The following is a 72089-nucleotide window of genomic DNA, read 5'->3' as shown; positions in this document are numbered from 1 at the left end:
TCTCATGATAGTTAATAAGTAAATGCCTCATTTATTCATTCGAGTATATTGTAATGATGCTTTCTCAATTGAACTTTAATTTGAACATGCTAGCTAGCTCTAAGACTTTATTTTATAAAATTATTTTAGTGATCTAAGATTATTATTATTATTATTATTATTATTATTATTATTATTATTATTAGAAGTTTTAGTTTATCTTTTTAGTTATCCTTTTAAAAGGTTTTAAATTTTTTATTTTTTCAAAAAATAACATATATAAGAAAGATAATTAAAACAAGAATTAGGATTCTTAATTATTATTTTATTATTATTATTATTTGAATATAAATACTACTCAAAATATATATATATATATATATATATATATATATATATATATATATATATATATATATATATATATATATAGTGTGCAAATAAATCTTAGTAATTTAAACTCTTGAGAAAAGGATTTTTTTTTTCTGGTGACATTATATCTATTATTTATTATTTTATTATATATTTCTAATTTTACAATTAAAATGTGTCACATATCACTTTTTCATTGTAATTGGAATTAAATCTTTTCCTCCAAAATTTTAAGGAATTCTCCTCTCCTCACTAATTTTACAACCAAAATATGTCACATGTCACTTCATCATTATAATTGAAATTAAATTTTTTTCTCCAAAATTAAAGAATTCTTCCATTCTCCATACTAATTTTACAATCAAAATATGCCATATGTCACTTCCTCATTGTAATTGAAATCAAATTTTTCCCTCCAAAATTAAAGAGTTCTCCCCTCCTCCCTCTTCCTTTTTCTATCTCTCTTATTCCTTCAACCACTCTATCTATTTTATATATCATTATTAATATTAATGTCAATAACTAATTACTAATTTAACAATAAAAAATGTGCAACATGACCTTCTTTAATTACATTAAAATTAAAATTAAAATATTAAAATTAAAATTGAAATATACATATATTATGTATCATATATTACTATCTAATCTAATAATCAAATGTGTCACATGACAATCTCTTATTAAAATTGAGCGAAAATATTTTTTTCCAAAATTAATAAACTCTCTTCCTAAATTCTCTCATCTACCTCTCTCCATTTTTTTATTTCTCTCTATCATTTTTACTCTATATATATAATAAAAATTTGTAATCCGATATTTTTTATTATAATTAAAATAAATTTTTTTCTTTCAAAATTAACAAACTCTCACTCCCACTCTCATTCTTTATCTTTATCTTTCTCTCTCTTTTCTTTCATTCTCTATTTTTTCTACCTTTCTATTCTATAGAAAACAAAATTAACAAAATAATATAATTCACATAAAAATTATTATTATTATATACATATTTTTTAGTTTTTTATTTAGTTTTAAATTTTCACCACTTATCTTTGTAATCTATATTTTTATTTCTCTTTCTTTCAAATATTTATTACATATAATTAGGAGAGAATACTAATGTTATAATTAAAAGTTAGAACCAAGATTCAATTATTTTAAAAAAATTAATTTTGAATTAATTTTATAGCTATTAATATAATTTTTTTATACTAATATCTAATTATATTTTTATATACATAGAGAGAAAAAATATTATTTTTAAATAACAAGTATAAAAATTAATTATTTTTATTTGTGCAATAGATTTGACACCTAATTAAATATAAAAGTATACACATTAAATTGTTTCAAATTTTAGATAATAAATATTAAAATTAATTATTAATAAAAAAATTAGACTTTTTCATATAAAAATCATAACTAAAAATTTTATTATTTAATTTTTTTATCTATAAATATCTTGATCTTTTTAGTTAAAAATTTTTGTCAATCTACAATTTTTTTAATAAAAAATAATTTAATTTTATAAATCTTAGACTATAATTTTAAAAAATGTATATTCTCGTAATGTTAACAGGATAAAATACTAGTATAATTATAGATATTGTTCCAAGATAATTGATGATTCAATTCGTTTGACACGTGGACCCATAAAGAACAGATGGTTGGTAGATTCCGGATGGCATATATATTGAAAGTTCATATAAATGTGTAATGTGCTTGTCAACTTTCCTTCTTTTCAGCTCCGATTCCCACTACAATCATGTCCTTCGTATTACGGTACTTCCATGATAATAACAGTGTGATGGGGGATTTTTTGTTTGCACTATATATATATATATATATATATATATATCATGTGGTATGATTTATTCTTATAAAAGCTAGTTTTATTTGAATAATTTAACGCTTATCGATCTCTTATATATATAGTGAATTGATTTAGTTTCAAAAGATTATCAAATTCTTAGAAACTATATTTGTTTTGGTTTATTCACCATAAGCTTGAACGATCAAAATATAGTTATAAAAATGTCAGCTTGATTAGTTTGAATTGAATAAGCTAGGTATATTTGCTTTTGATAAACAAAATCTTGATTTGAGTTTTCTAAACATTGAGACCATTTTAACCCATAACAAAACCAATATAGTTTAAGAAAGACAAATTTAAAAATGTTATATGCATGTACATTATTAGATTTCAATTACTTAATCACTCCCTATATATAAACATAATAATTAAATTTACAAAAATAATCAAATTATATATATATATATATATATAGACAAAGTCAAAGGCAATACTTTTATTAAAATTTGGTCGGCACTTATTCAGTAAAAGAAAAGTGAGTAATTCCACACCATTAAAAATACTAATTAGTTAATTGATGACTATAAATTATAAAAGGAGGCTACTTTGATAAAAACACTAAAAATGTATTTTTTTTAAAGAAGTTTACATTTGTCATGATATTATTGGACATGTTTACTAAACCTGTTAATAATTTATCTTTTAATAAACCAAAACAAAATCGATTTATTATAGCAACAATAATAAACACAATTGTCTGTATTATAATTATTAGACCCGTTTGATCCGATTGATTTACACAATCTGAATCGAATCATATTTAAATTTTTTGATAAAAAATAAATATATCCTGACTTTCGTTTAAAAAAAAACCATGGTCCAGTAAATTTTGTAAATTGGACGGTTCGACCAAATTTGATAACAATTGAATTTGTTGTTATTGTTATAAAAAAATCAGTTTTATTGTGATTTGTTAAAAAAATTAAAAATTATCAACACATTCAATAATAATACGACACATAAATATCTTTACAAAAAGACGTTTTATACGTCTTTATAGAACATCCTCTATCACCAAAATTGCTGTCCCTAGCACTCATATATATATATATATATATATATATATATATATATATATATATATATATATATATATATATTAACAACCAATTTGCCATAATTTTTTCTGATTTACAAAAGCATATGAAAACAAATTAAAGCCAATATATAGTTATAAGAAAAAAATTTAAAAACTAACTTGTTCAACCATAATGAATCAACATTTTTTTATTTTTCATTTTCTCTGATTTTTGTTGATTTACTAGATTCTTAGTTGATTATTAGTGAAAGAAAAAAGAATTGCTTAAGAAAGCCATAATTGCATGTCCAATGATATAGACTTGTCTCTAACACAAGAAAAGAGGAATAAGGATTACCTAATGTGAAAAAGCAAAGATCAGTAGTACAAAGTAGACATGATAGGTACTAATAGTATGAAACTCACACAAGTACCACCCCACACCTTCCTACTCCCCCACCTCCCTAATTATTTGTGTCTTCTTCTGTTCTGCTTCAAACTTGAAATACCCAAAACACCCCTCCATCCCCACCCTCCTTCAAAATACGTGCTTCTCACACATCCACACACCTCACAACGATACCAACAACCCTTCCTCCTTCTCTTTTCTCTCTCTCTCTCTCCATGGCCAATGAACTAACTCACAACTCACGTGCTTCACACATGCACGTTCACTACGACGACGACGACAGCGACGACTCAGGCGACCAAGAAGAAGGCGTGAACACTTCTGACGACAGCTACGATGACGACAACGACAACGAAGAAAGCCAGCAGGACGAGAAGGCGGGGGTGACAGGTGATGAGCGGCGGAGAGGGTGGTGGTTACGGCGGGGGAAATGGGCGGAGGAGTGGAACAGGGTGCTGGTGCTGGTGTCGGCGATGGGTCTGTTCGTGGACCCATTGGTGTTGTACGCGGTGTCGATAAGCGAGACATGCATGTGCGTGTTCGTTGATGGGTGGTTGGCGATAACGGTGACGGTGCTGCGGTGCATGACGGACACGTTGCACATCTGGAACATCTGGTTGCAGTTAAAGATGGCAAAAGCTTCGCTTCTTGGCACCACTTCTTCTTCTTCTTCTTCTCCTTTAAATTCTCTTCGCTTCAGAAAGGCAAAGTGGGCTTTCTTCGTTAACCTCTTTCTCATTCTCCCTCTACCCCAGGTCAGAATCTTTTTTATTTTTTTTTTGTACTCCATTAATTTTCAGGATTATTTACTCATTTTCATGAGATAAAAATCTGAATAATAGTGTAAAATGGTTTTACCTTGTTAATTCAATACAATGTTTAATGAAGTCCCAAATTATACTGCGTAATTTATTATATATTATGATAATAATATAATATATATATGATACTTGTTCATTCCCCATCATAATTTTTTAAATTACATTTTTGAATTTTTGTTGCTTGATAGTGTAAAAAATTATTATTATTATTATTATTATTATTTTAAAAAATATTACTAAAATTAAAGTAATAAATTTTGTTATTTAATAATATTTTCTTTTAAAATATATAAAAAATAATTTTAATTTTAATAACAATTACATCACCACGGTAGCTACCATAAGCATAAATATACTGTAATTATTCACCTACTATTTATTTACAAGTATTTGGTTATCTAACAGTGTCAAATTAATTTTTTATTTTCTTAAATATGTATAAACTTCTAATTATTATTTTACTATCTGTTTACCAAAGAGTGAGTAAACAAATTTTACTAGTGCTATTTTATTTAATTAACTTCATTGAAAATTTGTATAGAATAAATATTATTCAGAAATAATATTGATTCAACAAAAAGCTTTTTCCTTTTTTATTTTTTATTTTATCGTGTATAGTTTTGTCATGTTGTGGTGGGTTGCTACCATTTTAAGTAAAAGCTCCCCATCAATCATACAAAAGAAATTGAAATATAAGAAGAGACATGTTTATATAATGTAGATAGATAGGTAGTTCGAAATTTGGTACACTAAGTAGTGAAAGAGGAGACGCCAAGTGCATGGCATTGCTTGTTTTTATGCATGCAGACTGTGATCGTTACCTGCACTGCCCTTCATCATGTGATCTTGTTTCCATATCCAATATAAATACTTTTTAATAACTCAAAATTCTTATTAAAGATTTTTAAATGAGAGTGATAAATTAAAGATACTATTACTATTTTTTCGAAATTATTATCTATAATTAATTTTAAGTCCTTCATTATATTAAAATTATTGTATTCATTTTCAACATGTTTATTTGTTCATGTGCCTTTGGATGTTTAGGGTATATAGGCAACTTAGCTGTATTCTTGAACATGGCAGTTGAGTGATTATTGAGTGGTAAGTATTGATGATTCAAACTATTATTGGGCTCGTGGTGATAAACTGATAATAGCTAGATACACAAAATTTTATCATCAATATATATAAGCAGATTTTTTTTTTAGCAATTTTTTGTGTACTTTGGGAATATTACTACTTTACTAGCATTCCCATTTTCTGAAAGGTCAAGCTCTTAACAGATGTACCCATATATGAAGAGATTACGCAAGTTACTACTTTTAGAAGGTTTGCCGTATTTGTATGTGGCAAATGGATGGCATTATTAATAATCTTGCTTAAGATAGAAGATTAGAATCGAATACAAAAGGACAGATAAATATATATGTTGTAGCAACTATTCCAATTTTACTGTTTATTTTATCAAAGAAGCTTATCTAAGTTTTGAGCAAAAAAGTTGCATATCAATGTTTAATGTTAATTAGGTGAAAATACGAATAATAAAAAGTTAATCAAGAAAATAAAACATATTGAGATCTTTTATGTTTTCAATGGCTTAGTTTAATCAAATTGTAAAATCATTTATTCCAAAATGCTAGTTATTGGTAGAAATATATGAATAATTATATCTTTAAAATTAATTTTATGGCATTTATTATTTAATAATTAATTTGTATATAATTTATTTTTATAATAAATTTTAAATATTTAAAAATGATTTATTTTTATATTTTTAAATTAAATATTAATTTTTATTTTTTTAATAAGTTAAACAATATTTTTTAAGTGCTATAATAATCACCTAGTAGCTTTAATACGCCTTTTTTTCTAAGAGATTTTTTTCTTTTACATGAATTTTATTCTAAGTATTTTTATCTTTGTATTGCTTTATGTTAAAATGATTTCTTTTGAAACAAATATTATTTTTTTTAAAAATATTATTTATACACCAAAATTAATATATATAATTTAATTCATTCTTAATGTATATTTTATATCTGCGATTAATTTTAGTGACTTAACATAGTTAAAATTTTTGAGTGATAAAAATTCTTATAATAAATTCAAATTGTGCGATCGACCTGAATAAAATAAAAAAAAAGATCCATTGAATGTGTGTTGCAGATGGTGCTATGGGAAGTAATCCCTTCTTTGTTGGAGGAAGGGTCAATAACAGTGGCAATGACAGTGTTGTTAATGATGTTCCTATTTCAATACCTTCCCAAAATTTATCACTCGGTTTGCCTCTTGCGTCGCATGCAAACCCTCACTGGCTTCGTTTTTGGGACCGTTTGGTGGGGTATTGCCCTCAACTTGATCGCATATTTTGTCGCTTCTCATGTAAGTATACATATCACTCTCATCTTAATTCTTTTTTCATACGTAAACTACATTATATACTACTGAGTGTATTATAGTCTATATATTAATATTATATAAATCTTACAGCAAAGTGTTAAAATAGGAAATATATCACTCATTTTTTAAATTAATGTAATGATCGAAACGCGGAAATGTTGCTTTCAATATTTTTTTCTCGATCTTTTAGTTTTTCATTGTACATTTTTTGTAAGTGAAATAAAAAGTCACACTTGACAAGATTAATTAAAATAAAAAAAAAAAACTAAAAAGTTGAAAATGGTCATTCATTCTTTATTGGGAGGAAAAAGACAGGACTAACGACGTATATATATTTGTACATAACAGCACCTTAGATTTGATTTTTTTTTTTCATAGAGCTAACTGTTTCTTTCTTTTAAAATAAACGAAGACATCTTAAATGTAAAATCCAATTCATTAATTAGTAATTACTTTAGAATATATAGTCTTCGATGATGATCAGTTTAGGAAAATCTATCTAATGAATTATGTTAGAGATATAATTATTATGTAAAATAGTTAGGTCGGCGCTAAAGTGGTTAGCTCACTTGAGAGTTAGTTACAGTTAGCAAGTTAATTAGTTATGTAGTTAGAAGATATTTATGTAGAATCAGGTAAAGATAGTGTAGCAGAGTAGTATATAAGTTAGAATAGAGAATTGTAGAAGGTGTGATTTGTTCTTGTAAGTCTCAAAAGTCAAAACTCATTTCACTGAATAAGAAGAAAACCAGAAAAGCTTGGACAACTTCTTTCTTCGGTAATCTTCGATCTTCTGCTCGAATTCACTCTAGTTTTTTATCTCTTCACTCTTTGAACTCACGATTTCATCAATAATCATGTCTTCTCTTCTTTATTAGAAATAATTTTATGATATGATATCAAAATTTATACGACTGAAAGGTTTAAAATTTAATTTTTTGAAATAAAAAAAATTAGGACAAGGCAAAACAAAAAGAAAGAAGAAAGTCTCTATGCAAGTTAAAAGTTTCACACAAATAAAAAAGAAACTCTTGCTTAAGAATGCTTATTAAAAATATAAATATTCATGTGTTCTATCATATCAGCTGAAGTTTTTGTGAATGAAAAATATATATATTTTGTGCATACAGGCAGCAGGGGCATGTTGGTACTTGCTGGGGGTGCAGAGGGCAGCAAAGTGCCTAAAAGAGCAATGTAGAAAGACAGCTGGTTGTGGAGTGAGAAGCTTATCTTGCAAGCAGCATATATATTATGGAAGCAATGGGATGGTGAAGGAGAAGCCAAGGTTGGCTTGGGCAGCAAATAGGGAAGCAAGGTCAACATGCCTTGATGGCCCTGACAACTATGACTATGGTGCTTATCAATGGACCGTTCAGCTTGTCACCAATGATAGCCGCTTGGAAAAGATCCTCTTCCCCATCTTCTGGGGTCTCATGACTCTCAGGTACCTTCCTACCCTATTATGTATGTTATGATTGATAGTTCAATGTTACTTATCTATCTATGTTGATGTGATCAGCACATTTGGGAGCCTAGAGAGCACAACAGAATGGCTTGAAGTTGTTTTCAACATTATTGTATTAACTAGTGGCCTTCTTCTCGTCACTATGTTGATTGGAAACATTAAGGTATATACTTTACTTTGCGTAACAAATTATTACACCCACTTAACTAATTCAATTGCTTCAATTCGTTACATGCATATGATTAGCTAGTATTATTAAATTCAACTATTATTAATTAATCCCATAATTACTTGTATTCATGCATGTACTATAACATTTTATTTAGGTCACCAATATTAAACTAGTGTTACTTTTTCTCCTTTTTTTTTTCATCTACAAAAGAATGATTTTTATACATCATTTTAGACACGTTTTAGAAGTTGATCAACTAACATCAGTTTTTTTTTCTTTTACTTTTAAATGGTAGGTGTTTTTGCATGCGACAACGTCAAAGAAGCAAGCAATGCAATTGAAGATGAGAAATATTGAGTGGTGGATGAGCAAGAGGCGGCTGCCACAAGGCTTTAGGCAACGTGTGCGCAACTACGAGAGGCAGCGATGGGCTGCTACACGTGGCGTTGACGAATGCCAGATGATCAAAAACCTCCCTGAGGGGCTGAGGAGGGACATTAAGTACCATCTCTGTTTAGATTTGGTTAGACAGGTTAGGTCCAAAATTAGTCAATTCTAATTTAATATTCTTTTCATTTAGAGTTTAAATCACTTTTCCTTCATTAGTCAACATCTAATTATTTTTTCCAATTAAGACATGTGAAATGCCATTCTTGTTTGATAGTGTTAAGGAAATTTCATCATATGTAAAGTATTTCATTATTTTGGAGATGAGGCTTAAAGGCTTGTTCTGTCAATATATGTCCAATAACAACATACGCAAAAGGCTTCAAAGCAATGCTACTTATGAAGTGAACTAGCCCAAACTCTAAAGGGGTGAACAGGCCTTAAATGCTAAAAATATTTGAATTTTTTCAGGTACCACTATTTCAGCATATGGATGATCTGGTCTTAGAGAACATTTGTGACCGTGTGAAGTCCCTTGTATTCACAAAGGGAGAAACGGTAAGCTCCATGTTTTTCTTTACATTGCATTTGCTCTAACCGAAACCAAAAATCCCCTATGTTCACGGAACTTACCAATAAAATAATGTGTAGATCACTAGAGAGGGAGATCCAGTTCAAAGAATGCTATTTGTCGTAAGGGGCCACCTTCAAAGTAGCCAAGTCCTAAGAGATGGGGTGAAGAGTTGTTGCATGCTAGGGCCCGGCAACTTCAGCGGCGACGAACTCCTCTCTTGGTGTCTAAGAAGGCCGTTCATTGAGCGCCTGCCGCCGTCCTCATCCACATTGGTCACGCTCGAAACCACGGAGGCATTCGGCCTTGAAGCCGAGGATGTAAAGTATGTGACACAACATTTTAGGTATACTTTTGTGAAGGAAAAAGTGAAAAGGAGCGCGAGGTATTACTCGCCAGGGTGGAGAACTTGGGCTGCCGTGGCTATTCAATTGGCTTGGAAAAGGTACCGGCACCGGTTGACTTTGACTTCTTTGTCCTTTATTAGGCCTAGAAGGCCTGTCTCAAGGTGCTCTTCCATGGAAGAGGATAGGCTTCGGCTCTATACGGCCATGTTAACTTCACCAAAGCCTAATCAAGAGGATTTTGACGTTTCATAATGACAATGTATATGTATGTGGATGTTCACTACTCTGCTAATCTAAATTAACCTGAAAGGCAAAAAGAATTAATTCTAGTTTTCCTAAAGGAGATTTGAAATATTATGTTTCAATCAATCTTCTAATAATTGGATTGGATTCATGGATCTAATTGAATAGAACCATAAAATCTAACTTAAAGATTTTAGTAAATGATAATGCATAATGTAATATGTCAGTGGGGTGAAACCCAGCTGAGATTTAATTAGGTTTTCTTTTTCCCCTCTTGTATTCAATTTGATTTATCTTAGTTTAACAATCGTTTGTATTTTTTTTCAAGCTTATTTCTAAAGCACAACTTTGTCGCTTTGCAACTTCCACAACAAAATTCCAATTTGTTGGTACATTTAAACAGAGTTGCAGGATGAATGGTAGAATTCATATGTTAGCACAATTTTAATCGAATTGCTCAAACTAACAATACGTCATTTAAGTATAGTTAAATTATAGTTTCTTTTTATTTAATTTTAATTTTAGACTTGGGTTCATTCTTTTTTAAGAAGTGAATATTACCACTCCAATATATAACTCGTCCTATATCCAAGTTCGTCTTCCTCTTAGAAGGATGAAGTATATATAAGCTCCAAGAGTACCTACAAACGTATTCTGATACTTAAGTATGTAGTGTCTATTTAGAGCGAATTAGTGTCAAACCTAAAATATTTATATTAGGGACAAAAATAATATATATTACTATCAAAAAATATATTAATAAAAAAAAATATAAGTGCTTATTAGATATTCGAATACAAAAAGAATTACATTAGCCATTAATTTTCTTTCTTCAAACCTTGAAGGCACTTCTTTTTTTGTTTTCATATTTTAAAAATATTGAATAATTATTTTATTATCAACTTGAGCGAAGGTCTCTCTTTCCATATATGTAACCAAACAAGCATTCAATCACTCGTCTTCTATTCGATTGCAAAGTCGGTTCTTTATGATATTCATAGCAAAAAATGTTCTTTCATCTGATATCATTGTCACAGGTAGAATCAAAATTAATTTCAACAGGAGAAATACTAATAAATAAACAATATATTTTTGTCTCAACTAACTTTTGAGATAGTCCACTAATTCTATTTATATTTGAGAACCCATATCCAATATAAAATTCTCAAGTTGACTACCAAGTGCCAAATTCATCAAACCAATCAGCATTAAATCTATGGAAAGAAGTATCCCAAAATATATTTGTAGAAAATCATGTTCTCTTAGTTGATAATGACCTTTTTGCAAATAAGCTCATCTAACTTTATCTGTGTCATTTGGATTATAATTTAAAATTTTGGATTGTTGTCCAAGATCAGCTATCAAACTTTTCACATTGAATTCTAAGATATTCTTTTTATTAAAAGAGACTAATGTAGTGACTTCAGATTCTAGTGGTAGTTTTTTTTTTAAAATATTTTTTATTATTATTTCTAAAAATAAAAATATATTCTAAATTAGTGCATTGATTAATTTAATCTAAAATTTTATATGCAACATAATTACATATAATAGAACGAAAGATAAAAACCAAATAATAAGGATTAATGACCTGAGAATAAAATAAAATATATAAAGTTATGAAGAGAATAATAAAATATATTAATACTTAAACTATAATTGATTGAATTAAAATTTGCAATGAAAATATCAAAAAGAGTAATAATAAAATTGGAGAATATATGGAGTCATGGAGAGTTATATAAAAAAATAATAGAAAATTATAATTTACCTTTTAATGAAAGAAAGATGACTATTAGACAAAGAATAGAAAAAGAGAATTGAAAATATAAGACCAATGAATAACAAGAGATTTAGTGACTTACTATTTTATTTTCTCTTCACTTCAACATTGATAATAAGTTGAAGAAAAACTAAGAAGAGGGTTTAATAGAATAAGATAGGGAGTGACGGTTAAGAGTCACGAAAGACTAAATTTTAATAAAGAGTCAAAATATTGGAGAGATAAAAAAGTGAATTTTAAATTTTGGATAATTAAACTTATTTTATTTGTAGTGTGATTATTTAATAATTGGAGTAGGGACATATTTATATATGGGCATAAGTTTTTAAGAACTTTTTGAAATTTTAGTGGAGGCAAGTACCCATATTTTGAATGTGGATTCGTGTCTAAAGTGAATAACTTACTTCTATTTTAAAAATCGCCACTCTTATAGAATGAATTAGGTTTGAACATGAGATGATGTGGTTATTTGTTTGACCTAATCTTTTGGTGATTCAGCATAACGTTATTTATTAGGCAATTTATAAGATTAGTGAGTATGAACCATATGTTTCTTTATGGGCGGCAAAGCGGGTCGATCCACCCCGTCCCGCCAAAACTCGTCTAAATTCGGGACGGGTGCCCGCCCTACTAAATTGATATGGGTTCAACTCTTTATTCCGCTCTGTTAAAGAGCAGATTGACGGATTGGCGGATCGACCCGCTTTTTTTTCTTTTTCTTTTTTAATCATTCAAAATGGTATGTTTAATCACAATATCAACCATAATAATTTAATAAATCTCAAACACAATAATAATAAAACACAAACACATAATCCATACATTAATCCATATCAAAACATAACTGAAACAAATTAAGCACAAGTGATAATTGACCATTGTTCAAAGACATAATTAAAACAGGTTAAACATAACAGGGTGCAGAAAACATTCCACTCCTGTTAGTTCATATTATTATTAGGTTTAAGCAACAATTGAGTAAAGCTTTTCACCCATATACTTCTAGTGGAACTTTCCAAAAAGCTAGACACAATTCGATCACAACCCTTTTCTTTAGGTCAATTCAACTTTCAAAGCCCTATCTACATTGCAAACAAGAATCAACAGATAACGATAACAGAATAATAATTAGAAGTTGACTTTATCCTTCTCTTACAATCTACTAACCATTATATTGCTGTAGCAAATAGGATAGGTATTAGTATTAGAATTAATAGTTAGTATTAGAATTATATTTACCAAGTCATGCTAGCTGTACAGTTAATAAATTAGTTAAGCTATTACTTATATTGTTGTACATATATATACCAACATCAAATTTAATGAAAACAAGGTCATTCATTTTTTCCCAAATCAAGTTTAATATGGTATCAGATGGAATGATCTCTCACTAACTTTTCTTCCGCAACGCCACGTTCTATGATCCCTTCTCTTCTGCAACGCCACCTTTCTTTTTCCAAATTTTCTTGAGAAAACCTCTTTCTCCTTTTGTTTCTAATTTCCCAAAATTTTTTCCCCTTTTGTTCCCAATTCCCCGTTCGCTTCCCAATTTTCTGTTTAAGATCCATGAAAGTTTCTCAATCGATGGAAGTTTCTCAATCGGTGAGATTCTCTGTTCAAAATCCCTACGCACTACAACCTGGTGATCATTCCGGTCTGGTGCTGACCTCTCAACCATTACAAGAAGATAACTATGCATCTTGGAGTCGGTCAATTCACCTAGCATTAAGTGGAAAGAGAAAATTGGGATTCATAGATTGATCCATCACTAAACCAGATTCAACAATCGATCTTGTGCTTGCTGAATTATGGCAATGCACGAATGATATGGTTACAACTTGGCTTCTAAACTCTATTTCAAAGGATATTACTGCTAGCGTGATCTATGCTGATTCTGCAGCTTTGTTATGGCAAGACCTAGAAACAAGATTCTCTCACAAACCATTATCAAACCATTATGTCTCATTACCTAACCATACTAGAATATGTGTTGTTGCCATGGGTATCATTCACATAAATAAGTCTTTAGTTTTGCATAATGTCATTTACATTCCTTCTTTTCGAGTCAATCTCACATCAGTCAGTAGTTTAATAAAATTTTCTAAATATACTGTCAACTTTTCTGACCTTTCTTTCACAATGCAGGACCAAATTTTCAAGAGGGTGATTGGCAAACGTGATAAGTGTGGAGGTCTGTTCTTGTTGGAATCTCCTCACCATCAACTCTTTGATTCTGTCAAACTCTCCAATTCTTTAGTTTGTCATGTAGATAGTTATACCTTGCATGTAAGATTAAGTCATGTGTCAGAAAATGTGTTTGTAAAATTGACTCAGTTTCTTTCAAATAATCCCTTGAAATTTGATCACTCAAGATGTGAAGTATGTCCCTTAGCAAAGTTTAAACGTTTGTCTTTTCATATAAACAACAACTTGTGTCAATCTCCATTTGATTTGATCCATTGTGACATTTGGGGGCTATATCAGACTCCTACATATAATAAAATGAGATATTTTCTTACAATTGTTGATGATTATTCACGGTTCACTTGGACTTACTTACTGAAGCATAAATCTGATGCAACAAATTCTTTGATCAATTTCATTTCTCTGGTTGAGACATAATTCAAAGCACAGGTGAAACAGATTCGTTCAGACAATGCTAAGGAGTTAGCTCTCACTGATTTTCTGCAATCCAAAGGAATACTCCACCAATGCTCCTGTGTTGAAAGATCTAAGCAGAACTCTGTTGTAGAGCGCAAGAATTGAGTTTTTTTTTTTAGATTGATGATGAAAATGGTGTCCATGTTCTATAGGTATTTATAGTTTTATCAATAGATTCAGACTAAAAGTTACCATGTGTTAGGATAATGTTTAGTTTTAGGGGTTACATAATGTCAGAAAATCGATTTTTTTTTGTTATGATTTTTAAAGAGTTTTGTATTTTGAGGTTTTGTATTACGTTTGTTATTTATAAAAAAATTGTTTCGTTTCATTGAGGATATAACATGTAAAGTAGAGTAGAGAAAAATTAAAATAAATAAGAATAAATAAAAATTGTAAAAAATTAAGCTGTGTAAAAAAATACCATTATTTTTAAAAAATGTTGATATTTATTTCTAATAAAATGTCTGTTAAATTTTTTTTGTTAAAATAAAAAACTGATAGTCATCTTTGATTAGTGTATTAAATTTAAATTATACACATTGAGTATAAACTTCGTTGCTAGATAATGAATGATATATGCTTGAGCTTTTTCTATTACTATATTGATGTTTTCTATATTATGTTTATATTTTTTATCCTTTTTTATAATTTACACATAGTATTTCAAGTTATATATATAATTTTTACTTGACATTATTTAATGCAACTAAGGTTTTAAAATTAATCCTGTTCTTTTGAGATCTAAAAATAACACATGTTGCCGTGCGAATGCACGGGCTGCTCTGCTAGTAAAAAGGAATTCAAGGGATAAAATTGAAGGAAGAATTCTGATTGAGAAGAAGAACATAATAAATTAGAATTTTAATAGTAAGCAGTAAAATTGGATGAGAATGAATATTCTGAAGAGTAATGAACAAGGGGAAGAGAGTAAAAGGTGATCGTTTGGTCTAATAGTTTCATAGTTGGGGATGGCAACCAGCAATAGTATAGGCACAAATTAGTTACTCTGAAATTGTTGAACAAAAGACAAGACATTGTATCTTTCAGTTTTCAATATTTGCTGTAGTCTTCTTAAAAAATTTGGGTTGCTTGTTTTGTATTATCAAATTTCATTATTTTTTTCTTATGTAAAAATATTATATGACTGTTATTATTATTATTTTACTGTGGACCAATGGGAACAAATATAGGATATACAAAGATTATAATTAATTTTCAAACAAGATCTTTCTTCCCAAGTTTCATCATTTAATTTTTTGCCCTGGCAGCCCTGCCTATAAAAAAACGCAATAATAAAATCTAGAGTAAACACTCAATCCGATTTTTGTCCATTTTCACAAAGGACAAAGCGATCTCTATCCAAAAAAAAGGACACTTCGACCCTCAACCTTTTTATTTTAGGACAATACGATCCTTCTGCTAAAAAATTATTTAAATAATAATAAAAATTGATTTTGTGGGAGGTTTTATTTGTATTTTGTGGGGGGTTTTAAACCTTCACAAAATTATTTTCAATAATATAGTTAATTACTATCTCTACTACCACTACTTTCTTCATCCTCATTATTATGGCTCCTATTTCTATTATTTTTATTGATTTATCATATCATTATCTCATCTACCGTCATCATCACTAATACCAATATTATCAACGTTAAAATTTTCTTTTTTCATTTCTTATTCTTTTTTCATTTCTTATTCGATGTTATTTTTTTCTTTTAAAAAATATTTGTACTACAATTACTATTTTTTTGTGACATCATTTTCATTGATAGTTTTTCTTCACTTAACCACTATTGGTGAAGGAATTTTTCAAAAACAAACTTATTAATAATTTATGGAGGTTTAAAACCCCCACAAAATACAAATAAAACTCTTACAAAATCAATTTTTATTATTATTTAAATAATTTTTTTAACAGAGGATCATATTGTCCCAAAATAAAAAGGTTGAGGGTCGAAGTGTCCCTCTTTTTTTTGGACAGAAATCGTTTTATCCTTCGTAAAAATGGACAAGGACCGAGTTGAGTGTTTACTCTAAAATCTAAACTCTTTCCTCATTTGCTGCTAAAACCCACTTTTGGAATATTTGACATTAACGGATGGTTTAATACGATCCATTCAAGATAAGCAAATTGGTACAAACCAACAATTAAAAACAAAAACAAAAACAAGTACAATCAAAGTTATAGCATATTTGAACACCCCCTAAATAGTACAACAACAAGAATCACTCCTACACCAATGAGACAGTATGTCACAGCATGTTACTATTATAATTTAATAGATCTAACTCAATTAAGCTTCCTTGGGTAGAAATGTAGAGTAGACTATGGTATACTCATTTTCTTTATTAAGTCCAAAAGCTGAAGAGACAGAGTTTAAAGAGCTCATGGTAACAACAACCTTAATCATAAGCAAGCAATTGGTGACTATATCATCATAGTCTGAACCAAAACAGAGGACACTCCTCCAAGAACTAGTATGATCCACCGTAGGATCTTCATCGAGACCCGGCCGCGAAGCATTGTTCCCAGAAGCCCCACAAAGAACAAGAGCTCAATAAAGAAAACCATAGCCATCACAACTTTGGGGTGGTTTGTGAAGAAATCTTGACCGGCTTTATCATCTTTGAAGAAGGAAATGAGAGAAAGCTGAAGGTTGAGATATATAACAATGATTTCCAATGATTCTTTGAACTTAGCAGCCACGTCTTCGTTTCCCTCCCTAAGAAAACGAAACAAAGAAAGGTGCTAAGACAATGTATAGACAGTATAGTGTATGAAAAAAACACTGAAATGGAAGCAAAGAATTCATAAGTTCATCTCTTAATTAGTGTTATCAATGAGCATTTAATAATTAATACGAACTAATTACCTCATTGGAGCTTCATTTCTCTGTGTAGTATCCATATCAGGGAACTCTCAGCTAGGAAAGGAAAATAGTGCTATGACAAAGAGAGAGTTAGTAATTTATGAACTGTGTGTTATATAAACTTTCCCACTTAGGCTTATGTTAGTTCTCTATCATTTATTATATATTTAGGGTACTAAACGAAACGTATTATACGAGCCTGACAGTTTGACTAAGAGGGCCGGTTTGTACGCCCAGTATAATTGGCGAAGTAGGATAATAAGATTTGGAGAAAATTGATAAAGAAAAAGTAAAGAAAGAAAAAAGTCTCTCAACGACGGAATTGTATTATACTACTCCGGAATAATAAAAAACGGGATCAGCGTCAAAGTTTTATTCGACCTTCGTTCTTCACTTCTTTGTTCTTTCTACTATTTTGCTTTCTCATTTCGTATAAGGAGAAATGTTATATATGATTTAATTAAATTATAGAATTTGACCTTCAAATAATTTCTTATTCAACTTTTAATATTTCATAGTCAATTTAAAAATTTTATATTATATTTATATTAAAATAATCGATTTTCAATTTAAATAAAATTAGTATTTTTTTAAAATCAATTTAAAAGAATATTAATTATCTTTTTCTAAATTAGTTTTAATTTTTCTTATATCAATTACATTAATTGAAATAATTTTTTTAACTATGAATATCAATAAGAGTAGTTGGCTTTTAATTGTATGAAAAAGTAAATTTTTAAATATATAAAAGGATATTTCGATTATATTATTAAAAAAATTATTTAATTTTTTTAAAATATAAAATCTGAAAAATAGAATTTTAAATTATATGTTATTATTTAAATTATTATTTTAATATTTTAATTTATAAATTAGATATTTTAAAGATTGATTATATTTTATAGTAACAAAATATAATTATAACGAGAATCATGTTATATATACATAAAAAATAATTGATAGGATTAGTATTGGACTAGCCCAATTAGAGAATTATACTATAAATAGAAATATAGTGTAATAATGTGAGATAGACATGATGTAATGAGAAACTTTATTTTCCTTCTTTGGTCTTAATCTTAAGAATTTCTCTTCTACTCTCTCTAATTTTTTATCTAATTCTCTATTTCTTGATACAAATTCGTATCAATAACCACCCGTGTAGAATATATATTAAAATACAAAACACATATTAAAAATAAAGTAAACTATATATATATATATATATAAATATATAATGGTTAATAGATAATTTGATAAATAATTTTTATATACACATAATATTTTTATTATAAAAATTATTATTATTTTATATATATTTTATCTTTACTGTCAAAATATTTTTAGTGTGTAAATAATATTTTCATTTTTTATATAAATAATTAAATATTATGGATCTAATATTATTTTTAATTTAAATTTTAAAAATATTAATAAAATAAAATCTTAAACCTTAAATAAAACTAACGTCAAACTGACAAAATAAATAATAAAAATATTCATTTACTTTCAAAAACACAAAAAAGAAAATTCAGAAATTGTCCACCGCAAAACGGTTCTTATATATATATATATATATATATAATGTTACTAATGATTTATTAAAAGTTATATTAACTTTCATTGTTATTATTAGGGTCTGGGGAGTGTAGTTTAATTTTTATTAATCACTCAACTGTAAATTAAACTACTTGCCTCATGGCTTGCTTCTGATCGAAGAAATACTGGAGACGGGTAAATTTGTAGGATCCGCGCATATTCATACCAATAACAAGCAATCACTATCTTAATATTCTTAACATATTTATTATTCTAAAATATAATTAAAAAAGTAAAAATAATATTGCTGATCTGAAATGAAAAGCGGACAGAAAGTAAGGTTGTAAAAACTAAATCAGTTATTAAACCGATTAAATTACTGATTCAATAGTTTAATAGTTTAACTGTGGTTAAATCTTGATCGAACCGATTTTGTTAAATATAAAATAAAATTATTAAAAATATAATATAAATCTTTTAAAATTTAAATTCAATCATTCATATAATAATAAAATTTAAAATTTCATAACCTATCCACTAACTAAACTATATCTCATCTCATCATTAAAATTTTACATTCAAATTCAAAAATCACAATTTATAAATAAAAGAAATCATGGCATAAATACTATATCCATATTCAATCAACAATCACCAACAATCAATAATAATATCAATAATTATTTAATTAGACAAAACTTACTCAATTAATGTCAAATTACTAATTAGAAATAGCTATCAACCAATCTCAGCAGCAACAATTTTTTAAGGTGTGCAAAACAAACTATCCCCTACCCCCTTAAAACCTAACTTCATGTTTCAGCTACTACAGCAATTACAGTAAAATAAAATCTCAGCCATTACAGCAATTACAGCAATTCAAAATCCAAAATTATATCAATTCTGTTCAGCATTATAAAATTATACCAAAATTCAATTCAACATTCAAAATTCAGGATATAAAATTATATCAAAATTAGGAGAATTATTAGAAGAATACATTACAGAATATAGAATTCCACAATGAGATCACTAGTTTTCAGCCATTAACAGAAAATAAATTCAAAAGAAAAATTCAAGTTCCTTCATAAACCAAAGAACGAAACAGAAAATAATGTTAGAATTACTTTCAATAGCAAGGGTATGTGCCAAATATTCGGCACATCATGGAGACAGAAGTAATGTTCTGAAAAATGGTTTTGAAATTCTATTCAGCATTCAGTGTTACAGCAATTCTGTAGCATAATTAACAGAATAAAAAATTAATTGAAAAAATAAGGAACTTTGCAGCAACTCCAGCAAACCAGTGATTCATATAATTATTAGAATAAAAAATATTAATTGAAAAACTGAAAAACTCTGCAGCAACTCCAGCAAGCCAGCAATTCATATCATTATGAGTTTATCAAAAAAATTAATTAAAACACTAAGAAGCTCACTGAGGCAGAGAAAGCAGAGACAGCCTAAAGTGGCATAGAGATGCTTGGCAGGACAGAGGCGGCCGACGACAGAAGCTATGCCCCGACCTTCCGACGACGAGGGTGACAGAAGCTTCAAACGGACCACCCGACGACGACGATGGCGATAGAAGTTTCGAGTGGTGATGGTGGCAACGACTGGTGGCCACTGCCGGTGCCGATAGTGGTAAGGATGGTGGAGTGGAGGCGTTCCTGCTGGCTTCAGCCTTCAGCTCATTGAAGAAATTAGGGTTGGAAGGGGAGAGAAAGGCGTTAGGCTCGAAGGGATTGGGTGGGTTATGGGCCTTTCAAACTTTTTTTTTTTCAAACGTCAAAAAACGACGTCGTTTTCTATAAAGATGGCAAAACCGGACTTCTGAAAAACCCGTCCGGTTCGTCCAATTCACCAGTTAACTACTGATTTGACCGATTGTTTTATTGAATTTTTACAGAACGGTTTTAAGAGTTACCTGGACTAGTCAGATGACTGGTTCCAGTTAATCTAGTTGAACCGATCAGTTCAGTCCGATTTTTAGAACATTAACAGAAAGTACCCACCAATGCAAATAGTTTCTTTATATATATATATATATATATATATATATATATATATATATATATATATATATATATTATCTATTACTCATGTATATTGGTGAGCATGGATCCCCCCATGAAGCAGGAGGTGTCACCAAGTTATTTGCTTTGGCTGAATTTTTTATATTAAATTCCAGGTCTCTACGACTCTACTCCATGAGAAGCATGAAATGACACAGCTTTATGGAGCAGCAAAAATATGACACGACGCAAGAGGCGCTATGCATGATAGGGGAAGCGCCGTGAAGCTGTGAGGTTGAGATCCTCCGCTATAAATAACTGAACAACCTCAAAATACCATCGCCGGAGGAGGATGACAGTAGGCTGTGACAAGTGGCTCATGTAAGAATTTTTTATGGTGGACTTCTATTGATTGTTGGCTTTTGTTTTTACGAAAATAGATTGATTGATTCACTTTGGGTTTTAGATGCAGTCATGCTACACATCTATGTAATTTTGTATTTAAATTTATCTAAGTTGGTTCAACACCAAAAAAGTTCAATACCATTAAATAAAATGTGAAATATACGCGCACCCAACTCACACGAAATCGCTCTTGTCCAATGCTTCTTCTCTTCTCTTCTTCTTCTCTTCTCCTCCGTGTATCTTCTCACGCTAGTTTACGCACGGAGTTTCTCCTTCTTCGCCGTTTTCTTCGCGTTCCTCCTCCTCCTTATTCTCCTCCATCTTTTTCGTGTTCCTTTTTCTTCATGTGTTTTCTCCTTGTCGTCATTCTTTTGTTGTTGTTGTGCTGTATTTTTTGTCTTTTCCTCCTTCTCTCTGATGAAGAAACAGTAGAAAATGAAGAGAAAGAGTTTTGAATTGTGCAGAACAGAAATGAACCGAACATGTTATTATGGTTGAACAATTGTATAGTACTAAATGAATGGAACATTATCCATTATATAACTTCAAATTCGAACATCTTTTTGCATAATGAACCGAACATATACTCATTATGGTGAAACAATTGTATAGTACTGAATGAACGAAACATAATCCATTATATAAAATCAAATTCAAACAGCTTTCTGTATAATAAACCGAACACGTACTCATGGTGAAACAATTGTATAGTACTGAGTGAACGAAACATAATCCATTATATAAAATCAAATTCAAACAGCTTTTTGCATAATAAACCGAACGCGTACTCATGGTAAAACAATTGTACAGTACTAAGTGAACGAAACATAATTCATTATAAAAAATCAAATTCAAACAGCTCTGCCTACAATTTATAGATTATTAATTCAATTTAATTCAACTCAGTACACCTCCATCCATTCAATTCAAATTAACAATTGCATTCCATTCAATTCGATTTAAAATTGAATAATCTAAACTTCATCAGTTTGATTAGTTTCAAAAGAGTAATTCAAATCGCTCTCATTCAACTGATTTGAAGTTTGAGTCATTCATTGTTTAGATTCAGAAGTGCAGGTCGAAAAAGAAAACAAAGAAGAATAGGAAGAAGAAGAAGTGGCGAACAGAAAAAAAAGTTTACGTTACAGCAAAAAATTTACAATAAACAAAATTTTAGATTGTAGCACGTTATATGTAGCGTGTGTATAACAAATGAGTGAGAGGTAGGGGAGGAGAATGCATCTAACCAATATTGCTATATTAACTTTCTTATGCAGAATTGTTATTTTATTTTTTCTATGAACTGTTATTTTATTTTTTCTTCTGCGGAATTGTTTCATTTCTTGTGCTATATTAACTTTCTCATTTGTACAATTTTGTTTTAGCGTAAATAATATACCAATTAAAAAATTTTATTTTAGCTATAATAGACGGAGCGAGCAAAATTAAAAAATTGGTAACAATAGTGAAAAATTATGTACGCAAAGAAATTTTTATAAGTATAATTAATAATATACTTATTTCTATATGAAAATTGCACACAATTAAATTGGAAATGTAAATGAAGTCTAAATATATTTAGATATTATAAACCCATTTGAGTATATATTTAGGGTAACTAATAAATTATTTAGCTTCTATTTTTATACATATCCTTTTTTTTTTATACATGCACATCCTTTTTTAAATTTAGAGTATTGCTACGCATACAAATTTTTTTACCATATAAGTCATACAAGTTAATCTTAACCCAACAAAATCCACTTATATAATGCATGCATGAAAATCACGTTGTTCTTCTTTGTATTTCGCGTTCCTCTTCCTCCTCCTCTTCTTTCTTCTCGTTCTTCTTTGTGTTTCTCCTCCTTTTACTTCGCATATTTCATCTTCATCGTCGTTTTTTTATTACTGTTGTTGTTGTTGCATTTTTTTCCTCCTCCTCTTTCTATTGATTTTGTAACATTATGTATTTTTTTTCTTTATTTAATTTTTTTCCCAAGAAAAATTATAAGAATATGAAATAAGAAGAAGAAGAAGAAGAAGCAACAGAAGATGAAGAGGAGGAAGAGGAAGTATTTTGAATTATGCATAATTTATCAGCACACATACACCGAAAATTCTTAAACAATACACTCAAATATTTTCGTGTTACACCTAAATATCTTCGTATTACATCCAAATTCGTTACAAATACAGAAAAATATTTCTTCTAATGCTGTATTTTTTTTCTTCTTCTTCTTTTCCTTATTTCTTTCTTTTTCTTTTAGTTGAATAAATGTAAGTTCATTATCTTCCAAGTAATTTTGTACCATTGTGTGTTTTTTCTTCTTTTTTGTTTGACTATTTTGTTTGTATTCTCATTAAGAGAGTAAAACAAGAAGAAATTTGAGAAGATAAAACAAAAAGAAAAAGATGAATAAGAAAAAAAGAAGAAAAAGATGGTGATGATGATGAAAAAAGAAGAAGAAGCAACAGAAGATGAGGAGGAGAAAGAGGAAAAAATTTGAATTATGCAGAACTTATCAGCATACATACACCGAAAATTCTTAAACAATAGATTCAGATATCCTCGTGTTACACCCAAATATCTTTGTATTACACTTAAATTTGCTGCAAATACAGAAAAATGTTTCCTCTAATGTTTCATTTTCTTCTTCTTTTTTTCTTTTTTTAATTGAATGAATGTAAGTTCATCCTCTTCCAAGTAATTTTGTACCATTGTGTGTTTCTTCTTCTTTTTTGTTTGATTTTTTTTATTCTTGTTAAAAGAGTAAAACAAGAAGAAACTTGAGAAGATAAAAAAAGAGGAATAAGAAAGAAAAAGAAGATGATGATGATGAAAAAAAAGAAGAAGAAGCAGCAGAAGATGAGGAAGAGAGAGAAGAAGAGTTTTGAATTATGCAAAACTTATTAGCACACATGCACCAAAAATTCTTAAATAATATACACTTAAATATCTTCGTGTTACACCCAAATTTGCTGCAAATATAGAAAAATATTTCTTCTAGTGCTGCATTTTTTCCCTTTTTTTCTTATTTCTTTTTTTCTTTTAGTTGAATGAATGTAAGTGTTGGGAATAAGGAGTATGACCACAATCCAATCAATCATGTGTCAAATAATTTGTTATTGTTATTATATTAAAATGTTAATATAATAAAGTCCTTGATTAAATTTAGAGATTTATCATTGTTATAGTGATCATAATATTGAGAGATAAATCTTTTATAATTTAATTTAAATTGTTCTTGGTCATAGGCTTATTAAAAAGGACATTAATAATCCGGAAAGATCAATATATATATATAATGGTCTTCATTGGATTGGATGAAGATTAATAGATATCATTTATTAAATTATATATATAGATGGTGCATATAGAGATATGACCATTAAACTTACTCACTTTGAGAATTCCTAATGGTTATAATTACCGTATATTTGTCAATAGGATATTTTCAAGATGAATATAGTAATAGAGTTTCCTTTGACCTGCGACTATCATAGTAATTAACAATGTATTTATTATACTTTGATTCCAGACACCTAATACCCTAGGGTGCTAGTTGAATGGATATTGGGTATGATTTAAATACTTGTAGAATTAATGATTATTCAATAAGGAATCCGTCAACTCTCGGTAAAGAGTTTGAGCTCTATGATTATAATGACTGAGATGAATAAAACCTTGGCTAAGGGGATTGAATAAATGAAGAAATGAGTTTCTTAGGTCATTCACAATTCATTATAATAATGGTAACAAGTTAGAGTTTGACAATTAAACCATACTCTAAGGGTTAACCAAGAGCTGGAAAGATGGAAGGAATTATACTTTGTTCTTCTGAGGTTCTTAGTAAAAATATATTACTTCATACTATCGAGTTGTTGAGGAGTGTTGCTAGACGCCAACCTTGATTAATAAATTTAGTATGACAAATTTACTACCCACTTAGTATTAAACTTATGGGGTCACACACTAACGAGTGTTCTAATCTTTGCTGTAGAATTATTTAATTATTATTTTGATTTGATCAAATAAATAATTTTATTGATTCAAATAGAATATTATTATATTCTTTGCTAGCACCAAGAATATAATAATAGTATGATGATTGAGAATAGTAAATGAGATTTGAGAATAATTAGTTATTCTATTTCTAAACTTGAATTCTAAATTTGGATGAGATCCTAATTGATTCTGTTTCAAATTGAGTTATGATATGATTCATAAATTTGAAAGATTCAAGTTTAAAATAGTAAGATATGATTCAAATTTGAATTGAGATTCAAATTTAAAATCAGTAACAAATCTCATAATATATATATATATATATATATATATATATATATATATATATATATATATATATATATATATGCCAAGAGTAGAGGAATGTGACGGAGATGAGAATAAAACACAAGGGTTTTATTCCTTTACCTCTACACACATAAACGTATGTGAGCCTGATTCTTGGAGAAGAATTTTATGGCGTGCAAAGAGTTGCAAGAGGTTTCTCAATTTAGATCAGATGTCTATTGGTCAAGGAGTTGACAGCAAAGGTTGGTCTCGGTGTGGATACGCATAGAGAATAAAGTTTTTCCTGAAGCATCTAAAGGTATTTAGATCTGATTTACTATCTATATATTATTGGAATAAAGTTTAAACACAAAAATAGATCTTTAGGATTACTTTCTTTTCTTCCGTTGCGTGTTATGAACACATGGTAATCCTTCAGTAAGTTCATCATCTTTCAAGTAATTTTGTAGCATTATGTGTTTTTTCTTCTTCTTTATTTGATTTTTTTGTTTTTATTCGTGTTAAGCGAGTAAAACAAAAATAAACTTGAGAAAGTAAAACAAAAACTAAAAGATGAATAAGAAAAAAAGAAGAAGATGGTGATGATGATGAAAAAAAGAAGAAGCAGCAGAAGATGAGAAGGAGGAAGAGGAAGAGTATTGAATTATGTAGAACTTATTATCAGCACATATACACCTAAAATTCTTAAACAATACACTCAGATATCCTCGTATTACACCCAAATATCTTTGTATTACACCCAAATTTGCTGTAAATACAGAAAAATATTTCTTCTAATGCTGCATTTTTTTCTTTTTTTTATTTCTTTCTCTTTTTAGTTGAATAAATGTAAGTTTATCCTCTTCCAAATAATTTTGTACTATTGTGTGTTTCTTCTTCTTTTTTGTTTGATTTTTTTTATTCTTGTTAAAAGAGTAAAACAAAAAAATTATTATTATTGATGCTTTTATTATTAATATGAACTTTATTATTTCTTTCCTAACATTTTTTAATATGAGTTTCATTTCTTTTTCTTTATTATTATTAATGCTTTTATTATTTTTTTCTCTAATTATAAATCTCCTTATAATAATTCTTTAATAGAATATTTTTTTGATCTAATAGATTTTTTTCTATTTTTTTTTTTGTCAAAAAGTAACTTATATGGGGAGAAAAAAAAGATATAAATTAAATTTTAAAATTTAAATTTAAATAAGATGTGTAAAGTGTAACAATTGAATTCATTTGGTAGATTTAAACTCTTTGTATTATCGTCATTGAAAATTTTAAATACTATTATAAAATTTTAGATATTTTTTATCTTATTGTTCTTAAATTATATATTATACTGTGTATTTGAAGAGTTTCATCTTTTCTAAAATAAGTATGACATTATATACTTTTTGGATACAAAAAAATAATGAAGTTGAAGTGAATAATAAAATTGATTATATAATAAGATACAAATTTTTAGAATTTTTAGCACAATTGACAAATTTTTAGTTTCAAAATAAATTTTTACTCTATTTTTTATCTTTTATTTGATTTTTTTGTATAATTTTTTCTTGATTTTCTTAATTAATTATGATTGTAATAATTCATCACAAATTTGTATTTTATAGAGAAAATTTATCAATCATAAAATATAGAAGACTTAACCAAAAAATTTAAAAAATATTGATTAATCACAAAATAAAAAAATTATGAATTGTCCTTTAATTATGTCGTAAAATATAAATTAGGACTATTAAAAATTATTTTTTTTTCATATTAATGTTAACTTAAGTTATAATAAGATAAAAACTAAAAATTGTATATAATAATTTGATTTAATTATTTATACTATCAAAATTATTCTTTATTATATTCCATTCATTTTTATTCATTAGTTATTTTTAATTGAATTAATTTTTTTAATTAGTAATATAATTATTTTGACATTTACTTTACTCAGTAATATTTTTTAATTTATTTAATCTGATTAATTATCTCTTTCTTATTTTATATTAATTTAACTAATTAAAGTTAATAAATTTCAATTATTTTAATTCTTGTAACCTTTTATTCTAATCATGTATTTCAATTAATGCATTAATACAATTTTAATATTTATATGTCATTAATAATAATAATCTCATTTTAAAGTGACATTTTATCCCCCAATAAATAAATAAATATATATATAATGTCTAATTATAAAAAAAATCTACTATTTTTTATACGATTAGATTAGACATATTTATATTCAATTTATTTGATTATTTAATTAAAATTAATTATATTAAAAGATTAGATTAAGATTATGGTAGACTAATTATATTTTAGCTAATTAATTATATTAAAAGATTAAGATTATGATAGATTATTATTATTTTATTATTTTTATTTTTATATTAATTTAGATATTTAATTTTTTTATTATTATGTTTTTTCTCTTATTTTATATGTTTATTTTCATAAATCTTGCTAAATTAAACAAGGTACTGTATATCTTCTTTTTATTCCTCTTTTATATATGTCACACCCTACCACACAGAGTATTATATCTAGGATGTAAAATAGAGGTGGCGAGGCGCTACGACTTCTAAAATTATAATACGTACATATAATAGCAGAAAAATATAATAAACTAGGAGCCTTGAAAAAAAAATAGGTAAAACAAAATCGCGAAATAAAAAAAACGCAACGCTCAAGAAACGAATTGACCTGCGTGCTAAGAAAGCTATAACCATCAAACATAAGATTATAAAAGTAGGAATAGAGTGCCAAAGATATAAAATAACAAGCTCCTAACTTAGCTCGCGAAGTCAAGACTAGCCAGAGAATATTTACATATATATATACATATCCAAAATCCAAATGTACATAAGCAAAATCCTGCCTCTCCATAAACCTCTAAGAGGATCAAAAGAACAAGTTATGCGGAGAGAAAGCTAAGTGTGTATATATATATATATATATATATATATATATATATATATATATAACTGTACAACAAAATAACCCAACAACCACTTCGCTTCAGGAGTCCAGACGCCTAACGAGACACCTCTCGACCAGCATTTGAAAAACAACAACATAGTATGGAATGAGAACCAGATGTTCTCAGTATGGCAAAGGTGCCACACACATAATATATAAGGCCCTGAGAATGGCAGAGGCAATCCTAGAATGCCGACACTTATATTATAGAGCTTAAAGTATTAAACAGAAGTCATAAAAGGTGGTTTTCTAAGAGTATCTAAACCTAACTTAACTTAACCTTAAATCTAAGTCCCATACTATCATTCCTCCATACCTCCATCTCCGTCAGCATTTTCAAGACAGATAAACAGATAAAGGAAAGTACAAAAAGGTTACAAGTACAGCAAGTAACAATTATACATTTTGCATGGCAAATACACTTAGGCACACCCAGTTAATACACAAACAAGTAATTCAGGTAATATGCAGATGATGCACGCCTGTCCTATGGCTGATGAGCCTCATCTATCGGTTATCCAGCCAACCCGACAAGTCCGAAAATCTTAGACTGTCCCTCGACGCGCATCCCCAAGAGTCTATGCATAGCTTTTTCTCAAATAATCAATATTGCTCAATGGGGGTTAACATTCCCGAGAATTTATATGCGTCCGGTCACTCTGACATCGTAGGGTCAACAGAGTATCGAGTTTTCAACCTGGTACACGTGGTGGCAAGCTACGACACTTTATCGAGGAAACCTCGTATCTCAGACATTTAATCGTTCAAGTCAAGTTTCATACATAATCATTCACTTGATTATCAAGTCAAGTATCATACATGATTATCCATAACATTTCATAATCAATTCATCACTTTTCAGTTTTATTTCATCTCCAAGTGATCCCCATTTTCCTAACTTTATCTGATTATTAGGTATAATACTTCTATTCATAACTAAAGGGATGAAAATAGATGTTTAAAAATTTGAAATATAGTTTAAAACATTAAAAATCAAATTTGCTGAAATAGAGTCCACGCGTGTTCGTGGTGATAAAAAACTGCAGCTCACGCACGTCCCTTTGTCATGCGTACACGTGGGTGAAAACTTCATGTCACGAGTACGCATCGTCAAAAATTCACTTCACGCGTACGTGTGAGAGTACGTTCTTTTTTTTTTTTAAAAAAAAAGGCAGATGCAGTAGCTAAGCTGCAGTAGCAGGGAAACAAAGCTGTTAATAAAACATAACAGTTTTCAGGCACAACTTTCCAATTTCCATAACTTCTTTTATTTACAATATTTTTCACTTGTTCTTCGAGTGGCATAAACATCACGAACTTAATTTTCATTTCAAAACAAGTTAGAAGCAAATTGAGGATCCTTGCCTCGCCAAAGTTCGGCCAAAAATCAACTTTTTCCAAACTCATAAACCTCTACTCCATTATTCATTTCATTCATATAACAACCATACATACCTGAAAACCAATGCTAACACCTACAACAACCCAACCACAAGATATTACACTAACTCATCAACCAAGATTCAATCATATAGCACACTATCACAACTCACAATTTTCACCATGCTTTAAACACTATGCACACAATTATGTCATCATCTTCTTATCATTAATCACACTACTACCCATGCAATAACAATCACCATTTTACCACCAATTCTCATCCAAAACATTAAGAACTCTCATCCAAAATATTAAGTACACTAGGCATCACATAGTTCCATACGTTCCAACTTATCCTATGGTCATTTGGCTAAATTTTCACAGAACATTATATATTAAATGCAAGAAACTTAAACCATATCTTGGCCGATTCTCACATAGCGACTAAAACAATTCACTCACAACAAACATAGGTCCAAAGCCCAAAAAAACACTAATGCCCATCCTCCAACAAAAATTCCAATGTCCATAATTACAAGCTACAATTATTTATTCACAACCTAATACACATTCGTAATACATATATATCCAATTTAATACACAAAGCTCAAATTCAATGGAATTAAAATAGAATTATCGTATCCTCACCTTACCCAAACTTTACATAAGCAACAGTGAACGTTTTTCTCAAACTAATTGGATCCTAAAACATCAGAAATCAGAGAAATTCAACATTCCTACTCAATTCTCTAAAATTTGGGGAAAGAAGAGACTGAGAGTGATTAAACAAGTTACTAATAAAATTGTTCTGGTAGAAATATAGAGCTCGACGTGGTGAATGCGTGACCGCAAACGGTGCGGCGATCGGAACTCGGATGAAGAAGTTACGGGGGTTGGAAATCACCGTAAGGATTTCAGTGTTTCTTCTCTTCCCTGGATGCTTTTACGCTGCCTTCAAACGAAATGAGGAAGAGAAGGGATTTTGGGCTCATTTAATATGTTGGTCCGATTGGACCGACGGTCCGGTTTGAGTCTGGTTCAATCGGTTTGGTTTAATTTTGGGCCGATTTCTTCGAAATTGGTGTCAAAATTCTTGATTCGATGAGTTCTATCATAATTTAATATAATATTCGTATTTCTAGTCTTCCTTATTAAAAACTAATTTATCGACTAATTATTTACTAATTTAACGGGGTTTACAATATACACGTAAAATTTATTAAATTATTTCTCTTCCGTCTAATAATTTTGTCTCTCTTCTATTTATATTTCTTTCAGTCAATATTTTATTAGTTCTTATTTTTCTAAATTTTATTTTAATTTATGTATTTGTTATTATTATACTTATTTTATTTATGTGTAATATACATTCTTATATATGTTATAGAAATATGATTTGATTCGATTAACTTGCCATTTTTTTTCGAAAAATCTAAAGCTAAAGTACAAAAATATATTTATAGATATTTTACTTTTTTAACTAAAAAATATAATATTTTTTGTCATATTTGTTGAAATTCTAAGATAAATATGAATATTGATTTTTGAAATAAAATAAATATATTTTAAATTTTTTGCATCTAAAAATAATATTCTATCAATATTAGAATTATTTAAATGGGTAAGTAATAGTGAATATAAAATTATTTAGGATGGATAGAACTAAGTACATCTTTTTATCGAAAATACGAATTTAAAAATATTATATTCAATTATCAAAAGTCAATCTCTTATTGAACCATTGTATGTTCAAAAGATTTTTGAAGAATTGAAATAATTTTAGATATATAATTTTTTGTAAAAAGTTAATTAATTCAAGATATTTATTGTCGTTAATTATAAAAGTAAATTGAAATGACAATTTAATATTTCTATATTCTTAAAATATTATTTATTTATTTTTTTAGTATTCTTTATCATCTAATGATCACATTAATATAATTTAATTCAATAAATTTATTTATCATAATTTCATTGAATAAAAATTCTATTTTATCTAAAAATTTTAAGATTTCTCAACCTTAAGATTATCCATATTAAATTATTAAGAAATATAACTGAGAGCGTGAAAGTGTCCCTTCATTCGAAAGTATGATTGAGATCAGAGAGCTTGACTCTTGTGGTTCTTTGATCTTCATTTGTGAACCAAAACCTTATGTATCCTTAATAGGGATGAATCACAACTCCACTATGGAAAAAGAGTTACGAAAGCGAGTTTGATATGTTGGAGACCAAAATTCTGTAGTCATTATTTATATTTGAGTATGACACTCTATTAACCCTAAAAGTCAAATAAAATAGTATCTATGGTTTAATTTAATCTCATTTATCCAAATCAAAAGTAATAATGACTTATTTAATTCAATATTTATGACAATAAATGAAATCACCGTTATATAAGTCATTTAAGGTTGAATTACTTAATTTGCGATTATAATTAATATATGTATTGCCCATAAATATATTAAGAAATAATAATTTCCTAATAATCTTCCATTTGGGCTATACATAGATATTTTTCTGAGATAATCATATCTTATAAATTTTATGCACACATCTGAATATTATTTTCCTGATTACTTTAATAATCTGGTCTGTCTCATATATAAGTTATGAAATTACTGCAGGTTTTATCACATTAGTGTCGTAACGAAACCACGATGATCACCATATTAAAATACTCAACTACATAGATCAAATTTGGATGAGAGAATTCAGAAATTACATGCAAAAATGATTTCATGCATGCCTATTTTCAACTTGTCCAACTTGAATAAAATTTCTATTTTATTCGGTGACAGACTCAGATGAAATTGCAAGGGCAATGTCCAGATTCATAGTGATGGTGACTAAGTGATGAGTTTGTGAAAGAAGAAGCAAAGAACTTAAACAAACTCAGAGAGAGGGATAAGTAGCAATGACAACATGAGCTGTGAAGGAAGATGGGAACTGTGAAGGGATCGGCGACGATGGGATCAGCAACGACGATGACGGAGCTATGAGAATTTTTGTAAAGAAGTCGAGAAGAAGAAGACTCTGAGTAAAGATGATTGGGTTTCTCTTACATAGCTATAGAGTATGGAATGAAGCTGTGAATAATTGAATCTGTGATATGAGACAAATCCTAATTCCTAAAAAGTGTTTATATGTATATATCTGGAGAGAGTACACCCTAAACCCGACCATGCCCTGTCCTGAGCAAAATCAGCCCCGACTGGGATCAAATTATTACCCTTTCCAACCGAGTATGGACGGGTCGGGTACCCTGCGTATTCGTGTACTCCTGTCAAGTCTAACCACGTATTAATGCTCCATTTATTAAGTGTTTACTGCTAGCCAATGAATTGCTACACACACAAGGCGAGATTCTAATTTCTAATAGTTGTTTAAGTGGATGAGTGAGATGATTATTCAACAAACTCAAATCAATTAAAATAAATATTAATTATTTTTAATATTTTAATATTAAAAATCTTGAGAGTTTAATTTTAATTATAATTTTATAAAATATTTATAATAATAATTATTACATATATTTTATTTAATTTTTTAATAAAATTTTTTTATATAGTTTTATATATTATCTCATACAAGATACGAAAACGTACACTAATTTATTACAAAAAAATTGGGTTTATTTTTTTGTATTATCAAATTTCATATGACTTTTTTCTGATGTGAAATATTATATGACTTGTTCTTCACATCTTTGATGCTCTCCTCCTGATATATCTCAAGCGCCTTCTCTTTTGATGCTTTTGGTTATTTTAGGTTAAGAGGATCTGAGTTTACTTCCTCTGTTTTCTTCTATGGGGTCTTTGACCCCCTATTCCACTAAAAAAAAAAATAATATAAAATAACATAAGTTGGTAAAAAAAATAATCATGTTGTATGTATATTAAAATTATTCATCAAAAATTAATAATTAATATAAAATATATATTAAAATATAAAATATATATTAAAAATAAATTAAATAATACATATATAAAAAAATATACATAAATATATAGTGGTTAATTTTAAACACTGATTTTAATGTACCAATAACATTTAAAAAACAACACACAACAAAAATAACAACACAAAACAAAGGTTACAGCATACATATGCATATTTGATATACTCCAAAGTTTACAACATATTTGATACACTCCCTAAGTAATACAACAACAAGAATAACTCCAACACCAATGAGACAGAGTATGTCACAGCATGTTACTATTATAATTTAGGTAGAAACTCAGGTGCAGTCGTCTTCTGGTGAAGTTGATACTTAAGAACCATTAGATAATTTGACTGATTTGACTAAATTTTCATCTAAGGGCTCTTAAATATTAACTTCACGTGAAATCGACTTCACCTAAGTTTTCGCCTATAATTTAATAGATTTAACTCAACTAAGCTTCCAATAGTTTCGGTAGAGTAGACTATGGTATACTCATCTTCTTAATTACAACAACAATAAAAAGCATGCAATTGGTTCTATATCATAGTAAGAACCAAAACAGAGGACACTCCTCCAAGAACCAGTATGATCCACCCTAAGATCTTCCCCGGGACGCGGTCGGGAAACATTGTTCCCATAAGTCCCACCAAGAACAAGAGCTGAATCAACAAAACCATAACCCTCACAACATTGGGGTGGGATGAAAAGTAATCTTGACCTGCTTTACCACCTTTGAAGAAGGAAATCAGAGAAAGCTGATGGTTCAAGAATATAGCAATGATTTCCATTGATTCTTTGAACTTAGCCACGTCTTCGTTTCCCTCCCTAAGAAGACAAAGAAAGGTTCTAAGATAATATACAATGTATGGAAAAAAACACTTGAAATGGAAGCAAAAAAGAGTTCTCAAGTTCATCTCTTAATTAGTAGTGTTATCAATGAGAATTTAATAATTAATAGGAACTAACCTCACTGGAGCTTCTTCGTTTCTGGGAGTAGAAGTAGAATCCATATCAGGGAACTCAGCTAGTAGAAAAGGAAAATAGTTATAACACTTCTATGTCGTTGGCTCATTGAATTATGAATACGACTTATATATAAATGTTCCGCTTATGCTTATGCTTAGTTATTTATTATTTATTATATGGTACTAAACGTATTATACTTTGGAGACATAGTATAGATTTTGCGAAGTCTCAGTGAAACAAAGTCTAAAGTCTAAATGACCAAATTATTATATTATACATAGTATTATTAGTATAAGGAAATAAGAAACGAGTGGGCCTCAACGTTTTATTCGACCTTTTTGTTCTTTGTACTTTTTGCCTTCTGATTCTTTTTAAGGAGAAAGTGAGAAACGTTATATGATTTGTTTTTGTGCATATTATTTTCTATTTTTATATTAAAGTGAATGATAAAATAAAAAAATTAAAAAATAATGTTTTATTCCATAGAAAAATTTATACATAAAAAGTATATAAATATCATTTTTTATTTTAAAACCGTTACTTCATCATGCGTTTAAAACTAATATATATATCACAATATCCTTGCAGTCAATATATACTAATGATTTACTAAAAATTATATTAATTTTGATTGTTGTTATTGTGGATTCTAGTTTTTATTATCACTCAACTTTAAAATAAGCCTTGCGTATTACTTCTGAATTCTGATCGAAGAAATGCTGGGGACGGGTAAATTTCTAGGATTGCAGCATATTCATACCAATACCAATATCCTTATCATATTAATTATTTCAAAATGAATTAAAAATATAAAAAAATAAAAATCATATTCCTCATCTCAAATGACAGCGGACATAAATACCACCAATCCAAATAGTTTACTTCAACTTAAAATTAAAATATAAGATTAATACTCAAATTCGATCCTTAAAAATAATCTATTTTTTGAATTGGTTATCAAAAAATTTTATTAATCATATTAATATTTAAAAGCTACAATTATAATTTAAATTTTTTTTAATTAAATTGTGATATGTCATATTAAATATTACGTGATATAATGATATAATATATTAGTGTCTAAGAGCGGAACTTAGTTAAAATAATGTAAAATTATAGTCTCCCAAATTTTTTATAAAAAAATTAGTAGTATTTTTATAAAAAAAATAATTTAATTAGTTTAAATACTTTATTATAATTTAAAGCACCTAAATTAAATTATAGTCATATTATGATTCAATGATTGAAGATTTTAAGTCACTAAAGATTTATAGAGTATTATTATAAATTATTTTATATTTTTTATCTGTAAAATTATTTATTTATTATTTTATTAGTAACATATATTTAAAGAATAATTATATTTATAAATTTTTAATATAAATATAATTATTAAATTTTAATATTAAATTTTTGACCCTTCCAAAATTTTGTTTCAAGCTCCGTCACTATTAGTGTTATATGTTGTTACAAAATAATTAGTTGTATGTCTTAGTGTTATATATATAATATATTAACCAATTATTTTGTAACACATAATATTAATTTGCCATGTAATCATAAAATATAACATCTAACTTAATGTATTATTATCTAATTTATGGAAGGATTGATTTGACTTACCATTATAGTTTACAAGAACTAATATAATTAATAAAATATTTTAAAAATTAATAAAGTAAAAATTACATTATTTTTTAGGAGTTAATACTTAAAATGGTTTTTAAAATTTGATTTCTAACGTAATTTAGCCTTCAAACTTTCAATTGACTCAAAATTGTATTTTAAAATTTTGACCTGTGTCTCAATTTGGTCATTCCATCGTTTTCCGCCACCAAAAAACTGACCTCACCATTTTAAATGACATCTGACACTATCTAAACGATGCCGTTTAACGCTTGGCACGAAAAATATTCAAAAATGACGTCGTGTCACATGAAAGAGGGGATTAAACAAAAACCCAAACATTAACCACTTCACAATTCATCTTTCTGCTAGATGTCATTTAAAATTGTCAAGTCAGTTTTTCGATGACAAAAAATGATGAAAGGGACAAACTGAGGTACAGGTCAAATTTTCAGGATACAATTTGAGTCAATTAAAAATTTGAAAACTGAATTACGTCGAAGATCAAATTTTAAAGACTATTTTAAGTATTAACTCATCTTTTAGTGATAAATTTAAATATTAATTCTAAAATAAAAGAAGTTTGAGGGTCAATAATTTTAGTTTAGATTGATCAATATTTTTAGCTAATACTCCAAATATCTTTATTCTAACATTTCAACATCATACTTTTAACTAATACTTTTAAATATTACTAACCAACTACTAGTGAAAAATAATAAATTTAATCCTCTAACAATTTTTCACTCAAAATATATATATGTATACTCTAAATAGCAAAGGGATTTGTACAACAAATTAACCCATCTAAGATAAATAAATAATATTTACAATTTACAACCAGTGATAATTGCTAATTGCGCATTCTTATTTTGAGTGATGAATATATACTGTCATGTTCATCAATGTTTATGTATATCATTATATTATTTATTCATCAATTACTAACTTATCATATTTTCTGCTTTTAAAGCAAAGAACTAATTTTTTTTCTAGCGGATATTGAGTTGATATTTCTTTTTCTTTATTTTTTTTTCTCTATATAAGAACACATATCTCTTACATACTTTTTTTTTTTTTGCTGATTGTAAATTAAAAAAATAATTGTTAAAAAAAGTGGTCAAATACCCAAAAAATAAACAAAAAAATCCCCAAAAGTATTTAGAAGCCTTCGTAAGAAGTGGAAGAAAATCACAAAAGCCATGAAGATCAAAACATTTGGGAGCTTCCGGAATAAAGCTTCTCCGGTAGCTTTAGTCTTGAGATAAACACCACCAAATAACTGCTTCAACACTTTGTTATTCATCGCCTCTAGATTTTCGTTAATTCCATCCAAGAAGGAAAAATAAAAAGAAGGAAATACATTAGTCGTTAGACATAATAGACAACACTTGAATATTGCAAATTTTTTAAAATATAAAAAATTATTTACAATTTCGATAAATAATGAGTTGATATTTTAATTGATTTTGAGAAATTATGCATGAGCCACTTTTGCTAAAAATACTCGCGTGAGTTAAATTGATCACTTTTTATGATGTAGTATTATTAAGTGCAATATAACACGTTAATTACAAGAGTTATCTTATCTGTATACTAAAGTTAGTCATTAAAATTAACCACTAATATAAAATATATATTTAAATATAAATACATATTAAAAATAAATTAAACTAAATATGTATTTATACATAAATATATTGATGATTGATTTTAATGATTAATTTTAATTATAAATAATATTTTTGTAATTAGAGTATAAAACGTAACTAACTTTATCTTACACTTTTTTATTATTGTTTAAAAAAAATTAACTCGTAATATCTTCAAAAATCAAATTAGTTTGTGCTAATTTTATCTAAAATGTTGTACATGTTAAAATTAATTATTAAATTAGTTATTCGTATAAATATATATTAATTAAATAATATATTTATATAAAAATATATTATAAGTAATTTGTTGTACACATGTATATTTTTTATTAAAATATAATAATAGGTACCTCTCAATTTCAATTAAACCATATTTAAAAAAATTTTCCCCCAAAAAATAGGGAGCATGTATCTGGAAACTAACCTGTTTAGAGGCTGGTGTGTGGGACCCATGGATGACACGTGAGGGCTCCTTTTCTCTTTTGTGGTTCTGATTTGTGAAGGCAAAATGAGAGAATATGCTGATTTCATAGAAAGTACTGTTGTGGCATGATTGGTATATGATGGGGCCTGGGAATATATATAGAATGAGACAATTTTTGAATTTAATTATAATAATTAATTAGTTACGCGTGAATTTAACTTAATTGGTCTACACATCTCCATTTAGCCTTAATTAACTTACCTACGTACTAAACGCACGTATTATAGTAAATTAGTAATAGATCGCGTGACAAGGGATGGTTACCGCATCTACGCAAATTTCCTTAGCATGATTGTGCAATAAGTTCATTAAAATAGTTATGCACTTTCATCTTCAATGGAAATTTTATTTTAGTATTTATTAGATTATAGTAGTCATTGTTTATTCGCTTACAAAGAAAATCTTTTGTCATTTTTCTTTTACCGAATTTTTTAGTTTGATAGACCAAAAAATTAATTCGTCATAAATTTAAATTTGATGATCAATAACTTATTATATATATATATATTATATATATATATATATATATATATATATATATATATATATATATATATATATATATATATAAATAAAGAATTAGGGACAGATTCACTCTTCATGATGAGGGGGTAAGCACACCACTAGAATTTAAAATTTTATTGAATAGTATATATTTATTTGCTCCTATTAAATTATTAAATTTGACTCCACAATAATTTTTTATTTAACTTTCGACACTTGATAGTCAATTTGAGAACTTCATATTAAATGTCCATTATAATGATCAAGTTTTAAATTTAAATAAGATTGATGTTCTTTTTTAGAAATCAACTCGAAAGAATATTATCTATCCATTTGTATTTCTTCTTTTAAAATTAGTTTTAATTTTTTTCATAATAACTACACTAATTAAATGAATTTTTTCAACTACGAATATCATCAAGAGCTAATTGTATGAAAGTTGAGTTTTAAATGATTATTTAATGACATATACAAAAAACACATTTTAATTATATTATCAAGGTTTTAAAATATGAAATATAAAAAATTAAAATTAAAATTATATGTTATTATTTAAATTACTATTTTAGTATTTTAATTTGTAATTAGATATTTTGAAACCTAATCATATTTTACAATAACAAAATATAATTATAACAATAATTATGCTATATATACATAAAATAATTACTTGTACAGAATAAATCTTAAAATACAAATTTTGAAATACAAAATACACATTAAAAATAAGTTAAATAATATGTGTATTCATACACAAATTTATAGTAGATAATTTGATAACTAATTTTTTATGTAAACATAATATTTTTATTATAAAAATTATTATCATGTTATATATATTTCGCTCCCATTATCAAAATTTTCTGGATCCGTCACGGTAAAGAATATAATTTAAACTCTCAATACTTGTTTTAGTGAATGGATGAATTAATCAAACTTAATTATTTTTATTTTTGACAGATATATTTCTTTTCTTTATTTTTCGGTAAAATGTTTTTTTTATTTTGTATATTTAAAAAAATATTAATCTAAGAATATATTCAATAGATCTAATTTAATTTGGTATATGTAATAACTTTACAATATCATTCAATCATATATAGTCATGTTAATAATTATAGCTAACTCTTTTATCCATTATTTAAAAATTTATCCAAATCCTTGGTATATATGATTAATTAATAATGCAGAATATTTTTATATCTGTAATAACACATACCAATTAAAATTTAAATTTTCATAGTTACAAAATTAATTATAAAAAAGTATCCATAATGATTTAAAAATCATTCTTACTTCTTAACATACACAAGTCTAGATCTCTTGCAATACAAATAATATATCTAAATTTGGCTAAGTGATGATTTTAGTAAACTACTACAAAAATTTTCATCTCCAGAATCTTCAACAGCACATTAACAAAGAAATTTATAAAAGTAATGACCAAGAAACAATATAAAAATTAAAAATAGAAGTAATAAAAGAAAGTTGTTATGGTTTTGCTGCCTCTATTGCTGAGAAGTGATTTTCCTGTGCCTCAGGACCAGCAGAGCCCCTAAAGAGCAAAATGGCCAAATTTCCAATTCCAAAATAGATGAAACATCCATAACAATGTGTCACATATGAACCAAAATCTGTTCCTACAATGCATTGCCATCCAGTTCCATGACTCTTGTCAAATTCCTACAACATCATATAAAAATCATAAATGTCAAAAACATTATTGTTAAGCTAATAACAAGGAAATACTAGTAATTAGTTTCATATATCCATGATAAACTCAATAGAAAAGTATAGGTAGATAATGAAAATACTAAACAATGTGAATAATGGATATATCGAATGTTCAATTCACTAGATGTGCGAATGATTATTCTAATATTAAGATTTAGGTAAGTAATTTGGGGTGTAGTATGTTTTTACTTTATTGGGTCAATTTTAAACACATTATTCACAAAAATCATTGCCTACCTAACAAAGTTCAAAATCAATTAACTCTCAAAATATATTGAAGTTCATTTCTAATTACTCCTTCCATCCACTAATAAAATAGCATTTGTTTGACAAAATTAGGACATTAAAAATAAATATATCTTGTTATTATATTTATTATGAACCTTTTTTAAATTTTGCTTCAACTTTTATATACGCCTTTTTTTTAGCTTTATGCCAAATTTTTTTTTTTTTAGAATTCAACAAAGATTAATGTCATAATATTATTTTTTTCAAAAGTTTAAATATTGAAATATATGAATTGATATATCTCAAACATATCTAACCATAAAGTAGTTATACATTAATACATAGATGAAATAGTAATGGAAGTGAGAGTTTTATTAATAATGAAGGGAGTTGAAGTAGTAAAGTTGGTTTATTATTACCTTCTTGATAAAGCGAGCAATCTCAATGGCGTCAGTGACATCAAAGGAATCAAGTGCCTTTGATGCTAAATCAAGTGCATCTTGCTGCATGGTTTTAAGCATGTCGGTCTCACCAATCACTGCCTTGCCTTCTAACATGGTGATGATATAGTAGTGAGAGTGAGAATGAAGTGCTTGTAGACGTGGATTTAAAAAGGTAAGGTAGTGGTGGTGGAGAATTAATAGATTTCATGTCAAGAAGGGGTTGGTGCTAATGGATTAGCCACGTATATGGATTATATTGCATATAGACGTAAGCTTGGAGCTATTATGTGGAACATGCATGTAAGGATAAGTTTTTTACATGTACATGCTGATCTTAATTAGACTATGTTGTACAAATCACAAATGAACACGTGTTCTGTAATTTGTGGATTTGTCGGGTGAATTTTGTCTACTTCTCACTCTGCTCAATTTAATTAATATTATTCATACTAATTTTAATATGTAACTAAATTCTATACTTACAAACTTAACCATAATCTATAACTATATATAGACACCAAAAAAAAGGGTAGACACCAAAAAAAATCTATAACTATATATATAACGAAAATTATAAACCTAATAATACTTTTAGATTATAAAAATTATTTACACACAACTCTTAATTATTAAAAAATAATTTATTCTACACTTTTTGTATTGTATTTTGTTTTACTTACAAAATCTTTGTTCATTGCTTATTAGATCAAGTTTGTCGCATTATTTGGAGTCTTTTGAGTGTTCCACAAAAATAAAAATAAATAGAGAGTAGATAAGATAATTGCTAAAAATCCACGTGTTCCAATAGCTGAGGAGAAAAACAAGAAGTATTATATCTAGAGTCTTTTTTATTTGAGCTTGAAACGCTTTTCGGTACATCAAATCACAGAGAAATTTATATTTGGATTTAACTAAATATTTTGAGCCATGCATGAGTTCATAACTTCATATATATAATTGATCATGAAATTATATGGCGTGTTCCAGTATTTTGAGCCAGGATTTAATTAGCTATTTCAGTAACTTAAATTACAAGTAACTAATCTAAATAATTAGAAATATAGCAGTAGCTAACAAATTATTAGCTATATATATTTACTATTACCACATTTTTGTGTAGAAAGTGTTCAATATATAATTACCTTTTTAATTTACTAATAAGTAATAATAGTGGAAATTCGGAATTGTAGAGGTTCTTGATAGGTGAATTAAATGGATATCCATAGAATGTATTTGAAGAGTGCTAACTAGAAATAGTAACGGATGTCCATGAAGTAGAAACAGAACTCCGATCCATTTACCGTTCTCAGTTTCATAAAATATTCATTATCCGTGACAGGTAACGAGTTTTTTTTTTTAATACCAGGATATTCTTAATGACTAATTTTTTGAGTACTATAGACACACAAAGTAAATAATTCTCCCAAATAAGTAAATTTCATTTTTATTCTCCGGTGAGTATTAAATCCGGGAGATTGAATCTTTTGAAAATCTTCGTGTATTTTTCAAAAAAAAAAGGAAAATTAAAAAATATTCAATATATTAATACAAATCTAATTCATAATATAAAATAATTCTCAATATTAATACATAATCATGTATTGTCAGTATTACTAGCAATATTGTCAGTATTGCTATTAGTTTTTCGATTAGGGTTTATTCTTTATTATGAGTTATTTTAGGAATTGTTGGTACTAATTTACCTGAGGTAATATTTGTGTGATTTAAGAGTTACACTTTTGAGATGTTATTGCTGTGATTTGATAGACGTCAATGCTGGCTATATATTGAAAAAGACGGTAAAATTACCGACGACGGGCGTTAAAGAATGATGCACTGAAGAAAGAGAGATTGAGTGAGAGGACAGTAGATGACAACGACGTCGCGTTTCTTGTTACGACGGCGACGGTGATGTTTGGAAAGACCCAAGCTACGTGATCAAGAAAGAATAGAGGTGTGGAAAGGTGTTTCAATTGAGGGGAGTGAGGTTTTGATATTTTAAGAAGTAAAGGATAGCAAATGTACAAAGATAAAAAATAGTTAATAATAATTTTTTACTTTTGATACATAGTTTAGGTTTCACAGTTAGCCAAGTAATAATAGTAGTTTTGGCTTGGGCTCTTAGTGACTGAATATATATCAATATAAAGTGTAAAAGGAGAGAGTACGAATAGAATATGGATACAATTTATTTTTTATTGTGTGCTTCCTATACTTGCTTTATGGGTTTCTTTGCATAATTTTTTTCCTTTGTTCATTAAGATCTTTTATGCATACATGTTCTTATCTCAAGATCACTTCATGGTATCAAGAGCCTAGGCTGAACCTACGTCTAACAATGCTTTATCTCTTCCTTCAATTTTCATCCCCAAATCTTTTCAAAATCCTATTCCAAACAAGCTTGGAGAGAAGAACTTCAAGACATGGCAACGACAAGCTTTCGCTACAATAAGGGAAAAAGATTTGGAGAGTCATCTTTTAAAGGAGTCAATCCCATTGCAATTTGTATCAGCCGCTGACAAATTCGCTGGAACAGAATCACCTACCTACAAACGATGGTGCCAAGTAGATAACAATTTGGTTTCCTTTCTTCTTGCGTCTATAGAACCCGATTTTGCAACCAAGATGGTCGGGTGCATTCTCTCATAAAATTTGGAGCATAATTAAAGATTACTTTGTCAAATTCACCACATACAATATCAAACAGATCAAGAAGCAATTGAAACAGATCAATAAACATAGATTGTCAGTTTTATAGTACATTTCGAAGATCAAGAACTTGACTAACTCTCTTGTTGCATTGGGAAGCCCTGTTTCATCTGAAGAACACATTGACATCATCTTAGACGGATTAAATGAAGACTATGAATCGCTTTTAACCACTGTTAATGCTAAGTCAAAGACATATTCTCTTACTGAAATTGAGAATCTGGTCCTTTCTCGTGAAGATATGCTTGCCAAATTCAGGAAACCTGAATCTCTTTATATGCAAACAAATCTGACCCAGTCTTCTTTTGGTGGAAGAATAGGAAGGGGTAGTAGATTTAGAAGAGGTGGCAGAGGTTTCGTTCCATCCAATCAGTCACAATGCCAAGTTTGTGAAAAACTTGGACATATGGCATAGCATTGCTTTCACCGATTTGATCACAACTTTTCTTCTCCTTCTCAATCCCAAACAAATTGATCTGCTACTCAAACTCCTCAACGATTTTCAACTTCAACCTCCACAATAAGACTAAGTATTTTCAATTAGACATTCAATGTGTGAGAGACAAGATTAACACTAAAGAGCTTCATGTTATGCACATTTCGGACAATGAACAAAATGCTGACATTCTGACTAAACCATTGTCAACGGTCACATTTGATCGTCTGAAATTCAAACTCAGAGTGGCAGACAACCCTCTCTTGAGTTTGAGGGGGGTGTAGAGGATAGCAAATGTACAAAGATCAAGAATAGTTAATAATCATTCTTTAGTTTTGATACATAGTTCAGGTTTCACAGTTGGCCAAACAATAATAGAAGTTTGGATTTGAGAGTAAGAGGTGCATCCTTGACTTAGCTAACCAAGATGGATTCTTGCCTATTTTCACCATAGTGTGGTTGTTAATCTCGTCAAAATTGGTGACCCAAATAATGTCCCAGCGTCAGTTTGGTAACAGAGCAAGGTCGGTCCTCGACTTGCTCTAGTAAAATTTTATTTGGTTCGTGGGTACGGTTTTAGGTGCAGTTCTCTCGCTGTTGGTACAAGTTGTCGTCAGTACGGATTGTCTGCTGCGAAGTTTCGAATAATATCGTTCTTTTCTCTTATTTTAATGCCTTTTCTGTTGGTGATTATCTTCTTTCATTCCCATCATTATCATCATTGATGCATTCCCATCATCATTGTGCATCATCATCATCATAACATCGACATCCAAGCATCAACCTCATTGCATAGTAGTAAAAGATGGATCCAAAGCGTAAAACTACTTAAGAGATTGAAATGGAGAAGTTACACCATCAAGTTAAGGAGTTGCAAGAGCGCGCAACTTGAAAAATATGAAGCTGCTCAAAATAATCATGACAAGCAGAGTGATGACAATTTTTCTAGTGAAGAAGATAATACAAATCCATTTCATTATTCTTCTTCGTCTGAAGATTTATCCACACAAAGAGTACGACACAACACGACTCACAAAGCTAAAGACTTGAGAATCAAAATTTATATTCCTGAGTTTGAAGGGAGACTCCAACCTGATGATTTCATTGATTGGCTTTGCATAGTGAAAAGAATGTTCGAGTTAAAAGACTTTCCAGATAACAAGTGTGTGAAGTTTGTAGCAATCAAGTTGAAGAAGCATGTGTTAGTATAGTGGGAGAATCTCAAGCGTTAGAGAGAAAGAGAAAGAAGAAGAAAGATTAAGACATGGGATAAAATGCGTCATGAGCTCAAACACAAGTTCCTTCCTGAATATTACAAGCAAGACACTTTCATCAAATTTCATAATTTGAGACAAAAGTCATTATCTGTAGAACAAACAATTGCTCATTATCTTTGAGGACTAAACACAGAAATTTCTAATGTCGTTCAGCTGCAACCATTTTGGATCTTGTATGATGTCGTTAGGCTGTCATTAAAGATTGAAAAACAAAGAACACAAAGAAATAACACTCGGTCGCCGAAGGACAAATAAGTCATCCTTGATATTCAACAAGAAATGAAGACATGATCTTTTAAAAGCAACAAGGAGCGTAGATCATCAGGTAAGAAATGCTTCAAATGTCAAGATTTTGGGCATATTGTTGATGATTGTCCAAACAGAAGGGTTATCACTCTTGTTGAGAAAAAGGTTAACGAAGAACCAATCCAGGAGAAAGAAGAGAAATGTGAGGTTGACTATGCTATTGAAGAAGTTCTAACCGATTGTGGAGAAGCTTTAGTAGTTTGTCGAAACTTAAATACTGCAAGGGTAACAGAAGATGAGAGTTGGCGACGCCACAACATCTTTCACACAAGATGCACTGTTGGAGAGAAGGTTTGCAAAGTCATCATAGATAACGGAAGTTGTAAAAATGTTATTTCAAATTATATGGTAGACAAAATAAAGCTTTCAACCGAGTTACATCCTCATCCTTACAAGTTGCATTGGTTAAAAAAGGAGAATAAAGTTAAAGTAACAAAGCCTTTTCTGTCCAATTTTTTATGGGAAGCAAATACAAGGATAAAGTATGGTGTGATGTCATCCCGATGGACACATGTCATTTACTGTTAGGATGTCCTTGACAATATGATCATCGAGCTATTCATAATTGTTTCAAAAATACATACTCCTTTATCAAAAATGGCAAGAATATCGTATTAACTCCATTACAACATGTAGATGGTCAAAAGAATTAAGTTGAACTATGTCTTTTCACATCTTTTAAGACCAAATACATTCACCAATAAAATCTTTTACCGATACAAGATGAGCATTTTTCAACTCAGGATAATGCAGGAGCTCTTTCAAACTCACGAAAAATGATGCAGGAACATATATCTTTACATTTGTGTTGTTAATTAAAATAATTTATTTTAGTATATATTATTATATTGTATTATGAGTTAGTCTTATATTGTTTGACGTGACAAGATCACTTCAAAATGTATGAATTTTTATTTGTTTGTATATATCTGGATAGTTCTTAGTCTATTTAAATTTTAACCAAATTTTATTTATTTTTAAACCGGGGTCATTAACATCCATGAAATTGTTACTACAAAATTAGTAACAAAACTTGTAATAGTTATTGGTTGTAACATGTAACACAAAATAATAAGCTGTGTTGCCAATGAAACAACTAAGAAGTAACAAAAACATAACAAAGCCACAAAAAAGAGTTGACAGCAAGTCTGAGCATCTTCTTCGCCACCTTCTTCTCTCCACCCCCCAACTCCCCATATTCAACCCTCTCTCTTATTTACCATTTTCATTCCCACCCTTTCTCTGTTTCTTTCTTTCTCTCTCCCTCTCTCTCTTTCATCATTCATATTCATCCCCATCTTTCTCAACTCTCAACATACACACACGTGCGGCGCACGTGCGCACATACAACAACATCTCTCGTGACTCGCCACCGCATTCTCCGGCGGCAGCCACCATTCGAATTCCATCTGATGGCGCCGCGGGCACTCTGGTCATCATGCTTCGGAAAGCACCTCCACAACGGCGGGGTTGCGGAGGGTACGGCGGCGGACGGCGGCGTAGCGGCGGCGGGCCCGGTGATGGTGGAGATGTTCACGTCCCAGGGGTGCGGGACATCGCCGGCGGCAGACCTGGTGCTGTCGCGGCTGGGGAGGGGGGACTTCCAGCTGGGCTTTCCGGTGGTGCTTCTGGCCTACCACGTGGATTATTGGGACTATGTGGGCTGGAAGGACCCATTTGGATCAAGCCAGTGGACGGTTAGACAAAAAGCTTACGTTCAGGCCCTTGGGCTTGATACCATATTCACACCACAGGTCATAGTCCAAGGCCAGGCCCATTGCATAGGAAATGACGAGAATGCCCTCATTGAAGCCATCAACTCTGTACCCAGGTTCCCTGCTCCTACATTCCAGGTTGGTTAATAAATTAATCAATTCATGCATGCACGTACATTAATTCAGTGGTAATTTCATAATAAAGTAATTGTTAATTGTTTTAATAATTATTTTTAAGATTCGGAACAATGGTTTCTTATCATGGAATTATGTTTTTCCTTCTTGAAATTGGAATAAGAAGAGCATTACCTGTAACGTTTTTGATGATATGCTAGAAATAATGTTTTACTAGGATACATGCTTTTATCCATGATCTACTTTTAATTTGTTGATTCCTTTCTTAAACAAGAAATTAAATTACTATGTACATGGCACCAAAAAGATATGGTGCCAACGCTTTGACTTATAGTCAATGATCACTTAAAAACAATCGACGTTAATGGCAACTTTAAATTAAGAGTTGGCAGTACTTTTCCAAAAGAGTCATTACAATTTACATCATATGTTAATGGACCTTAGATGTTGACATAATGGATTTTTCAATCACAATGTCATCATTTCACGCAACAACGTGGGACGCCACTTGCTCACCAAATCAATATTAATATGCCAAAATCATGTTTTTATGGGTTTAGTAGGAAATAGGACAAATTCTGTGTTTTTCATCATCCATAGGGCTTCAAATCAATCATTAGTCATCCATTCCATTTAAATCATTCATACTTGCCATTAATAAAAGAAAGTATATTTTTTTTTCATCTCCTGTTTTCCTTTTTTTTATAAAATCTTAAAAACAAAATATATTAAAAATAAAATCAGAAAATAAAAATGCAAACCAAATCTCATGCTAAGTTTCTTAGAAAATCAATATTGCAACAAAAGTTTATGTAGTTTAACATTTGAGGAAACTGTTTGTATCAGGCAACTTTCAGAAGGCCTACATCAGATGCATTGGAAGTAATGCTGACAGGTGCATTGAGGATGAAAGTGGACAGCAATGGTGTAGCTGTGATGGTGGCATTGTATGAAAACGGTTTGGTCACTGACTGCCCAAGAGGGGAGAACAAAGGTCGTGTTCTTTCCAATGACTATGTTGTCAGAAAACTTGAAAAGCTATGCAATGTGGTAGACCTTCCTCCAAAGAAGACAGTATCAGGAACAATCACTTTCCCCTTGTGGAGTTCCTTCAACAGCAGCAAGTGTGGCCTAGCACTCTTTATTCAAACCAACACTCATCAAATCTTCGGTTCACAGAATTTTCACCTCCCAGAAGATATATGATATTCATTCTCTTTCGATAACTATAATTGTACAATTAATTTGAGTGTATAAATATCATTTTCCTTTTTCATGTTCAGGCTATACATATGTACAGAATCTGCTCTAGTTTAGGTTTTTATTTAATTATATCTATTTTCCCTCCTCATTCCTTCTGCCCTTCCTTTTCATATGAGCACTGTTTTAAATGGTTTTTTATGCTTGAAAAACTGCATTGAAAGTTACAATGCATGCTGGTATTTGCAACTTAAGACAAATTGTTAAACATGCTTCCAAGAAAACTAGCCATTAACCTTCAAGAGAACTTGTACAAAAAATGTCTCAGAATCAAACAAGCATGCACAAGTGAGAATTTCATTTGATGCAGATATTACAGAGGTGAGTGTACTTGTTTATGTTTTCATCATAACATAGAAGCACAACGAAAGAATGATATGTTCATGAATAATCCATTATTTAAACAACGATCATCATTTCACAAGAAGATGGAAGTGAGTGAGACTTATATTTATTTAACAAACAAGCAAACTCTACTATGTACACCTCGGAATGCTCCTCCAAAAAAAGCCAAATATTTTCACAACCTATTCCAATTATAATATAATGAATCATCCTATATCATAGCAACCAGGCATCTTCCTCTGAGCAAAAACACTAACTGGAAGAACAAATTGCTTTTCACACTGAATCTACTGCTTGAACTTGTTGCCTGGCCAAGTACCTCTCCCTTCTTTCTTTCTATACACATTTGGAGGAAATTTAGAAGGTAAAAGATATGTGAAATACAAAATTAATGTTAGATAACATTGAAATGGAATATAGTCAGAAGATTTTACATACCCATTCATCAATTACAAGTCCTTCAGCTACAACACGAGGACCTGCCTCCGCAGGAGGCGGCTTCTTTCGAGCCTCAACTGCAGTATCAGCTTCATTAAGCTGTCTCTTCAGTTTTTCCAAAGCCTAAAAATACCAATTTGCCGTTACCATTGCACATCAATACTATATTGAGATAGTTTCACTACACAGATAATTTTGACTTACAGGACTAGGCCTTTCTGGATCAATAAATACAACCTTCAAGATTCGTTCCACTGAGACTAGATCCTTTTGTTCGTCAAACTGCAAGAAAATCCGTTTCTGAACATTAACTGGTTCTGAAAGGGAAGAAATTTTAACATTCAAGCAACAACAACCTATTACAACTGCTTGATACACACATGAATTACAGAAAAGCGTCATCTAAGCATGTGAAGATATATCTCTGGATCTTTCTAAAGTCTGGATTCTGTGTGAAGTCTCTGTTTCTGTTCCTCTGACCCATACACATACTCTCAGCCTCTATCTAATTCTTTTGGTCAAACTTTTTCCTTCGCCGTAAAAGGTGACCATAATGACCATTTATGATAAAACCATGGGCAAGAACACGTCAAGTCAATTGAAACAAGTTTGTATTTTCCAAGGTCCAAGCAGGCAATAAAAATAATATCTAGTCAACTCAACTTATAACCCTTCATATCAAACTATTTTAGGTCTCTTCCCAATTTACATTAACCAGTAATGAAATGTCTGCACATTATGAGTCCTTCGAATTCTCCAAAGAAAGCTGATTGCCAACTTAAGAAGCAACCCATGTTGAGTTGAGTTATCTTTTCCTGGCTTAAAGAAATAAAATCCATGCTCCATGCAAGGCTTCAAAGGAGGGAACAATATAGCCGTTTCAGCTCTTGGGCAATCAATGATAATATAGGTATAGATAATATCAAGATGAATTCTTCTACAAGGAACTAACAAAATTGGGGCTTACTATCAAAATTACTGTGATAATAGTCCACATTGACATTAAAATGGGATGCCGCAGCACACACAATCGCGACATTTGAACGTTAATCATTCTATTTGATGCCCAATGTAAGTTTTGGAGCTCTATTGGGTTATAGTTTTTTGAAAAGACACAACACTTGGTAAATCTACCTTTATGATACTGAATAAAACCATTAAATTTACATTCATCTTTTGCAACAAAGAAATCCCGATTCCTATCATCCCTCTCCCACTCTCTTCACTGAGATGGTACTAAAATATGATATGAGAAGGTACAAAACATACCAGCTCAGGTACGTAGTCCACTCCTTCTTTCACTTTGAGACTCATGATTTTGAACTTCACCTTGTTCTTCTGGTCTGACATCTTTTCATTGTTCTCAGGTTGCTCCACAAACTTAAACACTGACAACCAAATTTGGAAAGGAACATTGACATAAATAAACTTTTTTATTATTATTTTAAGAAAGCTGATAATCAATTTTCCTTTCGAAAATGAAAATTACCGGTTGCAATCAAGCTTTCACCAGGAGCAATAATACCACCAGGAGGCCTCATGTAACAACTCTTTGGTGCCGTAGTTTGAAACTGAAACCAAAAAAAGGGTTATTTCAGAAGCCAGTAAGACAACAACATAAACAGAACATGTGTAAAAGGAACAAAAAATGAATTAATTAGTTAAAACTAGACATCCTAATATTTTGATATTTTCCCCCAATTTTATTGGTGAAACATGACACATCACAAACAGAGTTACACAAAAGCTGACACAAGGGAGACAGGTCCATCTATATATAAATTCGTCCTTGTCCTGATGTGTGTCGGTGTTCAATGCTCAGAGAACCACGACAAGTGAAAAAAAAGCATAGATACTTCTGAAGCCAGTGAAGCCACATTAGAGACACACCAGATGAGTCCACAGAAACAATATACCTTGAAAGCAACATACGACTTGCTTGTGTTTTTCAAACGAACCGCACTCCTAACCTGTTTCCCCGGTTCATCTGAAATAACATACAAAAACCCAAATTCAGTAATTAATCATTAACAAAGAATTTTCTTATTTTTTTTTTTCGGACGGGAAGGGGGAAAAACACAATTGTTTATTCTAAATTTCCCATCTATCATTATTTATAGTTTATATTTAGCTATAAAATTTGGTTTTTTACTTTTTAGTGTCTTTAATCCATTTCTGAGAGCTCCCAATGAAAGATATCAATTTCATCGTTTATGTTATCATTTTACACACACGTGACGCAGTTGATTAAAAATAATACTATTAAAAAAATATAATATCCTTTTCTTAACCATTGAAAATAAAAACCACAATTCCATTTCCTTTGCAGATAATAATAACTAATAAGGTCAAATATCCCAAAAAAGAAACAAAATTAAAATTAAAATGCTTGCAAAGTAAAAGAGCTGAATTTCAATCCAAGAAAACTCAACGAATTGACAAATTGTGAAAGTAAACTAAAATCAAATTCAAGGAGAGCAGAAAAGTCAAAAGTCAACGTAGAGAGAGAAAATCAATACAAGTGCGAAATTCAGAATTTACATGGAAAGTAGAGGCAGCTTGAAGGATCGAGACGGAGCCTTCGACGTGGAGGGAACAGCGACCTCGCCACCGCCGACACTGTTTTGGCAGAAGAAGAAGAAGAAGAAGAAGACGCAGAAGCAGAAGTAGCAGTGTTGTTCCCTTCGGAGCGGTGGTTATGGTTGTTGTGAGCTGAAGAAGATAGAGAAGAAGAAGAAGAAGCGTTGCCGGAGCTCCAGAAGGGGCAGAACCTGAAGAGGTTAGCTTCGGAGCGCGGCGTGTGGGCGCCGCCGGCGATTGCCATAGTGGCGCCGGAAAAAGAAAAAGAAAAGGTGTGATCAGATTAGGGCGAATGGTAATTGGGAATATTGTAAGTAAAACGCAGCGTTTTGGAACGGCTTATGTGTTTGGAGTTATTGAAATTGAAGAAGAAGAAAAAGAAGAAACAGAAGGTGAAAGGGTGTGTGTGTGTTCTGCTATGAACGACTTTATGCGGACGCGCCGTGCGGTCGCAACGTGTCCCTTCAGGTTATCAGGTAGCGTTTTATTTAATGCACACCCCCTCTTCCTAACGTGGATTCTTTCCTTTGTTATTATAAAATTATATTATATTACAATTGTTATGTATTATTTTAAAATTAAAAGATAAATGATTTTTTTTATGTAGTATTATTATATAATAATTCTATTGTATATTAAAGATTAATGATTAATTAATTATTGTGTAAAAGAATATTTATTTGATATTTTAAAAGATATTTATTATACTTTAAAATATATATATATATAAAAATCAATATACATAAATATATAATAGCTAACTTTTACTATACATAAGTACATTTTTGTATTACATAGTAGGTCTGTTATACATATCCTTTAACACATGAAATAATCTTGCATCTAATGAATCTGTATATATTAAAGTTTCGATGAAAAACAAGTTTTTAAAATAAGCATGAATAATGTACTATAAAATTGCCCAAGTATTTCTAAACTTTTATAGTTCTATGATAATAAAAATATTAGGGCAAAATATCTCAATAAATCAAAAGCAATAAAAAATTATTTGGATCACCTAAAATAAAATCTGATATATATATTATCCAAAGTTTAAATTTATGTAAATCGAATTAGATATAGTAGATTTAATAGATAATGTTGTATTCAATTTATATGTATAAAATTCTATAATCATAAATTAAAATAAGTTGATCAAATTTATTAAATTTTTAGCAATATATGTAAATCTACAATAATTTTTTATTACATATGTTGCTACAATTTAATAAATCTCATCAACCTATTTTAATTTATGATTATAGGTCTTCGTACATGTAAATTGAATTACGATTTACCATGAAAAATCCAAGATTTCATAAATCTAACCCATCTAATTCGATTTATCCCATACTTATATAAATCGAAATAGTCTATTTCAATCTACTCCAAGTGCAACGTTACCTACTAAATCTACCCTACCTAATTCGATTTACTGCTAAAAGTTGTAATTCAAATTAGTCTAATTCGATTTATATAAATTTAAGCTTTGTGTGATATACGTATCAAATTTCATTTTAGGTGATCTAAGTAATTTTTTACTGCATTTAGTTTATTAAAATATTTTACTCAAAATATTATGATAAATTGTTTACTTAAAGTTTAATTTAAATATAATATTTTTTATTTGAATAAAATATACATAAATATTTATTTTTTGTGTTAAATATATATTCATTTAAATTTATTAGTAATAATATATAAAAAAAGTAATTTATTCTCTAAATTTTAAGAATGCTGAAGTAATATAGAATGATTTAAATTTAAGTTTAATTAAAAAAATTAGCTAATATATACTTTAATAGGTACATGATAAATTTATTATTAATAGAAGATTTTTAATTTTTTTATTTAATAAATACAAAATAAATATTTAAAAATTTAAATTTTTATATTTTTAATAAAAAAGATTTAAATTTATAATGTTAACATGTATTTTTAAAATACAAGATAAATAAATTCATTAAAAAATTTGCTTTTTTTTTATAAATTGCGGGGCTAATATAAAAATACTAGTTTCGTAAAGTGTGGAACTACTGAATAAGTTTATTGTGATTTGTGAAGTGTTAAATACACGAGATTAAATAGCCAATCAAGAAGTTCATCGTAAAGTGTTAAATACATGAGACTTAACGAAAATATTTGGGGCCAAAATTTGAGGTTAATTTTTTTTTCTTAAATTAAAGTTGTAAAGCGTAATTTTTTTTATTGTATATTATTAAGTAGAACCAAAAAAAGTTATGAGAAAAAAAATTAAATAATAAAATATTATACTTAATATCTTCAATTGGAAGAAAAAATTAAGGAAATTTATTTTCTGATAAAAGTAACCATAGTTGGTTTTTTTATGTTTTTGTTTGTATTAAATCTGATAACCTTATTACGATTTTATATTTTATTTATTTAATTTACTTTTTTGTTTTTACGTAAAATTTTCTCTACTTTGGTGTGAATATCTTTTCTAATTCATGCTAAATATAAGGAACCTTCTATTATCATAAGTTAATTATATGACTAAGTTTATTGGAAAGTGTTAATTACACGAGATTTTAATAACCAATCAAGATTACCTCTATAAAAGGTGAGCTGTTGAATTTGTGTTGGTGTAAATATCTTTTCAATAAAACTCGAAGTTTTTTGTTGATGATTATTAGTTTTTGACTAATAATTTTGTTTCTCATCTTTTTCATACTTAATCTTTCAAAAATATGATCAAGTCATTCAATTTTTTTTTTTTTACAGAAAATCTATCTTCGAATTGGTCTAATTTAATCAAAAAAATTATTGATAATAAACTCATTAACAAATGATAAAACTAATAAAAAATAATAAATAAATTTTTTTACTGAAAAATAAAAACAAAAAGTTTAAACACCTATTAAATGACTAATTTTTTAAATCTTTAATTGTATCTGTTTAATAATCAATCTGATATGCAACACTCTTAATTTAATAAGAAACTTTTAAATAACCGCCATTACAAGACTACTTTTAATGGCTTTATATTACATTCAAAGTTGTCTAACTGTTGCAATTATGAGAGAAAAGAAATTTGTATGATTTAATAGACTAATCATTATTGGATTAAAAAAAAGTTTAATTTTAATATATTTACAATATAAAATATTTTATACGATTTTTTTTTGATGACTGAAATATTTTATACGATTGTATAATTATATTTTTTTATGATTATTCACGTAGTAAATAGTCATCCAAAAAAATATTAAAACTAAAATAGTTATTAATTACACTGACAATATATAATATAAAATTATTTTTATAGTATAAAATTATATTGACAATATATTAAAATTAAATTATTAAAAAAAAGGGTGTTTTCTATGCATTTAGTAATATTTAATGTTTTGAACTTTAAAAGCCTTTTTCTTTATTGAGATTTTCCATGTAATAATGCCTGATCAAATGAAGATAACAAAATAAAATTATATAAATCATATAGAATAAAATTATTGTTTCCTTGTTTTGAAGCTGTATAGGAATTTCCTTAAGCTTGTACTTTGTTAGGAGCGCATTTGATAAAATGTTTATAGAAACAATATATTGGTGTAATTAATTGGGAATGTTCCTAGAAGATAGAAGTCACATATTTTATATGATTTTTTTATTTCAAATGATAAAATAATTCACTTTCATATGTTTTTAATTAAGTACATGTTATGGACTAATTCCATACAATTGTATGTTATTATAAAAATAGCTATAACACTAGTCAAATAGTTTTGATCCAACATAGCAACATGCGAGTAGTAAAATCCAAAAATAGGTAACCTTATAAAAATCTATATTTTTATAATATCTGAATATGAATATTAAATTCTTCAAAACGATGCGATGAATGATGCATTGATGTAAGTATGAAAAGAATATGATATTGATATGAGGTTGTTAATTAAAGTAATGAGGCATGGGTTGGATTGAGAAATGGAGGGTAAGGGGCATTCATTATGAGGGATTAGGTTAGGTGGTGTTTGATGTAGGGGGCATTAACAAATGTGGGCTAGGTTTGTTGGTGTGGGTTAGTTGTTCGTTGAGAAATTCATTATGGGAATTATTATAACATTCCTTTGCTTTTTAATTTCTTCTTTTTCTCACCAACAAGCTAAGCAAATATCCCTCTTTTCACCTACTTCTATTCTATTCTTAATTTCCATTCTTCAACCAAGATCTTTTAATTAACGAGGCTTTCAACTCTCTTTGCTTCTTGTTTCCCATTCAATGAATATACAAAGAAAAGATATAAGTAAATAATTCTTAATCAGTCAATTTTAAACAACTATAATTAATATTTATTGATTATATTTTTTAAAAAGTAAAATTTAAATAATTATTAATAAATAATAATTTAAAAAATCAAAATTACTAATTAATGACAAATTGGCTAATAGTTAGCTGATTCGATGTTAGTTACCTAAGAGAGTTTATATATAAATTGTTTACCTGTGACTTTGAGGCTGTTATTATTTTTTATTATTAAAACTCAAATATTTTTTTTTTCTTGTCAGGCTTTATAACAATAATTTTTCGTTCTTGTAATTTTTTTTTGTCGGAATTACAACTCGTTCATAACATGATTTGAATTTACTTGCCCAATGAGGTTATTACCTTAATGTTATTGACCCAATTTTATAATATCTGGCCCATTATTGTCAAACCCAATAAGTTGGCCCAACTATTAAGCCTTCTTTTACAAGGCACCAAAAGACTACACATTTTTGTTTGCTGCCTCTTCTTTTTAAATTGTGGAGTTAACATTTTCCTTAATTGATTCACACAAAATGTACATGAATGCAAATTTTAAGATTTGAATTCTCTAAAGAGTCATCCTTATCTTAAAAATGATATTCGTACACTAAAATTAGTCATTAATATATTTATGTATAAATATATATATAGTTTAATTTCTTTTCAATATATATTTATATTTTAATATGTATTTTATATTGATGACTAACTTTGATGACTGATTTTAATGTATACATAACATAATCGTTCTTACTATATACTCTATAAATTGTGTGTGTATTGATGAGTCCTATTTAATAATTAATAAATTGTTAAATTTTTCTTTTTCAGTCTATATTTACCTTAGAGTATTTCTTTTTGGGAAAACACTAATTTGATTATTATAAATTAAGAATCAACTAACAGCTATAGGGGGAAAAGAAAAAGGAAAAAAGATCATATTCTCCTTGCCATTATTATTTAAAATTCAACTTGGAGGATAATTCTAAGTTTCTAACATAATTCTAATTGTTGTATTAAGTATATATCTAGTCTTAATATAATAAAGTCTCGAATAATGGGCTGTTTGTCATATATAACCAAGAAATTCAAATAGGCTTTTTTAAGTTTGGAGATTCAAAAACAAAGGATATATATAGTTGTAAGATAAGAAGTGAAACACTTATCATCCTTAGATAATGACCTTAGTGGAAGTTAAGTAACAAATAATAGTAGAAAGGCAATTACTCTGCTATTCTTTGAAAATAGAGACTAAATTATCCTATATAATAAAATTTATTCTTAGAATTGTTTATCCTATATAATAAATTTTATTCTTAAAAACTAAACAATTCTTAAAATTTGTTTTCGCATTTTCCGTTAGAATAACTGGTGAGCATTTAGCCCTCTAGGTTGCTTCATTTCATTCCTCTCATTCTGATTTTTCGTTATAATTCAATGCACTCGTATCCAGTTCTATATTAATGATTAAAAAAATTAAAGTTCTGCATTTATTTTTATTGGCAGTATGCTTCTAACTTGGAAGTTTCATGCACCGAATGTATTCTTTCAAAAACAAGACATTTATTTTTATAGGTGACTTCCTAAATAAATTTATTCTTTTATAGGTGAAACAAAAAAGATTGTTCAAACCCTGTGTCTAATGCTACCTTCTAGCTTGCTCTTTGTTCTTTAAAAGTTTTTGACAAAGTTTTGCTGTTTAACTTTGATAAAAAGAATATAATAAGGTTCAGAAGAATGACATGAGGTTTGCGGGACAAGTGATCCTCACAAAAGCAAAAACAGATAAATTAAAAGCATATTTTTTAATTAATTTTGTCTTACAATTTCTTGTCATATTGCATTCAGTTTGGTTACAATCTCTTTTGGTTTCTTGGTTTAGGCATTCAGTTTGTACTTGTTGATATCTTTGCATTGGCATCTTAATTATTTCTTTTTCTTTGCAGTGAAATGATTCAATAGAAAACATGCCCAATGGAATGCAGCTAAGAAGGAAGAAAAGAAAATGGTTAATTTGAAGGACAAGTGGAGAAACATGATGCGGAAGTGATGCACATGTGTAGATCTAAGGGAGGTATGTTTCTTTGTATTTATATGTGCAGTTCATAAAGTTATTTGTTTTGGGGCTCATTCTTTAATGTATCGAGTAAAAGTTATACATCAAGAACATAAGATGTAGAAGTATTCTATTCTTCCCTTACCTCCCCTACGCTAACATCAAAATTTTCTTATCTTCCAAAACTTGTCACGCTTGGGGTGATGGCAATTTTGTTAGTAGGTTCTAACTTCTATGGATGCAACCAAGTTTTTTTAAAAGAGGGACCTAAGACCTAAGTACCAACTATGCTGCCAATACACTTCAGTTTTATATCTGGTTTTAAGAGCTCATCCAAAGGTTAGTCTACTTGTAAATAAATCCAATTTTCAAATTTGTGCTGTTTCTATTTTAATATTCTGACTTTATTCAGCTGTTTCTATTTTGTGCTGTCCAAGTTGCAAGCACTACTTTTCTACATTGCTTCTAAAGAAGGAGATAAGATTTCGGAGCAATTGACTATAATATGTTCCTAATCAACAAGCTTCACAGGTAAAAACACAACCTTTATTATTTTATTTATGCTTTATCTTATTATAATGAATTTGTGCTTTTTAAATGTATGGTAATGAGATGTCTCTTCATTATAAGATGAAACTAAATGAGTAAATGACCTTTTTCTCATAGGAAGCTAGAGCTTTACTAGGAAGCCTTGAATATCAGTAGGGTAATTTTGAAGCTGCACTTCATGTATTTGAAGGACTAGACATTGCTGCTGTTGCTCTAAAGATGAAAATTTCTATATCACCTATTCGTGCTGCACTTTATTCTTTTTTATGATGTTTTTAAATTATATTTTTGTTGTAGGAATTGAATCAAGAGAGTGAGATTTCATCGCCAAAAGAGTTAAGAAGTAGGTCTTCCGGCGCAAGCAATAGAGCAGCATGAAATATGATGGAGATTTTATGTATTAAGAGTTACATGTTATGACATTTATAGTTGAAAAAATATGTTATGTTTGATATTTTGTATAAGAGTTATTACTTTTGATTTTCAATACTAAAAAATCATATATTATGTTTAATACTTTGTTTATGAGTTATATAATATTTTGTTTATAGATTATGATTTCTAATAATAAATATTATTTGTTTAACACGATAAAAACGAGGGTAAAAATTGCATTTTTAAACGATAAAAAAGTGTCACAGTTAGGGTTAAAACGGCGATTCAAAAATGACATTTTAACCAACCAAAAGCCACTCTGTAAGGGTAAAAACGGTGGTTCAAAAATGCTGTTTTAACCGACTGAAATGTCACTATTAGAGTTAAAACGGCGGTTCAAAAATGCCATTTTAACCGACTAAAATGTCATTCTGTGAGGGTAATAATGGCGGTTTAAACTGCCATTTTAACCAACCCTTAAACCGCCGTTTTAACCTGGAAATAACGGCGGTTGGAACTGCCGTTTTAACCCAGTAAAAAACCACCGTTTTAACCTGGAAATAATGGCGGTTTGAACCGCCATTTTAACCCAGTAAAAAACCGCCGTTTAAACCTGGAAATAACGGCGGTTTGAACCGCCGTTTTAACCTAGCAGAAAACCGCCGTTTTAACTCCAGGAAATTGTGGCGGTTTTTAAAAAACCGCCGTAATAACCAAAATGGCGCTCTGAATTACGGCGTTTTTTGAAACCGCCGTACTTGGTAATAATGGCGGTTCAAACCGCCGTAATTACCCAAAAAACCCGCCGTTTTTACCCAAATTTTTTGTAGTGTCCTATAATTATAGATTGTTACTTGACCTGATGTTACATTAATATTCCCCTTTCAAAAACCCATATCTCTCGTTATTTTATTTTATTAAAAAAAAAGAGAAAAGGAAATTACGTGTTCAAATATTTTAATTCTTTTAAATAATAATAGAACTAGAAAAAATATTGAATTAGTGATAATGATTATGAATGATAAACAGTAGCTAAAGAGAAACGGTGGTTTAAACAATAAAGAAGGTGGAAATTAAGATGATAATAATGGGATTATAAAAGCAGTGTCACAAAATCCATGGGAGCCGCAAGATTTGTTTGGTTGCAATTTAGGCTAAGCTTGGATCCAATAACAACAATCCAATAAATCTAATGCAAATTTAATATAAAAGATATTATTATCAAAAATTAAAAACCATTACTTACTTATATTTGAATACTGAAATTATATATATATATAGGGTGACTTAATTAAACCAAAAATCATTCAAATTTATATTAATTACCCAAAGCAAAAAATATTACGTGAATCACCCATGTATATAATTATATAAATTGAATTAGTGTTATTCGAATTCAACTTATAATATATATATATATATATATATATATATATATATATATATATAGGGTGACTTAATTAAACCAAAAATCATTCAAATTTATATTAATTACCCAAAGCAAAAAATATTACGTGAATCATCCATGTATATAATTATATAAATTGAATTAGTGTTATTCGAATTCAACTTATAATAATAAATCAACTTAATGTGTATTGATTTATAAAAAAATATTGTACTAAATATAAATCGAATTGAGGGATATCGATTTATCAATACTCTCACTAAATCAAATCAGTCCTAGTCGTTTTATTAAGTAATGCACATAATTTTATATCACCCATAGTAATCTGAATTTGGATAGTTTGAATTAGCTGAAAGTTTGTGTCCAAAGTAATTTGAATTGACTAAATTCAAATTACATCCTACTAAATTAAAATGGATTGATTCGATTTATCCTAATTCGTATTTCAATGTAAATCAAATATGCTTCATTCAATTTAGTGCCAAACCCATATATATAGAATTCGAATTTGCTTGATTCAAATTACATTTCACTATCCCAACACGTAACATCCAGAGAAATTAAGACAATCTATAGTACAAGATTGATACTGCGAAAATAGAAGGCGACCCAAATCAAATATATCGGTTGGACGGAGTCATGCACATTGCTGGTAGCGTGCATGAAGAGGTTAGTAAATGAAATTTAAACTTTTATTTGATTTTTCTTTCTGAAATAAATAATTGCCAGTAATATTAAATCGATTAGAACTTGATTATTAGAATGTTTAAACTTGAAGTAGTAGTTAGAGCATTGATTTAGGAATTGTAGTGTATTAAAAGATTAATAATATTAAATCGCTTAGAACTTGAATATTAGAATTATTAGAATCTTTAACCTTTAAATAATTGTTAGAGTATTGAGGGTACCCGAGTATTGATATAGGGCTAGTTGTGTGTTATAAGATTGAAATCACAAATGCATGTGTGGTTAAGGGGTGATTAAGTATGTTGACGGGTAGATTTAACAGGTTTGGATAGAGTTTGTGAGTTTTTAATGTTAGAAGTTTAACGAGGTTAGAAATTTTGTGGAGTTTAATTTAATTTAATTTAATTTGGATTTAAAGTGTTGGATTAAGTAGACATTAAAACATTTAACAAGAATTTAGAATGATTAAATTTATTTAAAAAATTGAATTATGAAATGTTAGATTAATGACTTAAATAGTAGACTAACTATGTTCCATTAGAATTTAATCTAATTTTGGTTAAAGTATTTTTTGATTAAATTATTCTGTAATAGAGAATTTTGTCATTGTCATGCAAGCTCACTGCTGCATCACAAGCATGAGGAGGTAGTATGATATGTTATTAGACGATAGGATCATGCCATACCTACAGATGGCTGGCCTGGCCCATCTCGCGATACTCAACGACCACTGGTTTAGGGTGGATGAGCCATTAGTGAGTGCATTTATGGAGAGATGGCGTTCGGAGATGCATACATTTCATCTGTCATTCAGTGAGTGCACGATTACGCTATGATGAGCGGATAATTTGTACGCTTTTTGGCATTGTTTTTAGTATGTTTTTGGTATGATCTAGTTAGTTTTTAGTATATTTTTATTAGTTTTTAGTTAAAATTAACTTTTCTGGACTTTACTATGAGTTTGTGTGTTTTTCTGTGATTTCAGGTATTTTCTGGCTGAAATTGAGGGACCTGAGCAAAAATCTGATTCAGAGACCAAAAAGGACTGCAGATGCTGTTGGATTCTGACCTCCCTGCACTCGAAGTGGATTTTATGGAGTTACAGAAGCCCAATTGGCGCGCTCTCAATGGCGTTGGAAAGTAGACATCCTGGGCTTTCCAGCAATATATGATAGTCCATACTTTGCCCAAGATTTGATGGCCCAAACCGGCGTTCAAAGTCACCCTCAGGAATTCCAGCGTTAAACGCTGGAACTGGCACTAAAATGGGAGTTAAACGCCCAAACTGGCATAAAAGCTGGCGTTTAACTCCAAGAAGAGTCTCTACACGAAAATAATTCATTGCTCAGCCCAAGCACACACCAAGTGGGCCCGGAAGTGGATTTTTATGTCATTTACTCATATTTGTAAACCCTAGGCTACTAGTTTTCTATAAGTAGGACCTTTTACTATTGTATTTTAATCTTTTGATCACTTTAGATCTCTAGATCATCTTTGGACATCTAGTTCTTAGATCATGGGGAGGCTGGCCTCACGGCCATGCCTAGACCTTGTTCTTATGTATTTTCAACGGTGGAGTTTCTACACACCATAGATTAAGGTGTGGAGCTCTGCTGTACCTCGAGTATTAATGCAATTACTATTGTTCTTCTATTCAATTCCGCTTGTTCTTGTTCTAAGATATCACTTGTTCTTCAACTTGATGAATGTGATGATCCGTGACACTCATCATCATTCTCACCTATGAACGTGTGATTGACAACCACCTCCGTTCTACCTTCGATTGGGTGAATATCTCTTGGATTCCTGATACACGATGCATGGTTGATCGCCTGACAACCGAGTGCTCGCCTGACAAACGAGCTAGCCATTCCGTGAGATCAGAGTCTTCGTGGTATAGGCTAGAACTGATGGCGGCATTCAAGAGAATCCGGAAGGTCTAACCTTGTCTGTGGTATTCTGAGTAGGATTCAATGATTGAATGACTGTGACGTGCTTCAAACTCCTGAGGGCGGGGCGTTAGTGACAGACGCAAAAGAATCACTGGATTCTATTCCGGCCTGATCGAGAACCGACAGATGGATAGCCGTGCCGTGACAGGGTGCGTTGAACATTTCCACTGAGAGGATGGGAGGTAGCCACTGACAACGGTGAAACCCTTGCTTAAGCTTGCCATGGAAAGGAGTAAGAAGGATTGGATGAAGACAGTAGGAAAGCAGAGAGATGACAAACCCCAAATTGACGGTTTGTTTTGCATTGAATTTAGAGTACTTTGATAACCTTTTGTCACATTTAGCCTATGAATTAGCATGGTTTTGTATCTCTCCCATATTTGTGCTTAAGTGTAAAAACATGCTTTTCAATCCTTATTTTGATGAATTCTAAGTTTCTCTTTGATTCCATAAGATGCCTTGATGTGTTTGCTAGTAATTACAGGATTGAAATAGGCTAGGCATGGATCAAAGGAAGCAAGGAAGGAAGCATGCAAGTGGAGAGAAGCACAAAAAGCCAAAGAGTTGACCTCGGCCAAGCACGCGTATCATGCGCGCACGCGTCGTGGTCCGCACGTGATTCTTTTATTGCAACACGTGCCTGGCGATTTTGGAAGGTTTCAGCAACCAACTTTGGCGCCAAAATGCATATAAGAGCCAAGGATTGAAGGGGATTGACACACATTCACATCCATAGACTAATTTTAGATCATTAGGTAGATATTTTTAGTTAGTTACATTGGTAGAGAGAGAAACTCCAACTTCTCTCTAGGATTCATCTTCATTTTCTCAATTCTCAACCATTCCTTGGTGAGATCTATTACAACACTCAATTTACTTTGTTCATGTTGTAGATCATCTTTTCTAACCTCAATTAGTGTTTGTAATTGTTCAATTCTTATAGATCTTAGATTTAGCTTTGTTGTTTTGGATTCTATTGATTCATTGAAGATCTCATTTTCATTGTTGTTCATTGTTGATTGTTGTTAATTTCTTGTGTTGAATTGCTTTGATTCTAATTCTCCTCTCCATTTTACTATGTCTTTCATTCTTGCTCTCCAAGTGTTTGAGAAAATGCCAACTTTAGATATGGAGTAGTATCCCCTCACTTGGCCTAGTAGTTGAGTCATTGGAGACACTTGAATAATGGATGTCAATTGTTGATTAAGAATTGAGAATTGCTAATTGACTTGGAGTGCACTAAAGCTAGACTTCCCTAGGGTAAGACTAGGACTTGTGACTCAAGTTAGTTACTTTTACTTGACTTCCCTCTATAATTAGGGGTTAACTAAGTGAAGCAACACTCCTTTGTCATCACAATTGAAGGAAGCTATAGTGATGGAACTTCCAATGTTCAACCTTGGCCAAGGCTTTTAATATTGATTGATTGTTGTTTTCTTTTATTAACACTTTTATGCCACACTCTTCACGCCACAAAAGATCACTTAACCAATAACATGCATCCTTGTAGCATTCCTAGGGAAGAACGACTCGGGACTAATACTCTCGGTTATAGATTGTAGAATTGTTTGATGATGGATTCTGCGTCGGTTTAGACTATACTACGATTGATTACTTGATAATTTCTATACCGGCAAAAATTCATTCGTCAAAATGGCGCCGTTGCCGGGGAATGCGCATGAGTGCCATGTTTTTGGTTAATGTAAATATGTGAATATTGTGAATATGTTTGTCTTTTGTTTGTTTGTTAGTTTTTGTTAGTTTTAAGATCTCTATTAGTTTTGTTCTTATTTGTCACTATGAATTCTCGTCCTTGTGGTTTTGGATATGACTATGACTACTTTGTAGGCGATGAAAACTTGAATGATGGCTCACATTATGGGATAGACGAATTCTCAGGAAGGGAGCCATATCCATATGAGCAATCACCATGGCAACCTTCCCCTTCAAGTTACTATGATGGTAATCCCTCCTATAATGCATATCATTCCTATGGATATGATGACTCTTATCATGGTTATACCTCTCAACCACCACCATTCTATGCACCGTATTCTCAACCCACACCACCTTATTTCCACCAATTGCCTACATATGATCCAAATCTATATTCCCCCTATGCATACCCTTGTGACGATTATGAACAAGCAACCCTTGAATCACCACCACTCCAACATCTTTACCTTCCAACTCAAATCCCCATGAATGATACACTTGGTATCATTCTTTAAGAGCAAGAAGAGCTCCAAACCGCCTTCACTAGTTTCACCTCTACCCTCCAAGAATTTACTTCCCGTATAATTCCACCCTCTACCAATAACCAAAACAACTTTCCACCTCAAAGCTTTGATGAATCTCCTTTCCAACCATATCACGATTTCCCCTCTCCGCCACAAACCTCCATGGAAGCATATCAATGTCCATTAATCCAAGAGCAATATGATCTTACTTATGTTAGTAAAGCGGAACAAGAATTAAGGGATCGTTTCAAGGAAGAAATGGACCGACTTCAAGCAACCATCCGTCAAAAGATAGATTCTTGGGATTCATATCACAACCGAAATGAGTTCACGGATGATTGTGAGAAAGCAACCAAAGAGAGAGGTATGAGGGAGACTTTAGAATCTCAAGTTGAGTACAAGGAAATGGAGCGTATGTTGCAACAAGCGGAGGAAATGAAGATTGTTGAAAATAAAGAAGTGGAAGAAGACCTAGAGGAGGTTGAACAAGAAGGAAGTTCTATCAACGAAAATAACTCTACATCAAGTGACAATGGTGATCTTGTTGAAACTTCCCCCATCAAATGTGAAATCAATGTTGAGGAGGGTGCGCAACCTCCAACACATGACTTGATCAATAATAAAGGTTTGAAGGAAGTTAGCAAACAAGAAAAATTTAAAGAAAGTTATCCAAAGATGGAAATCATCATGGAGGAGCCAAAGGAAGTGAAACCTACAATGTCAAGACCATTGGATATCTTCCTTGCTAAGTTGCCGTCCCAATCACAAATTGAGTGGGTAATCATCTCATCCTTTAATTTTCTTGGCCCATATCAATATGCATTGTTAGAAACGGACGGTCAACTTAGAGCTCTTTGTGGGCTAGAGAGTAAGAACGGATTAGATGTCGGTGGACAATTTGAATCAAGGTGCATAAAGGATGGAATATCAAACTTTGAATCTCAAAGGTGGAGTGAAGCCAAATTTAATGGGATTAGGATGATGAGTATGAGTTACAAGGAGAATTCAATAAGTTTGTTACCCTATTGGAAGCATGAAGATCAAGAAGAAAAGGAGTCAACAAATAAAGTATAGGACCCCGGAACATACATAGATCACTATCAATTTAGGGGCCTTGTTACTTGCTTAGGCCCCCTTGAAAGCCTTGTACGTTTAAATTGGGATCCCGGAGGCTATTGGAAGAGCAAACACTGGTGGGGATTCGAAGAAGAGTTTAAGCATAAGCCACCCTAGCAAGGACTCCACCAAATGTCCAACTTAAGGACTTTAACTAAAAGTGCTAGGTGGGAGACACCCCACCATGGTAAACTCTTTCCACTCTCTTCTAACCTTGTTTAATAAGTGATTTGAGTTACCATTGTAGGTAGGTTTTCATATCATAATTAGCTTGTTTGTATACATTAGTAGCTAGAATATTAACATGTATGTTGTGCTTAGTAGAAATAGAATAAATCTCAAAACCAACTTGCATTTTAGAAAGTGTAGGTTTTTGACTAAATAAGGAGTTGTAGGCACCATGGGGAGTCTTTGGGCAAGTAGAGCTTTTTAGGCATTATTCAAAAAAAAAAAAGGGGAAAGAGAGAAGGGGGTGGACGCGTGCGCACAAAGTACGCGCATGCGCCCCTGTGCGGATTCAGCATCGACCACATATCCGAGAGTTGGGCCTCTCTTGGGCAAACATTGCGCCCTAAGCCCAACCTAACCCACGCGGACGCGCACTACCTGCGTGCGCGCCGACTATTAGAACATGGAAGTTCGCGCGGACGCGCACCGGCCGCGTCCGCGCCGATTTGCTGCCGCAAATTGTTGAGTCAACCCCCAGAGAGTTGGGCCAACTCTGAGCCATTCCTAAGCCCTTGGCCCAACTCAACTCGCGCGGACGCGCACACGCCGCGTGCGCGCCCGTACGCCAGAAATTGAACACAACGCGGACGCGTACATGCCGCGTGCGCGCCGGTCTGGTAGCGTGATTTCCAGGCCAATCTCCAGATAGTTAGGCCTGAGTTGGGCCAACTCTAAGCCCCTAGCCCAACTCCATGCACGCGCGCGCGCACTGTACGCGCGCGCGCCCTCTCCCATTTTGCTCATCCACGCTTAAGCGCGATGTACGCGCACGCGTAGGTCCCTAGTTTCATCAATGCACGCGGACGCGCAAGGTGCGCGTCCGCGTCGTTTCAAAATGATGATAACCTAATGCGCAACGACCTTCATCCCCGCCGACGGTTGCGCCGCCATCACCGGCTACCCTCCCTCTCATCCCTTCTCATCGGTGTACCTATCCCTGATCCTCAGGATTAGCATCGAGGACGATGCTTAATCTTAAGTGTGGGGAGGTAGCCGGTGGCATCATTAGATACCGGTGAACATTTTGGCCACTTTGTAGCTATCTTACTTTGCACACTCTTTGTATATATTTGATGTATTTTGAGTTTATTTTGGATACTTTTACTGCTTGATATTTTTACTACTTATTTTGGATTTATTTTGGATTTTAGGCACTTTGATGCTTATGGATATCCTTAGATGTTTTAGATGATAGATTTCATACTTTTACTTTTAGTTGAATTTTTCTCTATACATTTTTGCATATCTTTCTTTTTAATTCATGGTTGTGATTAGAAATCATACTTTGACTTGCAAACACTTAGTCACCCTTTTTGCATAAGAAATTGGTTTTAAGTGAAAAGGAAAGGGTGAATGATGCTACGATTTTAGGAAATTGCACGATCGGCAAAAATTCCTTCCGGCAAGTGCACCGGTTATCGTCAAGTAAAAACTCACAATAGAGTGAGGTCGAATCCCACAAGGATTGGTTGAGTGAGCAATTTGGATTAGAAGTGTGTTCTAGTTGAGCGGAATCAAGATTTAGATGAGAATTGCGGAATGTTAAATTGCATGAATTAAAGAGCGAGAAGCTAAATTGCTGAAATTAAAAAGGGATCGGGGTGATTGCATGAATTTAATTGCAGAATGTAAAGAGAAAGTGGTAGATCAGAAATGGGGAATTCATTGGGGTTCAGGAGATATTGAGATCTCCGAATCAAAACATTTTTATCCCTTCCTCAACCAATGCATTCATTGAATTTTGCTTGGCAATCTTATATGATTGGATCCCAATCCCTTGGCTCACCAATTCTCTCTAAAAACAAACAAATTCCCAATCCCTTGGTTTAAATGTTCATAAGAAGAGATGATGCTCGATCACTGATTATACCACACAGTTTCATGAACCACAATTTGGTAGGATTACATGTCACAATATCCATCCAAACCCCAATCCAATTCACTGTGAGAAAGCTTCTCTAGCATGAATCCTCCATTCCTTTCCCAAGGTTTCGAAGGATTCCAATTATGGATAGTTTCTTTCCCAAGACAACTAACCAATGGAATTAGATCGAGAAGCTTTCTAACAAAAATTCAAGAGAAAAGATTGAAGAAGAAGATAAAAACTATTATTGATTCATTGAATTACAATAGAGCTCCCTAACCCAATGAAAGGGGGTTTAGTGAGTCATAGCTCTGAATTCAATTACAAAAAGTATGAAAACTAAAAAAAATGATCCAAATTTCTCTCCTTTACTAACTTAAATTCTATCCTATTTATACACTTTCTAAATTGAGGCCTTTCCCTAATTTCCTTTTGCTTTGGGTTTATGATCCATAATCCTGATGAGGCTGCTGATCCAATTCTGTAACATTCATTGAGCCAACTTAGTGATAATCAAGTAATGACACATGACTCAACAAATTGAAATTTCAGACTCATCAATTCTTCAGGCCCAATCCCATAAACCATGATATTCAATTGGGTTTCATACCAGAGTACGTTTAAGTTAATGTTTGTGCTCAAATGCTAACTTAAACTGCAATATCTTTGGCCCAGAAACCTTTTCAAATAGTGGCGTTTAAGTTGCAGTTTAAGCTTCAGTTTAAGGTTAGACTGAAGCTTAAACGTGGAAATGGAAGAAGGCAACCCTGGAGGGTAAAATAGTCGAACACGTTTAAGCTTCAGTTTAAGGTTAAACTGAAGCTTAAACGTGGAAATGGAAGAAAGCAACCCTGGAGGGTAAAATAGTCGAACACGTTTAAGCTTCAGTTTAAGGTTAAACTGAAGCTTAAACGTGGAAATGGAAGAAAGCAACCCCTGAGTGTGAATTTGGTCGAACACGTTTAAGCTTCAGTTTAAGGTTAAACTGAAGCTTAAACGTGGAAATGAAGAAAGCAACCCTGGAGGAGAATTTGATCGAACACGTTTAAGCTTCAGTTTAAGGTTAAACTGAAGCTTAAACGTGGAAATGAAGAAAGCAACCCTGGAGGAGAATTTTTGGTCGAACACGTTTAAGCTCCAGTTTAAGGTTAAACTGGAGCTTAAACGTGGAAATGCTCCCTGGTGCATTTCTCATTTCTGGCGTTTAACTTCCAGTTTAAGGTTAAACTGGAGGTTAAACGCCACTTTCAGCTTTTCTCAGCTTTCATGATTTTGGCGTTTAAGCTCCAGTTTAAGCTTAAACTGGAGCTTAAACGCCACTTCCCAGCATTACATGGCTTGGCAGTTTAAGTTCCAGTTTAAGCTTAAACTGGAACTTAAACTCCACATGTGATATTCAAGCTTCCTTTATTGATTTTGTTGCTTCCTTGCCTAGCCTCTTCTTCCCTGAAATCATCCAAACAACTGCATCAAAGTCTTGCAAAATTTCATGAGAAATCTTCCATTCATAGCATTCAAGTAATATAACTAAAAACTCATGGAATTTGCATCAAAATCATACTGTTTGGATGGTTCATTGCTTTGTTGTTCATTTAACCATTCTTGGTTACTTTAAGCTCAAGAAAATGCATAAAACAACTAAAACTAACAGAAAAATGCTAGTGAAACTAGCCTAAGATGCCTTGGCATCACAACACCAAACTTAATACTTGCTTGTCCCTAAGCAAGTCCTGAGTTATTTGAGAAGAAAGTATGAAACAGAAAGCAATTACATTGGCTATATTAGCAAGCATTTGAAGTTCATCAGAAGGGTTTTATGCAGAAAGTTGCAGCATCACTTTTTCATTCTTGTTAGGTAAGATTATCACTTTTTCATTGCATCCATCAAACACTGCTATGGCCTCTTGTTATTCTTATGTCCTTGGCACTTTTCCCTTCTTTGTTTTTCTTTTTCTTAGAGCTCCTTTGCTCCTTGTTTGCTCAGTGTCATGTGTTGCACAAGCCTTTGGCATTTTCTTTTTCTTATCAGTGTACTACACATATCCACTACAGGCATTTTAGTTCACATTTCTTCTTGAGACATTAGTGCCCAGCACCTCTTTGTGTGACTAAATGTTTTGTATTTAGGTTGCTCTTGATAATGGACTTTTGGTTGATAATCCCGGGTTAGTTAACCCAAGTTACCAAGTGTTGAAACACTCCTCAGAACCTATTCATCCAAGCATATCCTTAATACATAAACACCTCAGGCATTTGTCTCAGAAGTTCAAACCATTGGTGCCTAGCTTATTTTCTCAATTTTTTTGCTTTTTGGTTGCCCTTTTTCAGTGGCTTTTTCTTCTTCTTTTTCTTTCTTTTTCATGGCCAAAGACATTTATTCATCAAGATCCATAGACAGTATTCAACTTCTACACAAAAATGATAATTCTACACTCAATTTCCAGTGATCTGACTAAACAATCAAGCATGCATACCACCACTTAATTCTACTTGATTTGTCACTAATTGAGCCAAGTTACTTTTGTTCAAACTTTTCTTTTATTTTTGGAAACAGAACAAG

The 72089-nt window shown here is 30.3% G+C and overlaps 4 protein-coding genes and 1 long non-coding RNA gene across 7 annotated transcripts; 3 read left to right on the top strand and 2 right to left on the bottom strand.

Moving 5' to 3' along the window:
• Positions 1 to 3738: 3738 nt before the first annotated feature.
• LOC112705351 (cyclic nucleotide-gated ion channel 4-like) lies at positions 3739 to 10323 on the top strand. Its single transcript, XM_025756185.3, has 7 exons — positions 3739 to 4406; positions 6642 to 6857; positions 8006 to 8319; positions 8395 to 8503; positions 8808 to 9044; positions 9371 to 9457; positions 9551 to 10323. The coding sequence occupies exons 1-7, from the start codon at positions 3867 to 3869 to the stop codon at positions 10067 to 10069; spliced, it is 2022 nt and encodes a 673-aa protein (XP_025611970.1). The 5' UTR covers positions 3739 to 3866; the 3' UTR covers positions 10070 to 10323.
• A 30134-nt stretch (positions 10324 to 40457) lies between these two features.
• Positions 40458 to 41857, bottom strand: LOC112708431 (uncharacterized). The gene is made up of 2 exons (XM_025760587.2): positions 41564 to 41857; positions 40458 to 40865 (listed from the first exon to the last, which is right to left on the bottom strand). Exons 1-2 carry the CDS (start codon positions 41699 to 41701, stop codon positions 40674 to 40676), a joined length of 330 nt encoding a protein of 109 aa, XP_025616372.1. The 5' UTR covers positions 41702 to 41857; the 3' UTR covers positions 40458 to 40673.
• A 5522-nt stretch (positions 41858 to 47379) lies between these two features.
• LOC112707344 (uncharacterized) lies at positions 47380 to 49516 on the top strand. The gene is made up of 2 exons (XM_025759035.3): positions 47380 to 48168; positions 49012 to 49516. Exons 1-2 carry the CDS (start codon positions 47728 to 47730, stop codon positions 49369 to 49371), a joined length of 801 nt encoding a protein of 266 aa, XP_025614820.2. The 5' UTR covers positions 47380 to 47727; the 3' UTR covers positions 49372 to 49516.
• A 190-nt stretch (positions 49517 to 49706) lies between these two features.
• LOC112707343 (vesicle-associated protein 4-1) lies at positions 49707 to 53309 on the bottom strand. 2 transcript variants are annotated; one of them, XR_011864831.1, is made up of 8 exons: positions 52750 to 53309; positions 52125 to 52195; positions 51698 to 51779; positions 51478 to 51596; positions 50589 to 51060; positions 50413 to 50490; positions 50209 to 50331; positions 49707 to 50106 (listed from the first exon to the last, which is right to left on the bottom strand). XR_011864831.1 is itself a non-coding variant. In XM_025759033.3 (7 exons), exons 1-7 carry the CDS (start codon positions 53030 to 53032, stop codon positions 50047 to 50049), a joined length of 816 nt encoding a protein of 271 aa, XP_025614818.1. In that variant the 5' UTR covers positions 53033 to 53309; the 3' UTR covers positions 49707 to 50046. The 2 variants fall into 2 exon arrangements, 1 of the variants encoding a protein (XP_025614818.1); XM_025759033.3 differs by lacking the exon at positions 50589 to 51060.
• A 5678-nt stretch (positions 53310 to 58987) lies between these two features.
• Positions 58988 to 60173, top strand: LOC112707342 (uncharacterized). 2 transcript variants are annotated; one of them, XR_003156038.3, is made up of 4 exons: positions 58988 to 59128; positions 59330 to 59449; positions 59548 to 59641; positions 59957 to 60173. It is a non-coding gene; the product is annotated as an uncharacterized lncRNA (long non-coding RNA). The 2 variants fall into 2 exon arrangements; XR_003156037.3 differs by having other exon boundaries at positions 58994 to 59128; positions 59333 to 59449.
• Positions 60174 to 72089: the final 11916 nt, after the last annotated feature.

The sequence above is a fragment of the Arachis hypogaea genome, chromosome 8 (genome assembly GCF_003086295.3).
Source record: "Arachis hypogaea cultivar Tifrunner chromosome 8, arahy.Tifrunner.gnm2.J5K5, whole genome shotgun sequence".
Taxonomy (NCBI): domain Eukaryota; kingdom Viridiplantae; phylum Streptophyta; class Magnoliopsida; order Fabales; family Fabaceae; genus Arachis; species Arachis hypogaea.
The sequence above is the reverse complement of the archived record's forward strand: the minus strand, read 5'-3'. Positions and strand labels throughout refer to the sequence as shown.

Bases quoted from the DNA above. Each gene is read 5' to 3' on its own strand.
- LOC112705351 (XM_025756185.3), top strand. From the start codon at position 3,867: ATGGCCAATGAACTAACTCACAACTCACGTGCTTCACACATGCACGTT. The intron at 6,858-8,005 runs GTAAGTATACAT...TTGTGCATACAG, and splicing joins CATATTTTGTCGCTTCTCAT to GCAGCAGGGGCATGTTGGTA. The intron at 8,320-8,394 runs GTACCTTCCTAC...TGATGTGATCAG, and splicing joins TGGGGTCTCATGACTCTCAG to CACATTTGGGAGCCTAGAGA.
- LOC112707344 (XM_025759035.3), top strand. From the start codon at position 47,728: ATGGCGCCGCGGGCACTCTGGTCATCATGCTTCGGAAAGCACCTCCAC. The intron at 48,169-49,011 runs GTTGGTTAATAA...TGTTTGTATCAG, and splicing joins TCCCTGCTCCTACATTCCAG to GCAACTTTCAGAAGGCCTAC.
- LOC112707343 (XM_025759033.3), bottom strand. From the start codon at position 53,032: ATGGCAATCGCCGGCGGCGCCCACACGCCGCGCTCCGAAGCTAACCTC. The intron at 51,780-52,124 runs GTATATTGTTTC...TTTTGGTTTCAG, and splicing joins AGTCGTATGTTGCTTTCAAG to TTTCAAACTACGGCACCAAA. The intron at 50,107-50,208 runs GTATGTAAAATC...AAATGTGTATAG, and splicing joins GACTTGTAATTGATGAATGG to AAAGAAAGAAGGGAGAGGTA.
- LOC112708431 (XM_025760587.2), bottom strand. From the start codon at position 41,701: ATGTTAGAAGGCAAGGCAGTGATTGGTGAGACCGACATGCTTAAAACC. The intron at 40,866-41,563 runs GTAATAATAAAC...ATGATGTTGTAG, and splicing joins TTGCTCGCTTTATCAAGAAG to GAATTTGACAAGAGTCATGG.